General features: G+C 38.7%; 1 protein-coding gene across 1 annotated transcript; it reads left to right on the top strand.

The window, feature by feature from the left end:
- Window positions 1-25526: 25526 nt before the first annotated feature.
- On the top strand, window positions 25527-44990 carry LOC149256845 (putative leucine-rich repeat receptor-like serine/threonine-protein kinase At2g14440). The gene is given in 17 exon segments (XM_089455480.1): window positions 25527-25705; window positions 33552-34095; window positions 34269-34438; window positions 34441-34749; window positions 34822-34954; window positions 41921-41992; window positions 42087-42158; window positions 42302-42370; window positions 42449-42517; window positions 43015-43086; window positions 43281-43356; window positions 43481-43624; window positions 43726-43852; window positions 43894-44004; window positions 44106-44295; window positions 44392-44524; window positions 44646-44990. Coding segments are annotated over 17 exon segments (2799 nt in total). The 5' UTR covers window positions 25527-25542.
- The last annotated feature ends 27099 nt before the right edge of the window (window positions 44991-72089 follow it).

The raw sequence follows: 72089 nt of genomic DNA, 5'->3' as shown, positions 1-72089 counted from the left end.
TTAACACCACACTTTTTTTTCACCATTAATTATTCAGCCATTCCAATATTTTCAAGTTCAACAACAATTAATAAGTATTAAGCAATATCAAGATATTAATAACAATTACTAAAATGGAATATTAATAACCATGGTGAATAATGATTCCAATATTGAGGTTAACTTCATTGTGAAGGAGCTAGATCGCTGCAGATTCTCAAAGCAGAGCGTACAAAAACTTGGTGATAATATCATGACAATGGGTACATAACTTTGGTAAATTCTCAAAGCAGAGCGTACAAAAACTTGGTGATAATATCATGACAATGCGTACATAACTTTGGTGGTAACATCATTATAGTACCTGAGCATTCTCAAGAGTCGGTGAGCTTTGAGGTAATTTGTAATGGCAATTACAAAGGGTTGTCCACCTCGAAAAAATTGTTATTTCCTATTTAAAACATAGAAAGACGTCGCTCTTGTCTAAAACCGAGTGTGAAAACGCGTGGACATTAAATTTTTGAGTAATATTTCAAGTATAGTTTTGAATACCACAAATTGCTGCCACACCAGGGAAAATAACAGGCTTAAGAGCTAACAAGAGAGCTGCTTTGAACAAGATTGAGCCTATAAGGAAGACAAGACAACTCGTGTTTTTGGTTATTTCCAAAACAAAAGTAGCACAACCATAATTACACATTACAGAGGAGGGTTGGGGGGAAACGGTGGTGGGGCTACAAAGAGAACTGCCCTCTCATGCTTGTGGTAGTCGATATGCTGTACCTGGGTCCCCAACACGAAGGTGGTCATTTTTTCATTGAAGTTGCTGCCAAAGGCCAACTAGAGAGTCCAGGAGTTCATTCTGCATGTGTTGGAGGTTGTTGATGTAGGCCACCAATTCATCCTGATCGTCGTAGCACTACTCCCTCAGAGTTTCCATGCTCATAAAGAGAGTATTGAGTTGAGCCGCTATGGAGTCCAAGGTAGTAGGGGCCTCTATGTGGCCCTGAGAGTGATTTGGGGATATGGTTGCCTTTGCATCAGAGTGGTGTCTCTCGATCGACTCCAAGCCCGAGCTAGGTATGTATTGTGGTGGACAATTCTCCATACAATGACCAACTCCTCCTTTGTGGGCATGACCTCGCTGTCGTGGCATGTAGTCAGCTCATTCTCCGCTTGTTACATCAACTTGGTTGCCCTCAGCAACCCACCATACTAATCGAATATGAACCAAACACAAAAAAACATGGCTTACCTCCTCTGCATTGAAGTTCTTAGTGCAGTGCGATTCCCGTGAACCTCCCCAATGTCTGCCCGTGAGCTGAATGGTGCATTGTAGGTTAAGAAGGTAGACTAGCCACTCCTAGAGAAAATCCACGCCACATTCTCCACCTAACTGTTGCTCTAGAGGAGAAATTCCTTGCCGGAATAATACCCAAAGTGAGGCAAGGGAAGCAAGAGCCCACCACCCACTCACACTAGCCCTGGTACTATAATTCCTGTCGTTGTAGTTTGTCATGTGCTCTCCCGGATCCCACGACCAAAGAGCTTGTGAGTTCCAGTCCCCCGCATACCCTTCAATCCTGAAATCATCCTACACCGTCTCCCCAAGCCTCCGTCTAAGCCAGGACGCCAATACCTCATTGCTCTCCCTCACCCAGCACTTGCTCCTCACTGCCCATGCATTGCAAATGACCACCTTGTTGCCTCCTTCCTGCTTAAAGTAACATTCGCGGGAGATCTCGACTCCCAATAGCCATTAAGTCGAGTGTGCCACACGTAGAGGCCCAACTGGCTCCATACTCTAACCCGCCACATGTCTCCTTGATTGTTATCCTTACTGAAAAAAAGTTAAAATATATATAATAAATAGTGAAATATAATATGGTTAAATATATATATATATAAAGATTTTTATTTATCAAAAGATTATTAAAACAAAAGAATTATCAATAACGTTTATAAAAAGGATGAACTTTTTATTATTATTATATATATATATATATATATATATATATATATATAATAATAATATATTTATATTAAATTATTATTATATAAAACAAACATGAGATGTAAGCTTTGTTGAAAAGTAAAAAAAATATAATAAATAGTTAAATTTAATAAGATTAAATATATTTTGTTAAAAAATAATTATTTGTTGCTTATATATATATATATATATATATATATATATATATATATATATAAGTTTAGGTGAATAGTTATCTATTGTAAATTAGGTATTGACACCATTATAATAATTGGATGTATTAATACTATCTCATACATATTATTCAGTAATAGTGTGCAAGTATAAAGAAGTAATATATATACAACACATACTATTAGTCTTTGCCAAAGTAAGGTTATAGTAATAGATTTGTCTATTGACCATTGTTAGTTTAGCATTCAATAATGCAAGTTATAATGTTTGACTTTGAAAAATAAATATTTGTTTTTGAATTGAGGCTTATGTGATTAGAATTAATTCTATTGAGATGAGGTTTTAAACATCAACACTTAAAATCTCAATCTAATGGACAAGCATACATATATAATCAAAAAGTTATATTTAAACCATTTAATTAGACCAAGTCTTATTGTAACATTTTCATAATACATTGTCATGTTGATAAATATCTTACAAATTTTATACCATAATTTCTAGATGCAATGGCAATATTTTATACAAGTAAAATGGATAGGGATAAGATATAAATAAATATACTTACTCAAATTACTTTCCACCATTATTAATGTGTTCCTAAGCACGTGAATAAGTATGAGTAAAAAAGTAAAAGTGTAAATTTACTAGTGGTTAATGCCCATAGAAATTATAGCAAGATTATAGTAATCACTTTGTATGATTTACCTAGTAGCATAATTTATAACTTGAGTGGTATGCATTAAACTACCTTGTAGCATTTATTGTGTATAATGTTATCAAAAAACTTCAAAGATTAATAGTTTTAAGGATAAAACAATTAAAAAAACTGTCTATTAGTTATATTTTTTCTATTTTGGTATTTTACTTTATTTTTTTTCCTTACTTCCAACCACCATTGGGGAGCAATACCATACCATGTGCATTTATATTGGGGATATATATTGAGGAAAAAATGACATAATATATTCAACATATAATAGGGGGTAAAGGGTGTTTATATCGGTAGTATAAAAAATAGAGCTCAAAGTTAATGAAAAAATATAAAGGGGTATAAAAAATGTTAATGAAAAATGGATAGCTACAATATCTAGTGAAAGTAGGGGTTTTTTAAATTGAGAAGGTGTATTGGATTTGTATTGGTAGGGGGTTAAAAAATGTGATTTTTAGAGGTATTTTCAAATATGTAGTCAAATTAAGGGTATTGTTTAGTATGCCATTAATGCACATGCTATGCTAGAGGAGGGGGTTAAATAATGTGATTTTTAGAGGTATTTTGATGCGGGAGCATGTGACTCAGAGGAGAAAAATCTTCCAAATTATTCCAAAAATCCAAAAAAATTACAGGCAAGGGAGTGGGGTCCTTTAGCCTGCAATTTCTATGCTTTCTTAGTTAAAAATAGAATAAATTCTAGCAATAAATCATGCTATTTGTAAGAGAGCTTTTCAAGCTTTAAATCATCATGTAAAGCATGCTTTTCTTTGTATCGGATAAGGACCGAGAAGGCCTATCCTTAGTTATAAATAAAGAGGCAGCAAAGCTCTAAAGGGAGAGAGAAGGAGGAGCGAGGCCACAACATTATTATTAAACTTCCTCTCGGCGTGTGCATGCATAGATTATTGTATCGTGCCTTAACAGTGTTAATTATTTATTGTTTTCCGCATGTCATCCATGTTGTGTAGTTAACCATTGGAATCATCTTCTCTTTCAATTATGCTTATACAGGCTTTAACTCTTAATTTACAATTGCGCATATATTTATGAGAATTCTTGCAATTTTCCATTAAAGTGGCTGTAGCGGGAGTGAATTATTATAATTATAAGTTCTTACCCATACCGGGTCCGAACCCATATTGGCGTCGGAGAGGACCTTTGGAACACTTAGTTGTGCACTCCGAATTTCCGGAGCCGATTTGTTATAGAGGCCGGTGTATAAAGCTTTTTGGGTCCGAAAGGATCTCATAGCGCAAACCTCCGACTGAGCTTCCATATCCAGAGCCGAAGTCATATAAATTACAATATATTTATCGCTGGGTCCGTCATTTCAGAGGTGGGAGAATTGTTAATTGTGGTGACCGCCGAAAAGCGGACCCGCCGAAATTATAAAGGCCGTGTATATAAGTGGATCGGGTCCGCGGAGGCCTTGAAAGATCCGGACCCGAAATCTTTATAGGGCAGTTTGGAAGGAGGCATCGGGTCCGTTAGTTCGGAGGAGGAGATCATTTGGTTGGAGCGACTGCCGATACATGTATCGGACCCGAACTCAACATAGGGGGTAATATATATATATATATATATATATAGAGAGATATATATATATATATATATATATATATATATATATATATATATATATATATATATATATATCGGGTCCATAATATATCGGAGCCTGTGTTCCATTGCAAAGCCGCCGATAGTGATCGCCGATGCGATATCGCATCGGGGAAAAGATAAAAGAGACATTATAAAGCGGGATTATGTTATAAGGTAATTCTGTGGAATTACTACCCGATAGTGTGTGCGTAAGTCCTTCCTTTGCAAGCCTCGATAGTGTTGTAAAGCCTCCGATAGTGTGTTGGCGTAATTCTTTTAGAATTACTGCCGATACAAATAAAGCCATTGTTTTAGCCAATAGCACTTGGGAAATTCTTTTAAGAATTTTCCAATACAGCCACTATGTGTTAACGAAGTCAGATTAGGGGGTTGTTAAAGAAGGAAATGAATATATCAGTTTAATGACTGATACGCCTAAAGAAAGGGAAGTTGATCAGAACATTGAAGAACTTGCTTGCAGACTAGAGAGATTGTCTCTAACGCCTGTACGCTCTCCATCATTAGTGGTATCAGAGCCATCAACTGACATTGAATTGATTCTCAGGAGTGGGAGAAGGATGGCTTTCAGAGTTGGAAGAGGACGAGGACGTGGTGGAAGAGGACGGCCTGTTGCAAATGCTGAACTAATGGAAACAGTAGAAGAGTTGCGAGCTCGAGTGGATGCATTAACTTCAGACAGAAATATAAATGATGGAGATGTCAGTGAGCCCGAAATTGAAGCTGCGGAAGAGGAGGAAACTGTACAGGTTACTCCTGAGATGAGGTTCTTTCAGTCAGTATTGAAATCCACATCCAGGCCATGGAACCAATTAGTACCGATATATCAAGGAGGACTGAATCCAGAAGAATTGATCGACTGGATTAACAACATAGAGAAATTCTTCGATTACGAGGAAACAGAGGATGAGAAGAAAGTAAAGTTTGATGTCACCAAGTTAAAAGGCCATGCAACACTCTGGTGGGATGGTGTGCAGGTGGAAAGGAAGAGACTTGGTAAGAAGCCAATCAAGAATTGGAGCAGGATGGTAGCAAAGTTAAGAGGTAAGTTCTTGCCGAGTAATTATCAGCAAACATTGTTTAGACAAATGCAAAATCTTAGACAAAGAGCTTTAACAGTAAAAGAATATACAGAAGAGTTTTATAAAGTAAGCATAAGAGCTGGAGAAGCCCAAGACACAGATGAGAAGGTGGCTAGATTTATGAATGGCCTCAGGATGGACATTCAGGATGAGATAAGTTTGTTGTCTCCTAAAACAGTAGAGGAAGCTTATCAGATAGCGCTGAAAGCTGAGGAAAAACTCATGAGGAAGCAATTTGCCAAAGGGAGAGGGACTTTCAGAGGAAAAGGAAGTCAAGATGGTAGAGGAAGATCTACAACACCTAGAGATGGAGCTAGCAGTAGCTCAACCCAGCATGCACCCAGAGAAGGTGATGCAAGAGGCAGAGGGAGTTTTTCCAGAGGAAGCGGAGGCAGAGGAAGAGGCAGAGAATTAAGATGTTACAGATGTAAAAAGCTGGGACACAGAGATTTTGAGTGCCCAGAGAATGCAGACATAAAGCAGAGGAATGCAATTGTTGCTCCAGCTGAAGAAGAAGCACCAGCGACGGCGGTAGCAGAAGAAGAAAATACACCAGAAAGAGGAGAATCTCTGGTGGTTAATAAAGTTTTAGTTAAGCCAATGAAGGAGGTGGCCGCTGAACCGCCACAAAGGAAAACTTTATTCAGGACAATGTGCAAAGTCCAAGGGAAATGTTGCCAGATGATAATTAATAGTGGCAGCACTGATAATTTGGTCTCTACAGAAGTAGTGGAGAAATTGAAGCCGAAGACAATGAAGCATCCAACACCTTATAAGGTGTCATGGTTACAAAAGGGACATCAACTGTTGGTAAGTGAACAGTGTGAAGTGGAATTTCAAGTGGGCAAGTACAAAGATAAAATTGTTTGTGATGTGATGCCAATGGACGTGTGTCACATATTGCTTGGAAGACCTTGGCAATATGACAGAGGAGCCATACATGATGGGAAGAGAAACACCTACAAGTTTGGAAAGGATGGTGTAAATCATACATTGTTGCCTTTGCAAGAAGAAGGTGTACCGGGACAGAAGACTAGTCCAAAAACTTTGTTGCTTGGAGGGAAGGAATACTTGAAGCGGATTGAAGAAAATGAGGTAAACTTTGCTGTAATTTGCAAGCCCAAGGTAATATTGACTTCTACTAAAATTTCTGAATTACCCATTGAAATTCAAGAAATGCTGGAGAATTATTGTGATATTATTGTTGATGATTTTCCTAATGAATTACCGCCAATACGAAAAATCAGTCATCATATATATTTGATTCCTGGAGCAAGCTTACCTAACAAAGCAGCATATAGAATGACTCCTGCAGAAAATGAAGAAGTTAAGAAACAGGTGCAAGAATTGCTTGACAAGGGGTTGATCAAAGAAAGCCTGAGTCCTTGTGCAGTGCCAACAGTGCTGAGCGCGAAGAAAGATGGAGGCTGGAGAATGTGTACAGATTCAAGATCCATCAATAAGATTACAATCAGGTATAGATTTCTGTTACCCAGAATTGAAGATTTAATGGATTGCTTGTCTGGCGCAAAATATTTTTCAAAGTTAGATCTTAAAAGTGGCTATCATCAGATAAGGATAAGAGAAGGGGATGAATGGAAAACTGCTTTTAAGACCAATGAAGGATTATATGAGTGGAGAGTGATGCCTTTTGGGTTGTCCAATGCACCAAGTACATTCATGAGATTTATGAATGAAGTTCTTAAAGAATTCATTGGTAAATTTGTAATAGTATATCTGGACGATATATTAGTCTATAGCAGGTCCAAAGAGGAGCACTTGAGGCATTTACATTATGTCTTACAGAAGCTACAGCAAGAAAAATTATTGTTGAATCTGAAGAAATTTTTACTCATGAAAGAGGAGTTGGTGTACTCGGGATTTGTTATCTCAGCTGAAGGATTAAAGATGGATCCAGAAAAGATCAAAGCAATTGTGGAGTGGCCTTCACCCAAGAGTATTTTTGAGGTAAGGAGTTTTCATGGTCTTGCTAGTTTTTACAGAAAATTCATTAAGAATTTTAGTAAGATTAATGCACCTATTATTGAGACCATAAAGAAGGATAAACAACCATTTAAGTGGACTGCTGAAGCAGAGAGAAATTTTCAGCTGTTAAAGAGGAAAATAACTAAAAAGCCTGTTTTGGTTCTTCCTGATTTTAACAAAACTTTTCAAGTTAAGTGTGATGTGAGCGCATAAGCAATTGGAGGAGATTTTAAGCCAAAAAGATAGACCAATAGCTTACTTCAGTGAAAAGTTAAATGATGCAAAAAGGAAGTATTCTAATGAATTTAGACTTCTGTGATCCATAACATTGTTTAGAAACTCTTCGGCAAAATCACATAATCAATCTTTTGTCGACGCGTTTCGAACCAACCATTGTGGTTCATCGTCAGGACAAGTTGAAGAACCAATCTAGCTTAGCTTGATTAAATAGAGCATGCAGAGACTCCAACGGCTATATTGCTAACGGCTAAATTTGACCTAATGATCTTAGTCAAACCAATAATATTCTAGATATATTTAATTCCAATTATTCTTAGAAAAACAGCTAAAAGAATTCATGTGTATGTGTACATAATTTATTATTAATAACAATTAGTTAAAATTAGTTAAAATTAAAAGAAATCATTTGTTAATTTAACTAAATAAATTCCTATAATATTTATGTAATCCATATAATGGTAAATAATCTTTATTACAAACACAATCTGGGCTTAATCAATTAATACACTTGCACACACAAGCACACCTTAAGCAAAGGGTACTTGGTTTACACTACCAAGCCAAGACTTAACATAATAAATTTATCTCCCCTCATCGAGACAAAGATATATAGTTGATCTCCCTTCACCAATTTTGTGTCACATGTGTCCTAGCACCATTGCACCACCAAAGGGTTTGTCATGGAGGCTATTAGGCCTTCACCCCCAGTTTTCTCTTGGGCATATTACGCCTCCCAATTGGGTTCGAGTTGATAGCCCTCCGAGTCCCCATACTGACTCTTCTCTTGGTTCGTTTGATTCCTCATCTAATTTCGAGCCTCCTTCATTGTATATCATCACCATGCCAGGACCCATAACTGATACATGAACCCAACTTGGTGTTCGTTGACCTGGGAAGAATAGTGACAATTGATCATAATGCTAAGGAGATTATAATGTTGGTTTCAAAAGCAGGATTGTGAAAATTGTTTTCACTAGTTCTTATTTTGGTCATATTTACTACCAAATTTGTGTCTTGCTGATTTTTTACATTTGTAATGACCTTGTGCAAAGTTGGTTTGAAGAGCTTGATGTTAAAGCGAGAAGACTCTCTACAAACCACAATGACTACATTGTCTTGGATGGCCAATGCTTGGAGGGCACTCGATGTTCTTGGTGTTGCCGAGTCTCTTTGCTCGAAGCATCAACGGATACAATGGTATTGCCATAACATCACTTAATTTTATCCTCTTTACTAATCTCCTAATATCGTTTCAATACATCAAATTGTTCTATTTTCATGGAACTCATAGATACATCATTAATGTTATTTTTTCTTGGAAATACTAAATTATTTTGTTCTGATATCACCCAGTTTGAATTGTTCATTGCAGCCACCACTTGATCCTTTAACAAGCATTTGAAATTCAAAGCGTAATAAAGCTCTTTTAGTTTCTTTCCATAAGAAGATTGCTACAAGCCAATGAATATTATTGTGATTAGACTAGATGTTGTAATTGGTACCATAGGCCTTGTAATAGGGTTGTACTCCATTTTAGTCTATGGTAGTACATTGATTTCTAACTACTCCGCGTACCCACATATGATATAATATGTTACCCACATAACTATAACACTATGAAATCAGTTCTATATTCTTTATTTTGTCAGCTGAAAGAAAATTACAATTATCCTTTTTCATTTTTGGCTCGCTAAATATACAAAGAGAAAATTGCTTAATAATATTGCTTAATTTGACAATAGTTTTACTTTTATCTGATACAAGAGTGGAGGTAGTCTTATATTTTACCTATTTCTCAGTAGTTTTTCTCCTTCGGCAACAACATCATCCTTCAACAAATACATTCCAGCTTGTACAAAGGAATGTTGATGTTTAGTAGAGGGCCCATAAGAGATCCTCTAATGGACGTGCAATAGTTTAGTAGGATCACTAGATGAGGCACATGTGTGAATGTATTATCTTCAATTAGGAAGGCACAATTACCCATCCAGGGGAGGGCATGCTTGAATGTCTATTATATGAATGGTGTAGTTTTCTAAGTGTGTTGGGTGCATGAGTTCATGCATTCAGTATACTCTATTGGGTCTTGTATTTGAAGCAGTGTTATCCACACATGATGGTGATATCCACTTTGTGCATTAGCGTTAGGGTTAGGGTTAGGGATATCCAATGAAGCCAGATTCAATGGTTGAAGTCCTATAAAAACTAGATTGAATAATTGCAAAGAAATGATTGGACACACATCTCACTCAAAAATGACGACTCAAAATCCATATGGAACCTTGCAATATGTTGTTATCGATAGTGCTTACCTATGAATTTATACCTCTACAACTTCAGCCGAGTTCTGTAGGGGGAATTATGATTTTCCCTAGAGCTAATTTCCCCTACTACTTGACCTCATGGAAGATCTACTTAGATAGTGGAGCACGAGGCTTGAGGTGAGGTGAGGTGATTTTTATGCACACATGTGAACCATTAAAAATGTCATTCCTAGGCTAGGGTGGAACACTGTATCTAGAATACGTTTCTTGCTAGTTATACACACTTACCTGATTTAGAGCTAGTACTTTAACCCAACAATCATGTAAGGTTAACACTAAAACCTGGTGTATAACCCAGGTTAATGCTCTGATTCTAGGTGATTAATCATTAATATATTACTATGGGTTAAAAAAAAACCCCTCTTCAACCTTACTCCCAATTCTCATCAATCAATTCTATAAGCGGAAACTTTTCCTCTAAATTAATTTTATTAAACGAAATATTCCGCAACCCTTTTCTACGTGGCTTGTGGGACCTCCCGGCATGAATACCCATAATAGAACTTTATACCATAAATTAAGCATTGATCCAACACGTGTCCCCCTCTTTATTCCGGCGCCACGATTTCCACCTTTGGTTCAGTTCTGATCCAATGACTATCGTGTTGTCTGCTTGCCAAGTAGCCCGGACGATCTCCACCATCGATGTGACCCATCCAATCGAACGGCTATCGCGCAATCTCACACAGATTCTAGTGTGATCGATATTTAGTCGAGAGCACATGAGAAAAGTGTCTTTCCTTTTCCATCATGTGCTACGTGTCACTCACTTAGCCTAATCGTGTGAAATTTAGAAATACCGGTTACCACTTTCTTACCCACGCGAGATACCACTTACCATAAACATCACTGACTATTGACTTGTGAAGTGTTCACTGATTTAACATGTGATCTACGCTTTAATCTGAGGCCCTAAACGATGTTTTGAGGCCCTTCTCTCTTTCTCCTGGATGCCAAACTATGTGTTGTGAATGTCCTTTTTCTCTGTTGTCATAAGCATGTCCTTTGCATAATGTTTTGGTGCTGATATCCCACATAAAAAAATCCTCAAACAATATAAATTTTTGTTCCTTTGTCTGTTGTTGTCTTGCCATCATCTCAATATAACTGAGCTCCAACTTTATGTACTTTCCACCATCTTGTACCTGACTATTCATTTTGATTTCTGCCCCAATCACATCACCCTCTTTTGTCTATTAACCATTTTCTTTATGTTGTCCCGTATATCCTTCCATCTTTCCTTAACTTGCTGACTTTGACAATTCTACATGCTCATGATCTAGGTGGATATTGGTGGCCACCCACCAATTCCACTTGGACCCCCACCATTGCCTCTTTTAGTTTTTCAGTTTCCTTAATTGTAGCACAATTTACTATTTTTAGCAGTTTTTCGGGTCCTAAACTTCCGGAGCTGTTTTGGGGCCCTAAACGACGCTTTTTTGGAAATCTACCGCAAACAGGTTTTTGGCTAAAATCATCTTTTTTTCGTAGTCCTCGGAGATATATTTCCAATGGGTTATCATGCGCATCAAACAGAGATAATATGACCAAGTTGTGACAACGTGAAGCTGGTTGTCCAACCCACCCAATGGGGCCCATAAACTCTTGGTGTTACATCTCCTCGAGTTAGGGTTTTGGTTGTTTAGGGTTTGCTCTTATTGTTCAATAATAAAAATTCCCTTGAGCCTCATTGTAAGGTATTCAAGAGGCATGTAGCCGCCACATCTCTTCTCAGAGATAAGCTACCATCGCCCTAGCTGGTTTTTTCCCATTTTTGTTTGTAAGCATATTTCAGTATTTTACATTAATGAAATCAGAAGTATTATTTCTGTTGCATATTTGTATTTATGGTTATCTCTGTAATTTTTTGTGTTCCTATTTAAATCTGGAACAGATCGTCACCTTTGTAGTTTTCATCACCCACCTATCCAATATCTTGAGTGGAATCCTCTCAATCTCAAAAGAAATTTTTTTCTTATTTGATACAAAAACATATAACCTTTCAACCACATACTGTCCACCAGCTACAAATATTTTAGTTATTGAACCTTTTTCAATTTCCTCCATATTCCTGTTAAATTTAACTAAACTATTCATCTCAATTTTCAATTGCAAATTCAAAATAAACTCTCGATATTCCAATCTTATTTGGATTAAAAACAAGAGTTGTTTGTGGATTGTACTTTCACATCCTCTGTAACTTTCTTTCTCTTCTGCAATGACTTGTTTAAGATCTATGCCAACTCTCCTTCCTTCATCCAGAACTTCTGAGTCAACTATTTTCTTACTCTCATATTCTTGTTTCCATAAGGAAAATTGTCTTTCTGCAATTCTGGAACTTACATACTCCTTCATGTTTACTTGTGCAAACATATCTCCAAGAGTAGTTTGTCCTTCATCCTAAAAACCACATTCAATAATTAATAATTCAAAATCAGAAAATACATTACATTTTCCGCTAACTCTGCTACAAGTTTTCTCTGATTTGTCATCCTCTTGATATGCATATGCATATGACATGCCAAACTTGTCATATCCTCCTCCATATTGTCTTGTCTCGAAAAAGTGTTCTTTGTTTCTATTTTTCCCTTGAATGTTGTCTAATTTCTGAATTTTGTTTTCTGCTCTTCTCTTTGGCCTTCCTTCCTTTCACACTCCTTTTCATTCTTCGTGTTTCTTCCTTACAAATCTGTAAGCCACTACGTTGCCTTTTCCATGCCCCTTCCTTTTCAACCAAAATTTACCAATCTGTGATTTTAGAACCTAAAGTTATCTTTGTTTCTATACAGGAAGAAAAATCACCATACAACAAATTTTCCATTCCATTGCAAAGTCCCTTTTACAACAGTAAAAATTACCATTAACACCATGAATATCACATTCCATTGAACTCCTTTGCTGCTCACATCAAATGCATAGTTCATGAAAGCATCCTTGCCTTCACCCTTTGAGATTTCCTACCTCTTTCCAAGTTGTTGATTACATTCACCCTTACTCTTTTTGCAATTTGTACAAATAACATTGTCTTCAATTTTCTATTGTGCATCAATCTCTACCAACCTCTCTTTAAGTTCCTGGTTGTCCTCTTTTACTTTCTACTTCACAACCTTTTCTGGACTAATTGTTCCTCCTTGGGCTGAGTTCTCTTTATAAATCTTTGTTCTACTATCTTCCATAGTACACTCTTTAGTAAGAGTCCTTTCCATTAATGTTCCACTATGTCCTTCCAAGAAAATTTCTTGTCCATTAACTATCAATACATGTTCATAATTTTTGAATAAAAATTGAAGAGATAATTCCATTACCTCAAGTATTTGTACTGCACATACACTCTTGCTTTCTCCCGTCATATGGTTATCTTCATACCTCTCTTCTACTTCTCCTTTTGCAATCTGCAATTTCCTTTTGTCTTTAGACTGTCTGCCATCTTTTTGCCAAGTCTTACTAGATTCATCATCCTCAACCTCCTTAGTAGTCTTCAACATTTGTCCATCTTTAGTGTCTTTGAACACATGTTCAATTAAAAACTATTCTATTCTGACCATCTCTTTTAACAACTTCATTTCTTCTGCAACCTGCATAAACATATCTTCTAAAGGTTGTTCACTACCTTCATACATACACAAATCATCAGTTTCAAAAATACTAGGCTCCTCTTTCTTTGATGTTTCAATCATCATATCTCTCTGCCGATCCGAACTTGTCCAACTGTTTAGAAAATCATTCATAATTCTTTCCTCAACAAGGTAATCTTCTTGCTCAGGTCTATACTAGTCATCTTCCATCTCTAACTCAGATGCTCTCAGTTCTTCACTTAATTTGATATACATTCTCCTCTTTATCTATTTCTGCAACAACTTCCACTTTATCTTCTTTATTTTCATAGTCCAACCATAACTTTGGTCCTTTTCACATTTTTCTAGTAGCATTATTATGACATCCACACTTGCTTTCAATTATGTAATGTCTCTGTCAAATATATCTTGACTCATCTCCTCTCCTTTGCCATTTTCCTCAGCATATTTCTTTCTTCCATTGTGGCTTCTCTTTGAACCCCTGCTATGACTATCAGTAGTCATTTTCTCATCTCACTCTATGAGTTCCTCACTCACTATGGGAAGCACTAAGCCTCTACAACAACAAGTCCTCCTTGCTGTCACTTACATCACCAATCCCCTTCTCTAGACTTGGTCTTTTGGTAAGCATTAGTCCTCTATCTATGGAACCTCTTAAGTACTCTCTTCTTCTCTCTTTAGGCTTATATCCTCAACTCATCTTCTCTTGAGAACAATTTAATTGTCTTGCCTGTACAACTTTTAGTTGGAGTATTTAGGTTCACTACCACTAACACAACTCCTCTCCTTCTTTACATAGTCTACTACTGTGTGTTGCTGCTATCATTCTCTTTCCCTATAAAAACAATTCAAATGAACCAACATCAAAATACAACTCATACTTGATGATCTATCTCTTTAACCTTTCACTGGCTTGGCAATACACATGCTGCTTTACTTTTCATTGTCTGCACTTCAATTCTTCTTTCAACTGAATTTATGTTCTTGTTGAGTACATCCATATTCAATTTATTTCCTTATAGTATCTCTACTGCAATTCCTTCACTTGCTCCTTTGTCACAACTACCTGGTTGAAACTTCATTACCTGCTACTTGCATTCACCTACATACATAATTGAAGTTTTAAATCCTACAAGATCCTTCTTGATCCTGTCTTCCTCAAATCCCTTTTCCACAGTCTATCTTGAATGAACTGACTAAAGTCTTCATTGCTTGTAACATTTCAAAATTCTTCTCTGCATAAAATCTTGTGTTCTGATCTCCCAACACCAATTCCTTTCAGATCATATCCCTCTATATATAAATCTATTACCAATGCAATTCTACACATTTTGAGAATAAAATGCAATCTTTAAACCAATCTCCACAAAGCATTAGTCTCTGCACTGATACCAAAATGGTGCAAAGCTAGTACTTTAACCCAAAAATCATGTAAGGTTAACACTAAACCCCACTGTATAACCCAGGTTAATGCTCTAATTCTAGGTGATTAATCATTAATATATTACAATGGGTTAAAAAAAAGCCTCTCTTCAACCTTACTCCAAATTCTCATCAATCAATTCTATAAGCAGAGACTTTTCCTATAAATTAATTTTATTAAACGCAATATTTGCAACCCTTTTCTATGTGGGTTGTGGGACCTCCCGGCATGAATACCCATAATAGAACTTTATACCATAAATTAAGCATTAAGCCAACACATTTGCCAACACGTTTCCCCCTCTTTATTCTAGTGCCACAATCTCCACTGTTGGTTCAGTGCTAATCCAATGACTATCATGTCGTCTGCTCGCCAAGTAGCCCAGACGATCTCCACCATTGATATGACCCATCCAATCGAACAACTATTGTGTAATCTTGTGCAGATTCTAGCACGATTGATATTTATTTGAGAGCACGCGAAAAAAGTGGTTTTCCTTTTCCATCATGTGTTACGTGTCACTCACTTAGGCTAATCACGTGAAATTTAGAAATATCGGTTACCACTTTCTTACCCACATGAGATACCACTTACCATAAATGTCGCTGACTACTGACTTGTGAAGTGTTGACCGGTTTAACAAGCGATCTGTGCTTTAATCTAAGATGTCCATCCTCCATTTTCAATGATGTGACTTAATCTCCATTTTTCTTTTGCCCTTCACTGTCTCTTTACAATCCTTTAGGAAGTTGAGAAAAAAGCCTGCGTCCTTCACTATAGAAGACAGTTCTCAATCTTCCCCTATCTACTGTGAAAACCAATTGCACTCACTTCCAGCTAATCCCCTCGTCCATTTAAAATGGAAATCCTGATCTCTACATTCCTTTACATAGGTTGTATTAGACAATTAAATGCTAATCTCGTAAAGAAAATTTCGTCAGTCATTCATGCTATTCAACACAAAAATTCTACAGTGTTTCTCAGATTCACAGTCAATGCACCATAAGGCTATTAAGACACATATAGACACAAATTACCACACATGATATATACAAATCCACATTGTTTTGGTATTTTTATAAAATATTTACAAGGAAAACAGTCACATTCGACTGTTTCAGTTCTTTTCCATAAAATCCATCTACTGCTCTTCCTAACTCCTCACTCTTGCTCTTACTATCCTCTAGCTCTCTAACCCCTAGCTAGCCTCTATCTAACCTTTGGCTAACCTCTAAAATTATTCAAAAGATCACAATTTATATAAAAACGGATTCATGAACCAATTTAGTTCAGATCCAACAATCTCTCACTCTCTCCCAAAGTATCTCTCCAGCTCCACTCTTTTCTCAAACAGAATCCCAAATTAATTAGTTAATTCCCTCAAATCGTCACTCTTCCTAGGATTACTCAACTGTCTCTAAGATCTCTACATTCACGACATATTCTCCATAAATAAATTTACAATTAAAATCCCCTCAACTCAACTAAACTTAGGAAAATAAATAAAATGATTAAGGGAACCCACTCCCTTTAGTAAATGTTAACTAAGACTAATGAGTCTTATAAGTATTGAAGAATTCTCCTGCATCATTACCTCATGCTGTTCTTAGCCTGAGCTGCCATTCTAATTCAAACAAGAATCTCCCACATATATTTCATTGCATGTATATCCTAATATTGAATGTTTTCGTTAAGTATATTGCATGTATCATAATATTGGATTTCACACTCCTACTCAAGTAAAATCAGCATGAGTGCAACTTGTCTTCCCACGAGATTTCGTTGTTTATCTTATGCATCTATTCACTTTATTAAAAAGGGAAATGAGTGACATCCATGGAGGACTAGTGCTCTACCCTCTAATCAAGATGTTTATCAGCATATTTCTCTGGTTATTAAAGGAAAACAACAATTATTGAGGGAGGGATATGCTTTAGAATAGCCTACTTTTAGAATGTGGTTGTAATTATTATTAGAAATCAGTGTAGGTAATTTCCAACAGGTTTGTGATCATAACTAGAAATAAGCTGATACTTTAGAAAGCTTGCGCTCTAATAAAGGTTGTTTCAGTTTACTGCCAATTGGTTTAGAGCATGCATAGAATGATACTATCATTGTAAAATCAACTTGGACCATGGTTAACGCATGCAAGATAAAAGCAACAATGTGAGGATAGGTGCACTCCACATGAGGGTATTTTGAGAAAATTTCATACTTCTAGCATGCAATTAAGTTTGTTTATCCTGGAGAAATGAAGAGTATCAAGGGGGTGAGGGAGGTGATGGGTGAGTTACAATCATGCAGAAAGGAAATTAGTTCGCCATGTAGAGAAGATTCTACTTAAGTTTGGATTCTACTTTAGTTTGATCCCTTTTTTTCCCACACACTCTAGTCCAAGAACATTTTTCTTTGATTAGCTTTTGTTCTCTAGCCACTAGGTCTCGTCTAGTCCAAGAACAATTTTCAAATCGATGTGAATAACACCTATCAAAGTGGAATAAATTTTGGCTGCTATGTGAGTGTTTCTTAAAATGAGAGCATCCTTACACAATATAGATTATTCCATGTGGATTGCTGCAACTACTCATAAATAGGCTCTTTTTCTGCCATTGTCAATAGATCCAAGCCCATGACTAGTATTGCTTAAAATGTTGGCATGATACCTTTTCTGTTGGTCGAAGTATAATTACAAAAATTTCTTAATGAAGGTCTCGAAGTGAGGTACACATATGGCTTCCTTAGTGTTGTTAGTAGCTGTTTCTATCTCCTGGAAAGAGTTTCCAAAGTGTTTTCATAATCCAATCCTCAAACCACTACATAGTCATCATTTGAAAGTAGATCACTTGGTGCTCGTGTGGAGGGCTGAGCTGTTATATAAGATTAGGGAATACTGCTAGTAACTTTAAAGAATATAAGTGCGTTTCCTCATGCCAATGTCACCTTCAAATTCACTTTCACAAAGTTCTCACAACGTACTATTCAAGGGGCCTCACTACTGGAATAATATGTGATGCTGCTATAGGTTTCGTTTGAAACATATCCTCAAAATAAAATAGGCTAAAAGCGATAAATGTTGCTCCATTCTAGTCGTAATTCAAGTTGCCTTGCATCACCTTCCAGACTTTAGGGACAGAGTGATGTCATAAATAGCTTGAAAAACTAATCTAGAGCAATATCAAATACGCACAAGAGTGAGGAATCTACAACAAGGCCGAATCATCAATATGTTGTATTGTTGCAGTGAAGAAGCCATAAAATTCACCTTAGACAAGCATATAAATACTTTTCATATTAAAGATGAAGAGAAGTTGGCCCTAATTTCTCCATTGGAAACATGCCAGGTCTATTAGAAATGAGTTTATTTCAATGTTTTGATTTTTTTAGACTAATGTAGATTTACAAAAATAGGGCATTGATGTTTTCCATTTATCAAAAATTGGAAAGAAACGATATTACAACTATAGTAGACACCTTGAGCTATGTAGAAAAGTTTGCAACAGTCGCCCTTTCTTATAGTTTTCTTAATGTAGAATTAAGAAATGTTCCAAGATCTTTTGCCTTGTATTCGAAAAGGTACAACTAAAATTCGTTAATATACATCATAAAATATTTTGCACAAGTGTTGCAAAAGTTGTACTTAATAATAAATCAAGAAGGGCCTCAGAAAAGAAAATCAGGGAAAAATTATAAAAACCAGCAAGCAATTGAAATAAAAAACCAGAAAACCTATAAAAGAGAAAATTTATGCTTATATGAAAAGTAGGAGCTTGAAACCCATGAGGTGAGGGAAAACTTGATTTTGCAGAAGTTTGAGGCTTTGTCAACACAAGAGTGAAGACTGTGACAACAATATGGTCATCAAGAGCTGAATGTGTCACTTGTGGGAATTGCTCTTGGGTTGGAAGGTTAAGACTCCTCACAACCACCCAGCCTAGCCCCAATATACAATTTTTTTTGGAATATATATCCTAGCACTTCCTCTCATTCTGAGGATGGTATCTAGGGTAAATCCAAATTCTTTGGGGCTCGGGGAAATCAAAAAGACATTCATTAAGAGGTCAACATGTCACTTGTGAGAATTGGTCCTGGGTGTGGAGGGATAACTTTCTTCCTCAATTTCCTGGGCTAGACCCAATTGACTAAAATGCTTTTTGCAAAATATATCCCGAGAAAACCCAGGGAACTTTGCCTCATTCTGAGGATGGCAACCGGGCTTAAGCAGATTCCTTAGGGCAAAAGGCCATATCAACATGTCATTGGCGGGAATAGAACCATTGTAGGGAGGATAACAATCATTCCAACTAACCAGTGGAGCTAGACCCAATTGACATTATATGTGTTTGCAGTTTGAAAAAGGTGTAGGAACTTTGGAAATGAGTTTTTTGGTGTTTTTGGACAGTCAAATATTTCTCTTATTTTGGTTGTTTTCCAGTATGTTGGAAAATATCAGTTGTTTCTTTTTCCTTTTTACTTGAAACTTTAAAGGATCTTAAAAAATAGTTCAATAATGATAATGGCCCTTAGTACGCTAGCTAAACAAAACAAAGTCTTACTAACTTAAAACTTCTCTAGGAGGTCCCACCTTGCCGATTTTCAAAAAGGTGCAGTCCAGGAGTCCCAGAAGAGCTTATCCATCCACTTGACTTTCAATGCTTGTTCCAAGTGACAAATGAAATAATATTCTACTAGTAAATTGTTCCATAAATAGAGCAATGACTATGAGGGGCATGTTGGGCTTCTAGTTCATTTGAACTTCACACAAGTCTGCTGCTCCTAGTGTTATTTTCCATGTTTGATGCATATGTGAGTTGCATGTTGTCCCATTTGAATGCAAATAATGGAATTTCTACACTACATTAAATGATGATTTCATAAATTATTTGCTAGTCCCCTGTTAGAAAGGTTAGAAGAGGTATTCTTGATAGGATTAATGATTAAGATGATGTGTCACAATTTGGGCCTTATACAAGGTGAAACTGCATGATCTTCAGAAGTGAGGGAAGTTGGGGTGAAGTTATGGGCTTGAAGAGAGGGAAGTTAGGGTTCCATTGTATTGCATAACTTTTGCACAACACTCGGCAGGGATCGTAATTTGGCCAAGCATAATTGATCTTAATTAGCTCTATGATTATTCTTGCATATAGATCATCCCATCAATAACATTTTCTTTTTTTATATTGAACTTAGTGGACATTCAAGTTTTATTTCCATTTGAAATACATATGGGAGACACGGTGATATTGATGCATGATTTAAAACTTTCTTCACTTGTTTTGCATTCAACAGGATTTGGCAACTGTGGTTCCAGGTCTTGGGCCAGCAAGAATTGATCTTCTCTCGGTGAGGACAAACATTATCTTTGTTCTTTGGAATATTATCAAAGGATGTTAGGTAACAATTTTTCTTAATGTTGACAAATGTTTTGTTTGTTTCTTTGTTTTTCTGCCCCCATGTTCCCTCCCAGAAAATGCTATGCCTGCAGCCTAATAGACGCATCACTGCTCGTAGTGCTCAGGAGCACAAGTATTTCAAAGATCTAGGTTGTGTACCCTGACGTGTATATTAGATGTGGGGATAAAAATATTATTGGCCTGTTGTAGCATAGCCTGCATCATCTCACCAATGAGTTGCTCTTTGGAGACTGGTAAACTAGATGGAAACCTGTATAAGTAACATGATCAAGTATGCCATGTTTAAAAAAAAATTGTTTTGTCACATTTGTTGAGGATTTGCACCATTGGTGTCACTGGATTGTTGTTGGTTCTAGTTCTTCAAGACTATTGAACAAAACTTTATTTGGAAATTAAGTTGTTTACAATTGTCAAATATGACTGATCATTTGAAATTATTTTCCATTTGTTGTTACTGACGGGGCATTTTATAATATTGTGCAATCTGGTTTTCTATAATTTATAGCGTGAGTATTTACTTGTTTTGGTGATAAACATCTCAATGGTGATGGAACCTTAGCTTTGAATCATGCAAGGTTCCAATGGTGAACCGTGAAAGAGAACGCTTATTTTGGATTCTAACCACGAAAATTTTCTCAAAAGTCCGTCCCATAGAAAAAGGTGAAATGTTGTATATAAATGATGTTTGTTGCTGAGCAAGAAGTCTTGTTAAAATTTGCAATATGATATATACTTGTGACTTTGTTTTTGAAGCACGTTTTTTGATTGGGAGGCATAGTTATTTTCCAATTATATTTCAGAATTTAAACCTGCTTGTTCTTGATGGTTTTACGAAGGCTTTTAATGACATTGTATTCCTTGTTGAATGAATGCTAGGGGTGCCTTGTTGAGAATAAGGGTATCTTCTATGATATTGATGTCTTTTCTTCAATGGATTTCATGCACCATAGGTTTGTAATGATGATGAAGTAACTCTTTGATTATCTTGATCTACATGGATAGCTCATTGTTGGTGTTGTTTGCTCATGGGTATCACTGCATTATTAAGCTCTTTGGATTAATGATGGAGATGATCCCTGCTTGTTGCTTCATGTGATCTTGTGCTTCTTCAGAAGAGGTTGGCTAAGTAGTTGATCATTGTTTTTCCACCACAGATGTAGCATTCTCTTGTTTGCGTAAGAAATTATGCCTAAATTTAGGTTCTTACATTGTTTCATTGGTGATTGACATGTCTTATTGCTAAATTTGTTTTCGTTATGATCAAGCTGTGTGAAGTTTTAATAGCGTTGACCCTCTTAGTTGCTTTGTGGTTAGGTGCATGTTCCCTGAAGAGTTGCTCCTTTGATTTTAGGTGCATGTTCCCTAAAGTGATTGGCTTTCACTACCTTAAATACAAACCTTATGCAATAATTGAAGGTTCATGTTTAGATCATCAATGTCTTTCTTGCACTTGATTGCTTATAACTAGGTGTAAAATTCCAAACAAGGAAACTTCCCAAGTGACCACAAATTTTTGAGTTTTCAGTGAATATTTCAGCTAGAAATTTTGTCAAACACATCATATAAATGTTGTTGTAGGTGTTATCTTACGATAGTGAACAAATAACATACCATTGAAATCCCAAAAGAGTTCAATATGATATATTCATTACTCATAAATTTACATACAGCTGATACATATAATTTTGACCACCAACTCAACACAATATCACAAGGAAATAGATCCTAGAAGCATAGTTTCTTGTATTTGATAGCAACAAGATTTATAAGCCTCCAATTCTACCAAGATTACATGCACACCAGGCAATGAAACTCCTCCAGGGCTCCTAATTGATACACACAATTTATTCACACTTGTTCCTTATGTTAACTAGTCCCAACAAGTACATATATAATCCACGCAATAGTGTAAATCATAGCTACATCCAGCTGTGGTAATACAACTTACCAAAGTCTCAAATAAGGCCCACGAACCTTCAGAACTATATTAATTGACATCCACACACTAGGTACAGGCCCCATGTCCAACAAATGAGCGTGTAGTCTAGTTACAAAGAGAATAGGCCCCACAAATGATATGTTTAACGCAGCCCACCTATACATAGCCCAAGAAAATATGGTTCATCCAGCTGTAAGGAAACTTGAGGTTTTGACTAGGACCTCGAGCTGCCCCTCCAAGGATAAAATCTGACTTAATAGAGACCACTTCTCCAGCACAAGAACATAATGAAACTCGAGTTGTGCCTTCCTTATATATTTGAACTTCAGAACAGTGAGAAGCTTGGCTTGTGAATGATGAAACTCGTTCTCCTTGAGAGTTGGTATCTGCAAATTTCAATGGTCCCTGTTCTCATTCATAGTACTTCCAGGATTTTCCATGGCCATCACTTATAAGAGAAGATTTATGAGAAAAAAATCAGTGAACAAGATTGACTGATAACGCCTCAAAATATCATGTGCCAGAGGAAAAACCTAGAGCTAGGGAATGGTGGGATAATGAATCATGTGTGATAGTGAAAACCATATGGGACAACTTTCCTAGGACTCACCCAACTCTTGATATTCCTCTAGCATAGAAAAATTCCATGGAGACTTCTTTCAAAATTTCACTTCAAATCTTCAATCACCCCTTCGTACATAAGCATGTTCGTAATTTAGTCCTTGGTGTTAAATAAAATCGATTCCATTGTTGTTGTAAGTAGACTAGTTAGTATCGTTATGTACAACATATTTTGACATATTAAATGGGAAAGTGTCAATAGTTGTGTATGATTCTAAGTAGTTTGAGGTATCTTAATAATCACTTATATTGTAACTCCCTTTAAACTCTAATACAAGAAACCATCCATTCCCTTGATCTACATGTTACTGATGCTTTTGTGATACCCTATTGTCCTCTGTATGATTGTGTTTTAAAAGAGACAATTGGTGGCAGATTTGTATTAGTTGCAATATTTTTGGGAGCTACCTTTGTACAACTCTAGATTCTGAGTTGTTTTCCTTGGAGTCCTTAGTTGCATAGAATCCAACCATTGAAATTCTAAATGCTCCATAATGATAGTTTTTCCACTGTGAACCATTAGAATACAATTCTAATTTTCACCTTGCCTAAAACAGATTAACTCAAGCTTCCCATTAGACATGTCTTTTACTAGAGAAAGTGAAATGCTTTCGGCCTCATAACTACTTGCAATGTTATCCCTATATAATTCTCTAGATTTTTAGGAGGTTGATGATTTTGTATGACTCAGTGAGACTGCAGGAGGTTATATAATCCATCTTTGAGAGCATGTCACACCTATTGAGTGGGCATTAAATTCAGGATGTAATTGGAACTAGTCCGATATCCATTCAAAAGTGAACTTGATAGTTGAAATTATACTAAAATATGTGAAAATTGTGAGATTATTCTCACTTGTACACCAATTGGAAATGCCAAACTGTCTAGTATGTGAATATGATTTGACGTCCATAAAATGATGTTGAATTAATAAAATGGGGGAGAAAAATATATTCATTCTTCTTGAAGTATGGAATCTATATGGAAAATTGCAACAATATTGACGTTATCTGCTTCTTTATGTGTATTTGATGTGATAGATTCAAATTGGGCTAGAAATTTGGACGATAGAAGATCTATAACTGGGTATGCTTTCAATATTGGGTCCAGGGTCATTTCTTGGAGTAGTAAAAAGCAGAGTACTGTATCTTTATCATTAGTAGAAGCAGAGTATCAAGTTGTATGTGCAGCCACTTGTGAAGCAATTTGGTTGAGAAGACTTCTTCATGATGCAAAAGAAGAACAAAATGATGCTACAGTGATTAAATGCGACAACCAAAGTTCAATCAAGCTGGAAAATAATCATGTTTTTCATAAAAACACAAAACATTTAGATACTCAATTTCATTTTGTTAGAGAAAAGGTTCAGTGCAAAGAGATTTTTCTTGAATATTGTAACACTTGGGAAAATGTGCAGGTGATATCTTCACCAAGCCTCTTGAGAAGATTAAATTTGAATTGTTTAGGGAGAACTTAGGTGTGCAAGTGAATCCTTTCTCCATTAAAGGGGGAGAGTCAAAATTAATGGAGAAAGTTTGGAGAAAGTTTGTTTCACAGTTGTGTGTGTGTCTTAGATTAAAGTTAATTCCTATTTTGTAGGAGATAGTTTTGATTTCCCTAAATTGAATGTAAATTTATATATTTCTGATTTGATGATTCACGAAACTGACTGTTTAGGCAATCTCTGAGTGTAGCTTGCTCACCTGCTAGGTGCTAGTTTCAGTTTGTAAATTTCATTCTAATTTATCTTTCCATTTTTTAACAATTAGTTAAAAAACACCTTTTATAAGCAAATAGTTAGTCACACGTAAAATCGTTCAGGTTGCACAATGCCTTTCCAAGAAAAAAAATTCCAATGGTTTATTTGAAGTCAATGCATCAAAGAGGGATGGCCTTGGATTCTCCCAGCGGTGCAATGAAGTGCCATTGTTCAACTATATCTGCTCCAACTTTAAGCCGAGCAAGATCGATTGAGATCTCTTCCTCTTTTTGACGAATTCTACACAACTAAATCCAAGGAGTCCTCTCATTTCAGCTGTAGATCGATCTCGTCTGCTCAATATCGAATCCTGGTACAATGAAGGTTATTGCCAGAATGAAAGTGGCTAAACGTAACGAAGGTTAACTAGGATCATGCTTTTGTTCAGTGGGTACCAATATTGGATTTGACAGTCGACCGTGATACTTAACAAGTCTATAAAAAGAAAAGTCAGAGTCAATACGTGTCTTACGTTGATTCGATCACCACAATCGACAAAAGGTCGAAGTTTCCTACCCCTTAAAAACACCTTGGGTATAATAAAGACACCCTCATTGAATAATTCGCTGTGGTGAGGTCTCATTCAGGAGGGATAGCAACACAGTGCGGAGAAAAGGCCCAGTGGAATAATTCGCTCTTGTGAGGTCTCACACAGGAGGGATAGGAACACAGCGGGGAGAAAAGGCCGAGCGGAAAAGCATATGTTAAAAAAACTTCAACTTCAAACAGCCATCAGTCCAAATCCTTCTGCTGTGCAAAAAATTGGTGGACAGATGGACAAATTAAGTTATGGCAAATGGGGTGGTTGGATAGCCACAGTGGGTGTGCTCTTGTGTTTATTAGCTACCATTACTGCCCAACCAGGTATGTAATGGAACATTCTAACTTCAACAAAAGGGTCACTAAGTGCGATCTTACCTGTTGCGTTGGAGTATTTCCCTTTCGTCACTTTTAGCATCGTCCCTTTTATAACCGTCGTTTGATATTCTGTTTTTTTATTTTTTGTAAGAATGAAAAAAAAAACTTTTATATATAAAAGAGAGTACAAGTTACATAGTTGTTTTTTCTGATCAGATCATGCTGTTCCAAGTAGATACATGAAAATCTAGAAACATATAAAAAAACAGCAAATATATGCTTTGAAAATAAAATAGCTTATTTGATCAAAAAGCTAATCCTTCAGCAGATATCGATCAACCATAGATAATGTATATGAAACTGTAAATGAGGAATAGATGACCGAAAATACAGATGTCTGTTCAAAAACTGAAGTAAAAAAATCAAAGAGAGCAGATTGCAAGAGACACCCTGTAGGAGAAATGAACAAGAGGCAACAAATGAAGGTATGAATTCTTTGTTTGCTTTATCCAGTCATGTTGATAACCTTGTTCATTTAGAAGATGGAGTTAAAAATAAGAAATGGGCAGAACCCATGAATGGGAGAAAGGAATTAAAGTTCCTTGAAGATCTGTTTAAAGAATATAGAGTTCGATATGTAACTCTTGCCAAGATGGCTGAGATGGGCCTCACAGCCAAAACCCTTGTCAATATGACAGATTTTCCATGTACGAACATCCCAAAACCACTTTCCCCGGACGGTAAAAGTCGTTTGGTTTGCCGGAGGAGGTTGTGCGAACCACGTTGGATCGGCTCAGCGATTTGATCGCGTGATCTCCGCCGTCGATCTCCGGAAGGTGCACGGGCCCACGACAAGTCAGATTTCTGCGTGGAGTAAAAACTTATACGTTGACCGCCGTATGAGGAATTCAATGTTTTTAATGTGTTTGTCGTAGTTTTTGGTGAGGCTTTAATATTGGTTATGGGCATACGTCCCATATATTTAATATTGTTATGGGCTTGTTTTTAATATAGTAATGGGCACATTTTTTTATATGTTTTTTTTATATGTACACGTTGTCATATGTAAAACAAAAAAAAGGCCCGTGTGCTGTAGTTTTTGTGTGAAGTTTTTTTTTTTTTTTTTTTTTTTTTTTTTTTTTCTTCATGGTGTGAGTGGAGTGGCAACGCACGAGCGTGTGTGATTTTTTTTGTATATGCACAGCAGTGCTGTAGTGTTTGTCTGCAAATGAAAAACATAGGAATGTTTTGAAACTGTTTTATGTAACATCCACAGCAGTGGAAAATCTGTGAGAGCAGCAGAGTTTCTTTTTATTATTCCCTCTTTGCACAGAGGAAGAAATATGTAACAGAAAATTTGTTTTAATGGAAATGTTCTTTGTGACTGTGTAATGCTGTCTTATGAGTCATTTTAGTTTTAAGAGGTTGTCTGCAAAAGATCCTGGACAGAGTAAACAGAGCATTGTCTCTGTGGTGAATTTTATTTGGTTTTGGTATTTTCTCCATTAAAAATACCCAACAGTGGTATCAGAGCAGGCTTAGGCTCTTTAAAGAAGTTAAAGAAGCTGAAGGGAGAAGGTTGTTGCTGCAGCAAAACTTCTCAGGCAAACAGAAGACTCAGACAGCGAATGATTCAGGTATTCCCCAAAAGCATTTCTCTTGTTATTGCTGAAGACAGTCAGTTTTTAAAAAAAATCACAGTCAAGGATTTAAAACCATAGTTCAAGATGCAAGGAATGGCAAGCACAAGCATGGGTATGTTCAACACCCAGCTCCCACACTTTAATGGGAAGAACTATGACTACTGGTCTATAACCATGAGAGCTTTGTTCATCGCTCAGGATATATGGGAACTAGTAGAAAATGGGGTTGAGGAACCAGCAGATGAAACTGAGTTCAATGCATTAACTCAGGGAGAGAAGGATCAGCTGAAGCTCAATAGGAAGAAGGATGCAAAGGCCATTGTCTTGTTGTATCAAGCAGTGGACCAGAGTATATTCCCAAGGATAGCAGCAGCTACAACATCACATGAAGCATGGCAAACTCTCAAGACAGCCTATCAAGGCATGGAGAGAGTGAAGACAGCAAAATTGCAAATGCTGAGAAAGGATTTTGAAAACTTGAAGATGAAGGAGTCAGACAACATTGAATCATTCTTCACTCATGTGATTGGTGTAATCACACAAATGAGAACTCATGGAGAAACAATTGAAGATAGAAGAATAGTGGAGAAAATATTGAGGGTCTTACCCTCAAGGTTTGATGCCATAGTCACCACCATTGAAGAGACAAAGGATCTCTCAAAATATTCAATTGATGAGCTACATGCATCACTGATAACTCATGAGCAGAGGTTGAGTAGGAATGAAAACTCATCCCTAGAGCAAGCCTTCAAGACCCAGATGTCCTTTGGAAGAGGAAGAGGTCAAGGCAGAGGAAACAAGAGAGGAAGAGGCAGAAGCCAGAACAGAGGTGGAAGGAACAGCACAGCAAATGCACAAGGAAGAGGCAGCAATCCAAATCAGAACCAAGGTCAAGGCAGCAGCCAACAAAGAGATCAGTATCAGGCTCAAGGACAAAGGTATGATAAATCTAATGTTCAATGCTATTATTGCAAAAAGTATGGACATTATGCTAGTGATTGTAGAAAGAAACAGCATGATATGAACAGCAGACAAAATGCAAATGTTACAAGAGAAAACAGCAGTCAAGAAAATGTCCTGTTAGCTTGTAACATGGCTGAAACACATAGTGAGGACATATGGTTTTTAGACTCAGGTTGCAGCAACCATATGACAGGGAATGTAGCCCTCTTTTCAGCCTTAAATCAGAATTTGAAATCAGAGGTCACTCTAGGAACTGATAGTAAAGTGTCTGTTATGGGAAAAGGGGAGGTAAAAATATTCACAAAACAAGGAGAAAAGAAAACCATAGCAGATGTCTACTATGTCCCCGGAATGAGATGTAACCTATTGAGTGTTGGACAACTTATCCAAAAGGGTTACAATGTTTACTTTGAAAATGATGTGTGCACCATCATGGATATACCACCCAGCAAAAGATGCATTGCTGAAGTGAAGATGACAAGGAACAGGATGTTCCCTCTCCGGATCCGGGCAGACATGAAAAACAAAAGGGAAATGGCAGCAGTCACCCAAGAGGCCTTCCAAAGCGTGCCAAAGGATGAGAACTGGTTATGGCACTTGAGATTCGGGCATCTAAATTTTGGAGGTCTAAACTTATTGAGCAGAAAAGGAATGGTAAGAGGATTACCATTAATAGAGAAACCGGACAGCCTATGTGAAGGCTGCATTTTGGGAAAACAACACAGAGAAAGTTTTCCATCAGGGAAAAGTATAAGGGCAAAGGCACCCTTAGAGATTATCCACTCAGATTTGTGTGGACCAATGCAAGCTCCATCATTAGCTGGCAGCCTATATTTCTTGACATTCATTGATGATTTTACAAGAAAGACTTGGATATATTTCCTCAAGAACAAAAGTGAAGTCTTTGAGAAATTCCAAAACTTCAAAGCACTTGTGGAGAACCAAAGCGGGCTGCACATAAAAGTATTGAGAACTGATAGAGGAGGTGAGTACATCTCAAATGAATTCCTAAAGTTTTGTAGAGAAAATGGAATACATAAACAGTTCACAACTCGGTACACCCCACAACAAAATGGAGTTGCTGAAAGGAAGAACAGAACCATCATGGAGATGGCAAGGAGCATGTTGAAGGCAAAGCATTTGCCAAATGAGTATTGGGCTGAAGCTGTACATTGTGCAGTTTATATTTTGAACAGGTGTCCTACAAAGGCAGTCATGAACAAAGTGCCAGAAGAGGCATGGAGTGGGAGAAAGCAAGGAGTCACCCACATGAGAGTTTTTGGGTGTGTGGCCTATGCACACATTCCAGATAAACTAAGGAGGAAGTTGGACAGCAAAGGGGAGAAATGCATCTTCATTGGATATAGTGATGAATCCAAAGCCTACAGGCTGTATATCCCATCTACCAAGAAATTTTTTGTAAGCAGGGATGTTCAATTCATTGAAGAGGAAGCTTGGGATGGAAGCATAGAGAAAACAGTGAACATTAAAAGCTGTTTTCCTCATGATGAAGATGAAGAGGAGGTGGCTGAAATGAATCCCCAAACAGCAGCACCAACACAAGGACATCAAGGGACACCATTGAGGATCAATGAGAGTGCTTCTCCAAGCACACCACAAGGAGGAAATTCAAGTGCATCTTCAAGCACTTGCACACCAAGTGAAAGAGGTAAGAAGTTTAGAAATCTAAGTGACATTTATGATGAAGGAATGAATTCCTTATTTGCCTTGTTTTGTCATGTTGACGATCCTATTCATTTTGAAGAAGCTATTAAAGATAGGAAATGGATAGAAGCTATGGATGAAGAGATGAATGCCATAAAGAGAAACAAAACATGGGATTTGGTTGAGCTACCGAAAGGCAAAGAAGTCATTGGTGTGAAATGGGTCTACAAGACCAAGAGCAATGCTGAAGGCAAGATTGAAAGGCATAAAGCAAGGCTGGTTGTCAAAGGCTACAAGCAGCAGTATGGGAGAGATTATGAGGAGACTTTCGCCCCGGTTGCAAGAATGGAAACCGTGAGAGCAGTGATGTCCATAGCAGCTCAAAACAAATGGAAAGTCTACCAAATGGATGTGAAATCAGCATTCCTAAATGGAGTGTTAATGGAAGAGGTCTATGTGGAACAGCCTCTCGGATATGAGAAGAAAGGGGAAGAGCACAAAGTGTGCAAATTGAAGAAAGCTCTTTATGGGCTGAAGCAAGCGCCAAGAGCATGGTACAGCAGGATAGATTCATATCTATTGGAGAATGAATTTGACAAATGTGAAGGAGAACCCACAGTCTACATCAAGGAAAAGGATGGTAAAATTTTAATTGTTGTCTTGTATGTAGATGATGTTATTTTCACTGGAAATGATATTTATCTTATTGAGAATTTTAAATCAGTCATGAAGAATGAATTTGAAATGACTGACATGGGTTTGTTGAGATACTTCTTAGGCATAGAAGTAGATCAAAATGAAAAAGGAATTTTTATATCTCAAGCAAGATATGTAAATCAAGTTTTGGGCAGATTTAAGATGGAAGAATGCAAGGCAGCAATCACTCCCACAGTAATGGGATTAAAGCTCAGCAGAGAGGACAGCAGCAAGGATTTTGATCCTAGCTTGTATAAAAGCATTGTGGGCAGTCTTATGTATTTAACAGCCACTAGGCCTGATTTAATGTATTCTGTTAGTTTGATTTCCAGATTTATGGAGAGGCCAAAGGAGGCACATTGGCAGGCAGCAAAGAGAATTTTGAGGTATGTGAAAGGAACTAAAATGTTTGGAATTTTATATCATGCCTCAGAACATTCAGATTTGGTCGGGTACACAGATAGTGATTGGGCTGGAAGTGTAGATGATCGGAAGAGCACTTCCGGTTATGTTTTTAATATGGGTTCAGGAGCCATTTCATGGGCTTCCAAGAAGCAGTCCATTGTAGCATTGTCTACAGCAGAGGCTGAATATGTGGCAGCGACAGCAGCAGCATGTCAGGCAGTTTGGATGAGAAGGATGTTGAGAAGCTTAGGCCAAGAGCAGGCAAAAGCGACAGTGGTCTTTTGTGACAATAGCTCAGCTATTGCTTTGTCAAAGAATTCAGTGTTTCATAAGAGAACGAAACACATTGATACAAGGTTTCACTACATCAGAGAATTAGTGAACAATGGAGAAATCGTCCTAGAACATTGCAGGACCCAGGAACAGGTTGCAGACATCTTGACAAAGCCACTGGTTCAGAAGAGTTTCGAATTTTTGAGGAAGTGTCTGGGTATGACCGAATGCCCAGCTGTTGAAATTAAAGGGGAGTGTTAAATGTGTAATTTCAACGCAGCCGAAAACCACCAAACAAAACCACCTATCTTGTTCGCACCGCCTTTTGGAAAAGGCTGTTTTTCCTTGGAGCCCTCCGAACACATTCAGCATGAGACACGCGTCCCATGTACGAACATCCCAAAACCACTTTCCCCGGACGGTAAAAGTCGTTTGGTTTGCCGGAGGAGGTTGTGCGAACCACGTTGGATCGGCTCAGCGATTTGATCGCGTGATCTCCGCCGTCGATCTCCGGAAGGTGCACGGGCCCACGACAAGTCAGATTTCTGCGTGGAGTAAAAACTTATACGTTGACCGCCGTAGGAGGAATTCAATGTTTTTAATGTGTTTGTCGTAGTTTTTGGTGAGGCTTTAATATTGGTTATGGGCATACGTCCCATATATTTAATATTGTTATGGGCTTGTTTTTAATATAGTAATGGGCACATTTTTTTATATGTTTTTTTTATATGTACACGTTGTCATATGTAAAACAAAAAAAAGGCCCGTGTGCTGTAGTTTTTGTGTGAAGTTTTTTTTTTTTTTTTTCATGGTGTGAGTGGAGTGGCAACGCACGAGCGTGTGTGATTTTTTTTGTATATGCACAGCAGTGCTGTAGTGTTTGTCTGCAAATGAAAAACATAGGAATGTTTTGAAACTGTTTTATGTAACATCCACAGCAGTGGAAAATCTGTGAGAGCAGCAGAGTTTTTTTTTATTATTCCCTCTTTGCACAGAGGAAGAAATATGTAACAGAAAATTTGTTTTAATGGAAATGTTCTTTGTGACTGTGTAATGCTGTCTTATGAGTCATTTTAGTTTTAAGAGGTTGTCTGCAAAAGATCCTGGACAGAGTAAACAGAGCATTGTCTCTGTGGTGAATTTTATTTGGTTTTGGTATTTTCTCCATTAAAAATACCCAACAAGATTCTAGGAAGCGAGTATACTGCCAGAATCAGTCGTGAAATCATAATTAAAGGCAGCAGAGTGAATGGCCCCTGGAGCTGAATCAACTCCTCTTTTCCAAAGCATATCCGTGATGAGGTTCTGTTCCTGTAGATGTGATTGAAGGATATGTGCTGAAAGGTTCGCTTCACTGTGCAAGCTTCATCCAATTTTCCAACGAGGGTGGAATCCGGAGAGCCCTCTGACCCAATCGATGGAGCCTTTAGAATGTTGGGACTCTGGACACCACATATCTCCACAATGATATGATATTATTCTAGGAAATCTGAAGATCGTTGATGTTGAGCCAGTTTGCAGTGAAGAGAACACCCCATAATGCAATGATTTCGGCCTTATTGTTGGTACCCCATCTCCCTCCCACCAAAAATGATAATAGCAGCCAGGCTTGGTGACTATGAAAATACCACAACAGCATTGTCTATTAAAACAGGCACCATAGGAAAAACCAACCAGAAACTTTTGCCACACATGCTCTCTTTTAATCTTCCTCGGTTTCTGAACAGTTTTACTGGGACCAATTTATAAGAAATAGACCACAATCCCCAACAGTGCAGTCCTTACATCCACCCTTATATGTTCAAATATCTTACTATTCCTACAATACTAAATACCCTATATGATATAAAATGGTAATGTTCATAATTCATTATATGTCTCAAACCAGAGTTTGAGACATTTCTCCAATGAATCATTATTCCAATCCATGCAAGACTGTGTCCCATACTTCTGTAGCAATTGGGCACCTCAATCTCCAAGGTATGTAAGACTGTGTTCCATACTTCTGTAACAATTGGGCACCGCAATAAAAGGTGTATCACATCCTTCTGTAACAATTGGGCACCTCAATAAAAGGTGTATCACATCCTCCGAATGCTGGATACAAAGGGGGCATATCCTGTTTTTATAATGTTCAACGAACATATTTTTTCATATTTGGTCAGCAAGATGTTGGTTTGTTCATTACTCTTTTTGGTGGTGTGTAGGATTTCTGAGTATCAGTTGTGGAGCAAAAACTAATCACACTGGGGAAAACAATATAACATGGATACCTGATGCTCATTACATAGACGTCGGTCAGTCAGCAGACATTGGGAACGTTACTAGTGAAGAAGCCTATGGTTCTTACTTGCACACAATGCGTTATTTCCCAAAGCCTCTTAACAAGTCTTGCTATCAGTTGCCTGTGGCCCCTGATGTGCCTCACCTCTTAAGATTATGGTTCCCTCCTGGAAATTCGAGTGGATATGATCGCTCCTCACATGACTTCGCTTTCTCTATTGAGACAGTGGATATGCTGGTTTCAGGAACCGTATCAGTACCTGATATTCCAATTTTTCACGAACATATATTGGTTACTAAAGGCAGAGTGTTGTACATTTGCCTTGTCAGAACTTCCCCGACTGGTGATCCCTTTATCTCTGCTATCGAGATTAGGAGGCTCCAACATGGCATGTATACAGACGCTCAGCCAGGAACAATCCTCTTTACATTATTAAGATCCGATACTGGTGGAAATTCGATGGTCAGGTGAACATTTTGAAACTTGTTTATATTTACCTATAGAAATCAAGGCAGAAGAATAAATTGTAATAAATTCAAATCTCGCTCTTCTACCTGCGATAAGACTTCAATACAGTTGAGTAGTTGTCATTTTTTCTGTTAATGATCGACCTGCATAGCTTTTGTTGTTGATTGAGCAGGTATCCTCACGACAATTTCGACCGCATCTGGACACCAGTCAACACATATGATTTAGATTATGATCCACAGAATGTAACTTCAAAAAGACCTATTTCAACAAACAATACCAATGACTTTCCTCCAACTGCTGTCTTGCAAACTGCGTGGGTCATAGACAGCTCCATTCCATTCCATTGAGAGCGGTATTCGATTCGGGTCAAATAGACCGAACATTATTGGTGTTATATTTTGCAGAGCCCGAGACGCTGAATATGCATGAATCGAGATCATTTTCAGTCAAGATAAATGGTGAAGAGTCCAATCATTCAGCCCAAGAGATTACTCCAAATTATTCAGCCCAAGAGATTACAATCCCAGCCTCTTCTGTATCAGATTCTTTTAGTTTGATTGAGGGAAGTAAGTCTACCCTTCCTCCTATAATCAACGCTTTGGAGTATTACCAGCTACTTCAATCATACCAGCCAACATATTCTCATGAGAGTAAGAGACTTGCCCTCACAAGTAAATTACCGATTTTACAACTCAATGCCTAACGAGCTTCTCAAACTGCAGTTGACGCTCTTAACGCTATCAAAAGTCGATTTGACATAAAAGATTGGACTTCTCCTGATCCTTGCTATTTGATACCCTGGGACGGAATTGGCTGTGATGATAGCACCTTTCGGGTAGTAACAATTTCTGAAATGTAAGTTAAATTCTCCGATTTGTCTACAGCAGAAATCGTGAAATGATGAGGCATATAGGCCAAATCTAACATGCCACGAGGATACTATTGTTGCCAGTGTTGAAAATATAATTTCAACTGTGCAACGATATGAACATAGCCGACAAGCGATCTTCGATATCGCATCGGCAAAATGAAGTGAAGAAATTATAAAGGAGCCTTTGTGTTTTGCGATAAGCGAACGCCGATATCGCATCGGCAAAGTCAAAGTGAAGGAGTTATGAGGAAGCTCTTGTGTTTGCGATGGGCGATCGCCGATATCGCATCGGCACATCGCTATCGGCAATGTCATAGAGTTGAAGTCTTTGACATGAGTAAAGTTGCGATGCGATGGAGTGGACCCGATGGCTTCCCAAAACCAAATCGCATAATGTTTGAAATTCACCCGACGGCAAATATTAAATGTTGCGTGGAGTAAATCTAAGTTTTGATTGACCATACGTCTTGATGAAATGTCATAGTGGTAGGTAGAATATTAAAGTTTTACATAGAGTTGGTAAGTTTTTTTTTATGAGAAGGTATGGGCGAATGTACTTATTACATAAATTCCGTATGGGATAGGTAATGTAATTTATTACTGTGTTGACTTGTGTTTTCTTGTATGGCACACGGGAAGTTTAAGTGTGCATTCACAGTAGAGTAAAAATAGATTAGAGAGGTGGAGCGAAAACCATGTGTTGTATTGAACACACAGCAGTGTGAAAAGTGTGAAGAACCAGAGGGTGAATGCACAGCAGTGCATAAATGTATTTGGTAATATTTTGTAAGGAATCGTAAAACAGAGGAATAGCAAAAACCATGTGTGGTTTTGCATAAAGGAAATGGTGGAGCGTGAAATTTTGTAAGCCTGTGTGAATTTTGTTTACAGCAGTAAACTTATATAAACTTTTGTTACAGCAGTCAGTTGTTTTTCACAGCAGTGAATATGAAAACAATTTTACAGTGGTAAATCTTTGTATCAATTTTTAATGAATAGAAAGTTTTAATGGTGGTGAATTACTCTGTTTTCTCTGTGAAATTTCTGAGTCTTCCTGTGCACAAAAGATCCTGGAGTAAAGTAAAAACAGAGCACTGCCTCTGTGTGTTTGGTTATTTGGTTTTGGTATTTCCCCATTGAAGAAAAATACCCATCAGTGGTATCAGAGCAGGCTTAGGCTCTTGAAGGTGTTCAAGAAGCTGAAGGGAGAAGGTTGTTGCTGCAGCAAAACTTCTCAGGCAGACAGAAGACTCAGACAGCAAAGGATTCAGGTATTTCAAAAGTTTTTTTTGTGTTGTTGAAGAAGCAGTGATCTGTTTTAAATACACAGTCAAGGAATGGCCAGCACAAGCACTGGTATGGGTTTGTTTAACACCCAGCTCCCACAGTTTAATGGGAAGAACTATGACTACTGGTCAATAACTATGACAGCCCTACTTGCCTCTCAAGATTTATGGGAAATAGTTGAAGATGGCTTTGAAGAACCAGCAGATGAAACTGAGTTCAATGCATTAACTCAAGGAGAGAAGGATCTGCTGAAGAACAATAGGAAGAAGGATTCAAAAGCCCGAGTGTTGTTGTATCTAGCAGTAGACCAGAGTATGTTTCCAAGGTTAGCAGCAGCTAAGACAGCCAATGAAGCATGGCAAACCCTTAAGACAGCCTATCAAGGCATGGAAAGAGTGAAGACAGCAAAACTACAATTGCTGAGAAAGGATTTTGAGAATTTGAACATGAAGGAGTCAGATAACATTGACTCATTCTTCACTCATGTGATTGGTGTAATCACACAAATGAGAACTCATGGAGAAACCATTGAAGATAGAAGAATAGTGGAGAAAATATTGAGGGTCTTACCCTCAAGGTTTGATGCCATAGTCACCACCATTGAAGAGACAAAGGATCTCTCAAGATATTCAGTTGATGAGCTACATGCATCACTGATAACACATGAACAGAGGTTGAGTAGGAATGAAAACTCATCTCTTGAGCAAGCCTTCAAGACCCAGATGTCCTTTGGAAGAGGAAGAGGTCAAGGCAGAGGAAACAAGAGAGGAAGAGGCAGAAGCCAGAACAGAGGAGGAAGGAACAACCCATCAAATGCACAAGGAAGAGGCAGCAATCCAAATCAGAACCAAGGCCAAGGCAGCAGCCAACAAAGAGATCAACATCATGCTCAAGGACAAAGGTATGATAAATTTAATGTTCAATGCTATTATTGCAAAAAGTATGGACATTATGCTAGTGATTGCAGAAAGAAACAACATGATATGAACAGCAGACAAAATGCAAATGTTACAAGAGAAAACAGCAGTCAAGACAATGTTCTGTTAGCTTGTAACATGGCTGAAACACATAGTGAGGACATATGGTTTTTAGACTCAGGTTGCAGCAACCATATGACCGGAAACATTGCCTTCTTTTCTGCCCTAGATAAAAATGTGAAATCAGAAGTCACACTAGGAACTGATAGTAAAGTGTCTGTTATGGGAAAAGGAGAAATAAAAATATTTTCAAAGCAAGGAGAAAGGAAAACCATAGCAGATGTATACTATGTCCCCGGAATGAGATGTAATCTCTTGAGTATTGGACAGCTTGCCCATAAGGGGTACAATGTTTTCTTTAAAAATGATGTGTGCACCATCATGGATATACCACCCAGCAAAAGATGCATTGCTGAAGTGAAGATGACAAGGAACAGGATGTTCCCTCTTAGAATAAGAGCAGACTTGAAGAACAAGAAGGAAATGGCAGCGGTCACCCAAGAGGCCTTCCAAAGCGTGCCAAAGGATGAGAACTGGTTATGGCACTTGAGATTTGGACATCTCAATTTTGGAGGTCTGAATTTGTTGAGTAGGAAAGGAATGGTAAGAGGATTACCATTGATAGAGAAGCCGGACAGCCTTTGTGAAGGCTGCATTTTGGGAAAACAACATAGAGAAAGTTTTCCATCAGGGAAAAGCATAAGGGCAAAGACACCCTTAGAGATTATCCACTCAGATTTGTGTGGACCAATGCAAGCTCCATCATTAGCAGGCAGCCTATATTTCTTGACATTCATTGATGACTGTACAAGAAAGACTTGGATATATTTCCTTAAAAACAAAAGTGAAGTGTTTGAGAAATTCCAAAATTTCAAAGCACTTGTGGAGAACCAAAGCGGGCTGCACATAAAAGTATTGAGAACTGATAGAGGAGGTGAGTATATCTCCAAGGAATTCCTAAGATTCTGTAGAGAAAATGGAATTCATAAACAGTTTACAACTCGGTACACTCCGCAGCAAAATGGAGTTGCTGAAAGGAAGAACAGGACCATCATGGATATGGCGAGGAGCATGCTGAAGGCAAAGCATTTGCCGAATGAGTATTGGGCTGAAGCTGTACATTGTGCAGTTTATATATTAAACAGGTGTCCTACAAAAGCAGTCATGAACAAGGTGCCGGAAGAGGCATGGAGTGGGAGAAAGCAAGGAGTCACCCACATGAGAGTTTTTGGGTGTGTGGCCTATGCACACATACCAGATCAGCTAAGGAGGAAGTTGGACAGCAAAGGGGAGAAATGCATCTTCATTGGATACAGTGATGAATCCAAAGCCTACAGGCTGTACATTCCATCTACCAAGAAGTTCTTTGTAAGCAGGGATGTTCAATTCATTGAGGAAGAAGCTTGGGATGGAAGCATAGAGAAAACAGTGAATGTCAAGAACTGTTTGTCTCATGATGAAGATGAAGAGGAAGTGGCTGAAGTACATCCCCAAACAGCAGTGCCAACACAAGGACAGCAAGGTACACCATTGAGGATAAATGAGGGTGCTTCTCCAAGCACACCACAAGGAGGAAATTCAAGTGCATCTTCAAGCACTTGCACACCAAGTGAACGAGGTAAGAAGTTTAGAAATCTAAGTGACATTTATAATGAAGGATTGAATTCCTTATTTGCCTTGTATTGTCATGTTGATGATCCTATTCATTTCGAGGATGCAATCAAAGATAGGAAATGGATAGAAGCTATGGATGAGGAAATTAATGCCATAGAGAGAAACAAAACATGGGATTTGGTTGAGTTACCAAAAGGCAAAGAAGTCATTGGTGTGAAATGGGTCTATAAGACCAAAAGCAATGCTGAAGGCAAGATTGAAAGGCATAAAGCAAGGCTGGTTGTTAAAGGCTACAAGCAGCAGTATGGAAGAGATTATGAGGAGACTTTTGCACCGGTTGCAAGAATGGAAACAGTGAGAGCAGTGCTGTCTATAGCAGCTCAAAACAAATGGAAAGTCTACCAAATGGATGTGAAGTCAGCATTCCTAAATGGAGTGTTAATGGAAGAGGTCTATGTTGAACAGCCTCTCGGATATGAGAAGAAAGGTGAAGAGCACAAAGTGTGCAAATTGAAGAAAGCTCTTTATGGGCTGAAGCAAGCGCCAAGAGCATGGTACAGCAGGATAGATTCTTATCTATTGGATAATGAATTTGACAAATGTGAAGGAGAACCCACTGTCTACATCAAGGAAAAGGATGGTAAAATTTTAATTGTTGTCTTGTATGTAGATGATGTTATTTTCACTGGAAATGATATTTATCTTATTGAGAATTTTAAATCAGTCATGAAGGATGAATTTGAAATGACTGACATGGGTTTGTTGAGATACTTCTTAGGCATAGAAGTAGAGCAAAATGAAAAAGGAATTTTTATATCTCAAGCAAGATATGTAAATCAAGTTTTGGGCAGATTTAAGATGGAGGAATGCAAGGCAGCAATCACTCCCACAGTGATGGGATTAAAGCTCAGCAAAGAGGACAACAGCAAGGACTTTGATCCCAGCTTGTATAAAAGCATTGTGGGCAGCCTTATGCATTTAACAGCAACTAGGCCTGATTTAATGTATGCTGTTAGTTTGATTTCCAGATTCATGGAGAGGCCAAAGGAGGCACATTGGCAGGCAGCAAAGAGAATTTTGAGGTATGTCAAAGGTACCAAAATGTTTGGCATATTATATAGTGTCTCAGAAAGTTCAGATTTAATTGGTTACACTGATAGCGATTGGGCTGGAAGTGTAGATGATCGGAAGAGCACTTCCGGTTATGTTTTTCATATGGGTTCAGGAGCCATTTCATGGGCTTCTAAGAAGCAGTCCATTGTAGCATTGTCTACAGCAGAGGCTGAATATGTGGCAGCTACAGCAGCAGCATGTCAAGCAGTGTGGATGAGAAGAATGTTGAGAAGCTTAGGCCAAGAGCAGGCAAAAGCGACAGTCATCTTTTGTGACAATAGCTCAGCTATTGCATTGTCAAAGAATTCAGTGTTTCACAAACGAACGAAGCACATTGATACAAGGTTTCACTACATCAGAGAATTGGTGAACAATGGAGAAATTGTGCTACAACATTGCAGTACTCAGGAACAGGTAGCAGACATTTTGACAAAGCCATTGGATCAGAAGAGCTTTGAATTTTTGAGAAAGTGTTTGGGTATGATTGAATGCCCGACAGTTGAAATTAAAGGGGAGTGTTGAAAATATAATTTCAACTGTGCAGCGATATGAACATAGCCGACAAGCGATCTCCGATATCGCATCGGCAAAATGAAGTGAAGAAATTATAAAGGAGCCTTTGTGTTTTGCGATAAGCGAACGCCGATATCGCATCGGCAAAGTCAAAGTGAAGGAGTTATGAGGAAGCTCTTGTGTTTGCGATGGGCGATCGCCGATATCGCATCGGCACATCGCTATCGGCAATGTCATAGAGTTGAAGTCTTTGACATGAGTAAAGTTGCGATGCGATGGAGTGGACCCGATGGCTTCCCAAAACCAAATCGCATAATGTTTGAAATTCACCCGACGGCAAATATTAAATGTTGCGTGGAGTAAATCTAAGTTTTGATTGACCATACGTCTTGATGAAATGTCATAGTGGTAGGTAGAATATTAAAGTTTTACATAGAGTTGGTAAGTTTTTTTTTATGAGAAGGTATGGGCAAATGTACTTATTACATAAATTCCGTATGGGATAGGTAATGTAATTTATTACTGTGTTGACTTGTGTTTTCTTGTATGGCACACGGGAAGTTTAAGTGTGCATTCACAGTAGAGTAAAAATAGATTAGAGAGGTGGAGCGAAAACCATGTGTTGTATTGAACACACAGCAGTGTGAAAAGTGTGAAGAACCAGAGGGTGAATGCACAGCAGTGCATAAATGTATTTGGTAATATTTTGTAAGGAATCGTAAAACAGAGGAATAGCAAAAACCATGTGTGGTTTTGCATAAAGGAAATGGTGGAGCGTGAAATTTTGTAAGCCTGTGTGAATTTTGTTTACAGCAGTAAACTTATATAAACTTTTGTTACAGCAGTCAGTTGTTTTTCACAGCAGTGAATATGAAAACAATTTTACAGTGGTAAATCTTTGTATCAATTTTTAATGAATAGAAAGTTTTAATGGTGGTGAATTACTCTGTTTTCTCTGTGAAATTTCTGAGTCTTCCTGTGCACAAAAGATCCTGGAGTAAAGTAAAAACAGAGCACTGCCTCTGTGTGTTTGGTTATTTGGTTTTGGTATTTCCCCATTGAAGAAAAATACCCATCAGCCAGAGATTTGTCGGGAAGGAATCTTACAGGACCGGTGCCTTCCGATTTTGGAAATTTCGCTGCATTGCTTAATCTGTAAGCAAAAACTGGACCTCTATTTTATCTGTGTGTAACCTCTAACTATCCCTTCTGAGAATACCACATATACTAATAGTCATTATAAACTGTGCCCATGTCTTGGTGTTTGATAATAGAAACATGAATATTCTTGATGGGGTTAAAAGTATTCAGTGTTTATAAGTCTTCCACATGGGAATATAGAACTCTGGTTTGGCTTTTCGAGGGAACATTTACCTATTCGTTTGAATATGATACCACCCAATAATCATATGTGCTGCATTTACCATTTTGTGTTGGAATTAGCAGGTCACTTCACCATAATCACTTAACGGAAGGAGCAGAGTTCCATTTGAGCAATCTAACCAGATTGGAGGGACTGTAAGTTTCTTTGGTCACTCTAACTTCCATTTTGTAGGTTCTTGTGTTCCTATACATTTTCACTCTACAAAAATTTACTTTGGCTACTTTGCAGATATTTACAAAACAATAACTTTAATGGTGATCTTGAGTGGCTACTTGATCAAAGCGTTTATCTTCAAGAATTGTACGCTTGCCCCTTTTCTCTGTTTTCTATTTGACCTTTTTTATTTTATTTTTCTTCGAAGTTAAATGAAACTAATTAGTAAAATTTGTACTTTGTGAACATTCATCCGTGCAACATTTACCTATTTGTGTTGAAATTAACAGGTCACTTGACCATAATAACTTCACAGGACCAGTGCCAAATTTGGCCAATCTAACGTATTTGGAGCGACTGTAAGTTACTTTCCCACATAACTTTCATATAATAGGTTATTTTCATTAAACAAGAAATTTACTTTGATTACTATGCAGATATTTACAAAACAATAATCTATCTGGTACTCTCGAGTGGCTATCTCAGCTAATATCTCTGCAAGAATTGTACGCGTACTTTTTTCTCTTCAATTTTTTTTTTCCAATTCAAAATTAAATAGAATTAATTACTAAATTTGTAAATATTTTGCAGTAATCATCTATGCATTTGCCTGTTTGTGTTAAAATTAACAGGTCACTCGACGATAATGATTTCACTGGACCAATGCCAAATTTGGCCAATCTAACCAAATTAGAGCGACTGTAAATATCTTTGAAACAAAACTCTCTTTTTGTAGATTATTTTGGCTTTACGTTTTCACAAAACTAAAATTGACTTTGATTACTGTGCAGATATTTACAAAACAATAAACTGAATGGTAATGTTGACTGGCTATTGGATTTAAAAAATCTTCAAGAATTGTGCGTCTCTCTTTCCTCTATTTGATTTTTGAAGTTTTTATTTCAAAATAAAATACAAATTATCAAAACAAATTCAAAATAAAATACAATTAACCAATAAATATTTTCTCAATGGTTTTAACATTTAAACCTTTTCTATGCAGAAATATAGAAAACAATAATTTCAGCGGTGTATTTCCTGCTCAACTTCTCCTTAATTGTTCGCTGAAACTCAAGTAATAATATCCGATTTTATATTTCTCATGCTCAGGCACAACTTGTTTTAAAATTTACAGCTTCAATATTTATTTTCATTCATATTTTCTACACAATAAATTGCCACATATGACAATGACAATGAATCAACTTAAAATTTAATTTATTGAACAGCATGATGTTTATGGAAAAATATGTTTTTTCTGGTGTGCAGTTACTCAGGAAACCCCTACCTACGGGTGGGTAGGAGGGAATGTAATCTCGAGAAGAATGAAAACACGAAATTGATAGTTATAATATGGACATAGTTAGAGTGTACGCCATAAGTGAAAGATGGTTGTATTTTTACTATTATTAACTGTACCTTCCATGAACGCAGACCACTCGATGAATATGGTGCCAAATGCAACAAAGTCACGTGCCTTCACTCTAGATGAGATGAAAGCTGCCACACAAAGCTTTAGTCAGGAGATCGGACGAGGGGGGTTTGGACAACTTATCGCTGTGAAAGTGCTCTCACAGTCGTCCCAACAAGGAATTCAAGAATTCTTGAATGAAGTAATTCTCAGACAGAATATGGTTATCTTTGTGTCCAATGTAGGAATCTCAGTGTTAGGTTGGTCTGCACCCTAACTATTATATATGCATCTCATGAACAGGTCGATCTTCTTTCTAAAACAAACCATAGGAACTTGGTATCTTTATTGGGCTACTGTAACGAAACTGATGAAGTTATGCTGGTCTACGAGTACATGTCAGGAGGGACCCTAAGGGACCACCTTTATGGTAAATTATATTACTCTTGGTTCTTGTCAGGAGTAGAATAGCCAAGGTAACCAACAAGCATTTGGTTCTTGTATTCTTTCCAGGTCCCCGTGCAGAAAATTCGGATCTAAATTGGAAAAGAAGGCTCAAAATAGCTTTAGATGCAGCGCAGGGTAACTATTTCTTTTAACGCTCATTGTTTACAGTATTGATTACGGTAAAATAGGAGTAAATCAATAAGTAACAGTATATCTAATTCGATTTCTATGCAAAGGCCTGGAATACTTGCACGTGGGTTGCAACCCGAAGATAATTCACAGGGACGTCAAGACCGCCAACATCCTTTTGGACAGCAATTTGAATGGAAAATTGGCGGATTTCGGTCTTTCAAAGATGACAATTGATAGTGAGGCTACTCATGTTACCACTAAAGTGAAAGGAACATTCGGATATCTGGATCCAGCGTATGTAACTTACTCTCTTTGCAACAATATTTTTTACTATGAGTAGAGGCAATCGTACTGTATTTGTTAATTTTTGTTGGGTGACAACTTTCACAGGTATTTCAACACTCAAATGTTGACGGAGAAGAGTGATGTGTATAGCTTTGGAGTGGTGTTGCTAGAGATATTATCCGGTAGGGTACAAATAGATCCAAAGTTACCTGAAGAAGAAGTAAACATTGTTCAATGGGTAAGGAACCTTATTACCAATCATGCAAAATATAAATATTTAACAACATTGACAACAGAATATTTCGTAGTGCATCTTCTGCTAGAGACTAACAATAAGTATTGGCGTGACATATTTACAGGTGACACCGTATCTACGAGAGACCGATGAAAATGGTGGCAAGATAATAGACGTGATAGACAAGAGGTTGTGTGGAGGTTACGACATGAAATCTGTGAGCAATGTTGCCAAAATAGCGATGAGATGTGTTCAGGCTTTACCGTCACATAGGCCGACTGTAAGTGAGGTAGTGGCGGAACACAAAGAGGCTATCAAAGTTGAGGAGGATAAGGATTGTATTTCAATTGCAGAGGAGAATGGCATCCAAAATGGGGATGTATCAACTAAACGCGAAGGAATGGAGTGGAGCGATGACAGGTGCAACATGTCAAATCAGAGACGCGAACAGAATACTAAGACGTCTTAACCAGACTGTTTAGATTATGCTTAAATTTTAATAAAGTGCTTCCATTGTTTGTCACTTTTGTAATCATCATATTGTCCTTAAACTTTTAGGTTATGAACAGAATTGCAGATTTAGATAAACGATTAAGTGGTCCCAATGATTTTGAGTAACCATCTATGTGGAATATGAAATGACTTATTTAACCTAGCTGCAACATATATATATATATAATGATTTTGAGTATTTGAGTAACCATCTATGTGGAATATGAAATGACTTATTTAACCTAGCTGCAACATATATATATATATATATATATAACAAATAAAACACAGTGAATGTGTGAGCTAAAAATCATTGTAAATCTCATATATTAATTGAACTATTAACTACATTATTATATAGTAAAATTATTACTAAAATTATTAACAATCAATTCTGAAACAAATCTTACAGCGAATTTCCAACAAAAACTATCTTAAAGATTTGCTGCCCTAATTTTGTTCAGCAATTTACATAACTAATTAATCATTATTCCCAACACTTCCCCTTAATGATTAACGAGGATTTACTATCTTATCTCGTAGTGCCAAAAATTCAGTTTTTATATGCTTCAATTCAATATCCTTCTTTTGCACCAAATCTCTAATGAAGTGATATTTCATGTCAAAATGCTTTGTGCCGCTGTGATGAATTGGATTCTTTGCTAACTTGATGGCACTTACATTATCACAATTAAATCACTATAGGTTGAATTTGTTTTTCTCCAATTTTTTCCAAAATTTTTTTGAGCCAAAGAGCTTATGTACTCATTGAGGTAACTGCAACATAGTTCGCTTTTGTGGATGAGAGGGCAACAATGCTTTGTTTTTTTAGCTCCCTGTAATCAAACCAGAACCAAAAGAGAAACAATTTCCAGATGTGGACTCACGGTCATCAAGGCTACCTTCCCAATCTGAATCACTAAATCCAACAAGATTGAACTTTTCACAAGAGTAGTAATGAATACCAAAATTTACAGTGTCTTTCACATACCTTAAAATCCTCTTGGTTGCCTTCATATGTATTTCAGATGGATTTTTCATATACCTTGAAACAAGTGAAACTGAATATGTTGTGTGGGTTAGAAATATAAAGCTCCCCACAATACTTCTGTAAGTTTTCTCATCAACTAAATCAACACCATCATCTCTACATGACACCTCTCCATGAGCACTTGGAGTAGGGGATGGATTACAATCAAGCATATCAAATTTATTTAGCATATCATTTGCATACTTTGTCTGACAAATGAAAATCTCATCCTTACTTTGATAAACTTTCATTCCTAGAAAATATTTCATGATGCCTAGATCTTTCATCTCAAATTCATTCATCAAAGCAACCTTGAATTTATCATTCATCAACATACAAACTTATGATTAAAATATCAATACCTTCTTGTTTGTATTAGAGGGTAGGATCACTCTTACTTCTCTGGAAGCCATTTTCTTGAAAGTATCCATCAATCCTAGCATACCATGCTCTTGGTGCTTGCTTGAGACCATACAAAACCTTCTTTAACTTGTAGACATTATTCTCCTTTCCTTCCACTTCAAAACCTTGTGGCTACTCCACATATACTTTCTCTTCTAAGTACCCATTCAAGAAGGCACTTTTCACGTCCATATGATGTATGTTCCACTTTTTTTGAGCTGCTAATGAAATCAACATTCTAATGGTCTCTTGTCTTGCTACTGGTGCAAATGTCTCTTCATAATCAATCCCGTACTTCTATGTGAATCCTTTAGCAACTAATCTTGCTTTGTGTCTTTCAACACTCCCATCACTGTTAAATTTAGTCTTATAGACCCATTTGGTTCCAATCTTTTTCTTGTCATGTGGAAGCTCTGTCAACTTCCAAGTGTCATTCCTTTGAATGGAATCCATCTCTTCTTGCATGGCTCACATCCAAACCTCATTAGTACATGCATCTTCAAAACATGATGGTTCAAAATCAGCCTTGACTAATAAAGCAAAATTGACTATCTCACCTATTGGGCTTTCTTCATGTGCTTGATTTGCACTCCTCTGATAAATATCACTCGATCTTCTTACCTTCCTTGTAGAATGTGGAGAATAAGTTGGACTTGAACTTGATGTTGAAGAAATTGATGAAGGGCTACTTGATGGAGTTAAGCCACTAGTTATAGAAACATTAGTTGGATGCTCATGATCATTATCAACAATTATATCATCATTCAAAACAGATTTTGTCTTCTCAACATGACCTTTTTTATGACCATAAACACCCCTTCATCAAAAATTACATCTCTTGAGACAATAAGCTTGTTATTTAGAGGATTCTACAATTTATAAGCCTTGCTTGTCTCACTATACGCAATAAAAATACATAACTCACTCTTTGCATCAAATTTTTTTCTATTCTGATCAGGGACATGCACATAAGCCAAACAACCAAAAACTTTGAAAGGATTAACAGTAGGCATTTTCCATACCAAGCTTCATAAGGAGTCATCTTTTCCAATGCACTGGTGGGGATATTCTAACATTGGCGGAAAAAGGCTTCAGCCTCAAGTATTCTGTCTCACATTTTTCATTTCATTAAAATAATTGAATATAGTGTTACAAATAAATAGATGAGAGACAATGTTCTCAAGATAGTGCGTGCTATCTTAGACACTTTTGGTTGAGATAATTTCTCCTTTGGTTGAGATAATTTCTCACCAGACACACACCAATATAGGAGTTACCTTATCTAACTCCTATCTTAGAGGAACAACCCAAGAGTTAGGCACAAATTCCTAACTTGGAATATTTAATTAATTAATTTATTTTTGGATTTATTATTGTTTTGTGAGAGAGGCTAACATTCCCCCCTTCAATGATAAATCCAAAATAAGAATGAGGAACCATCTTCCAAGTTCTCATGTTGATCCTCAAAAGCATTGCCTGAAAAAACACCAAATTTGGATACTGAAGAAACTGCAATATGAAGAGACTGAGTCAGCTGCATGACTGATTCATCTCGGAAGGACGCTTGACAACTCCATCATGTTCCAAGCCGCAAAAGGATCTAACTGTCCTTTGCTTGAAAACAAAATCCAGTGTCCACTGACACAATTTGATGAACGCCCACTGGCGTAGTTGCTGATGATGAATGCCTACTGGCTAAAGATGTCGAAAAACAAATCAATGTTGCTTTTGCTATGATGAAAGTTTCTCACTGCTTCTTTTGCTGTCGATCGCCCACTGGCGAATTTGCTGATGGTCACTGCTGATGAAAAATGCCCACTAGCTGATGAAGATGCCCACTGGCTGCTTTGTTGATGTTATCGAGACTTTCAGTCTGACAACCACTTGTCAATTTCATTGACATTTCCCCCATTTGTCAGTTGAAAGGAGAGACAATCTTCTCCAAAATATATCTGAACTCCCCCCCTTCAGGTGTAGGAGATTTTCACTGTTGTACTCCCTTGTTCAATTGCATGAGAGTACCATCATCGGTTCACCACTGGCTGCACTATGTGTGATTGTAGTCGATTGTAGAACTGAGACAATATTTTGACTGTGGATGACCATTCCCAAGGATCGATCCATTCATAATGTATCTTCAATCTGGTTGATTTTTGTTGGTTGCGACATCTTTCTAAGGAATGATTCTGCTTGCCACAATGGTGACAAGGATGGAGATCAAAACACTAATCTTCCATATGACTGGTTCTTTGACAATGAGAACACTTCGGTTGGACTTCAACTTCAGGTTGCGTGCAATTTTGTTTGTCTGCATCTTTCACTTGATTTTGTTAGTTGCATGACAGGCTCGCTTTAAATGGCACGCTCGCTTGATTTGTTGCTTACTGCACTTGCTGGGAACACTTGCTAGAGTTGTAGAAATTTCTTGCTTAAACTCTGGAATTCATGCTCGCTTAATGACGATTGTGTTTGCGTGAAGGCTCACTTGCCTTACTTAATGACTTCATGCTCACTTGAAGGAATAGCCACGCTCGCTTGATGTCGATCTCAACTTGCTTGATTGGTGTTAGAGTTGAACTTGTTTGGTTGTTGTGATGGTTGCTACAATGATCTTCACTCTGGCTCGCTTGAAAGTTTGAACCTTGTACTCTTTTGACGCAAATTTCTTGAATGAATACTCACACTCGCTTGCAGGAGATGTGAACTTGTTGTGTGTTTCATTTAGAGTTAAAACTCGTGAACTCACTTGATTGTGCTTTAAAGGAAGGGTGTCGAACACTGTCGAAAATGCACCCAAAAAAGCTTACATTTATTTTAATGATTCACTACAATGAATTCAATTTGACTCAGTTCAAGACTTGGGTGTCGGTTTCACCAAGAATGCACCCTTACAATTCAAAGTAATTTGAGTTTGATTACAAGTTCAATAATGTTGATGTAGACTATGCTCTGAAACGTTGAAGTTTATAGATTCATTAACTTGATTGTAGTGATGTAGACTTTGCTTTGAAATGCTGGAGTTTGCAGATTCATGAACTTGATTGTATTGAGTGAATTTGTTTGTTGAGGTAGAATGCCGATGTTGAAAACTGTGATTATTTGTTGTAGTGACGCAAATGCATGTGTTCAGTTTAATTATCCTTCCTTGAAGCTATTTTGTTAAAAGTGTTGTGCTTGCTTGCATTGAACTTTATTTGTGTTAAATGAGATCATATATGTGTCAAAACTAGACACAATTCAAAAAGCAACAACGTGAAGCATGCACCATCATCAACACACTCTTCGTGTACCTAAGATCCCCTTATTCAATTTCGGGCGGATTTAGGACATGATCACCACAAAAAGATATGTTTTTATTAATTACTGGAGTACAACAATCTTCAATGTCACAACTGCAAACTTTGTCTTCAAAAATGACCTGCACTGACTCAATCGCTCTCAAAGTAAAAAATTACTTTGAATTACAATAATGACTTTCACATGTCACTCCAAATTACAAAATATACCATATCTCTCCACACCTTATTTCTCCAAATCACAACTTATTACTCCAAATACAAAAATATTTATAACTCCAAAATTACAAAATATACTCCTTATCTCTCCAAAATAAAAAAAATTAATGCATCTCTCTTAAAAAAAATACCTTATTTCTCCACACCTTACATACTCCCCAATTTCTTCACACCTTATCTCTCCATTAAAAAACCTTTATAATCACTTTTACATACTCCCCATTAAAACAAATTAATATTTTTTTATTAAATTACTTTATAAAAGTAATTTAACGAGCGTTAAAAATTTTAAAACTTGTATGCATGTAAAAGTGAAACTTTTATGTACTCATGGTAGTGCCTAGTGTAAAAGAACCATGCGAGGACCTTGTCAAAGAGTTTCGGCAGATGCCACTGAAGGTGAGGTCAAGATGTGTTGGTCCTGGTCTCGCTATGTGTCTTTAATCAAGTCCTCCTCCATGTTGGACACTTTCACCACAACAAATTTAACGCAGATTTTCACGAACCTTCCACAGACCTTCATGTAATGCTCTTCAACAAGGCTTCTTTTCCACACAGGTTCTATAATCCACGTAGATCCTTTAAAGTTGCTTCCTTGCTTAGAAGTCACATGTCGATGGTGGTTCTGCTTCCATTCTAGCACATTATGGTGCCATTAAATATTTAAAAAAACTCTTTCAAATGCATAATTGGAGAATATGTGACTTCTTTTCCAATGATTCTAAAACCGGTCTTTTGGCAGACACATAAATGGATTTCGACAATACTTGAATAGAATTCAAGGGCCAAAAATGTTGCACACCATAATAGCTTTCTGGACAGATAATCAAATGCAATGATAACTGTGGATTCGGATACGGCAGAGGGTTGTTCGAGGGTCTTATTCCGACTTTACAAAGGGAAGTACCTGGAAATGTTGTTATGTTTGTGTTGGGGGGAAAAGTATCTAATGCAGAATGCCTCTATCCCACTCTGAAGGTGATAGTACTCCAACAACAACTGAATGCAAAGCTATTCAAAGTTTCTTCTTTATGAGATGAGAGAGGGAAGAAAAGGATGATCTACTAACCGTTATCTTGCGCTAATAGTCGATCCAGTCTTCACTCCTTGCTGCTTGCTCCTAGCTCCTTGCCCTTTCACCGGCCCAGCTACACCCAGATCCTGTAAAAGCACAAGAAAAGGAAACTACAAGAAGCATACATCCATAATCGATTATAGGATTAGCATAAATCAAATATACAAGCATCTATTCATCATAAAGACACATGCATATAGAAGAACCTCAAATACTTTATTGATAATAGAAGTAAAGTTCTGAGAGAATTACAACCACAATGGGCCCAATCCAGCAACACCTCCCAGCTGAAAGAAATCTCCTCTTCACCTCCTTCAAGCAAAAAACCCAATAGCTCTATACACAAACCAACAACACTTCCTTACTTGCACAAAATTCCAGCCTCCCTAGACCTCATGAGAGAGCTCTATATATAGGGTTTTGGAGAAAGGATGAGTCATCTTGAGACTGGCCTGAAGCTGACTTGTGTCCTCTCCCACTTTTGTTAATCTTCAGTTCTTGAGTCCACTTGGAGAATCTTGCTTCCACTTGGAGATCAAGACCCTCTTACTCATCACTAGGCGAATTCCTTGACCCAAGTGTCAGTTTGGAAGCTTCCTGGGCAGTTGACACCTTGTAGAATGACTGTGCCACTTGGCCAATCTCGCCCAGCGCAGGTAGCCTTCATTAGTTTTGACCTTTAGCGCAGGTACAAGGAGGAGCAGTTGACATTCAACGCAGATGCTCAGTGGAGTAGCTGACATGATCCAGAAATATCCTATTTTTGAGTGTTTTTGGGTGGAGAACTGATTCTCAGTGTTGTGGTTTGCAGACCTTGTTCCTCTAAGGGTAAGAACAACATGTTTAGGGACTTTGGATCCCTCAGATTATTGACATTTCATGCTCCATGCTTTTAGGCACAAAAATGTCTATAACAGTTGCCCCCTAAAGTATGAGGTCGTTTATCGGGTGAAATGCTTTATTAGGAGGATCCGAAGTTCATTCAATCGCTGAGAGGTGCCCTGCAATAAAATACAATACAATACATTATTTTTCATTCTGCTTTCATGATCTAGCTGAGGCGGGCATTCCCATGCTCAGCTTTATAAATTCATTTTGGTACACATAGCATACGACCGTCTGATGATAGACTGATAATTCTCTGCTGAAATTATCATCCTTTGAGTAGGATGATCATCTGTTGCAATGATGTACATATCAAATGTCTTTATATTTCCTGAATATATATCGCAGCCCGGATGGATGAAACTAGATCCGGGGTCTTCAATCTCGTCCAATCTTCACTCTAAGTACAAGTCGATCCATGTGAGAATTGCGCTGAAGTCGAACATGGAAAGACATCGCTTGATTACCGGTCAATAATGTAAACCGTTAACAAGCGCGAGAGGAATCACCAATAATGACAATGACCCTCAAGGTACTACAGTACAATTCACGTGGTGTGAATAAAGGACTTGGCGTCGAACACCACACAAAATCTTCTAGTCGAAGGTCATTGATGTATACCTGTCGCCGGAAGTGAGAAACTTGCCATTGAGGCATGCAAGCTTCAAAGTACTGGGGGGTTTTTCCTAGATCAACTTCTTGGATAATGAGATGAAGTCGACAAGAAGCGATCCGTCAAAGGAGGGCCTTAATGAATCCCACATCAGTGACACGGAACGGAGCTAATGACTTTAGTGGAGGTGAAAACAATCTGTGAGATATGATTCAGGGTGGCGATCATGGGTGGATGAAGGATAATGTATGGCAGTGGATGGGACACGGTTGACTCTTTCTGAACACATCTCTTGAACATATAACGACACTAATGTGATGGATCGGTAGCATTACCCCAAATACGAATGGTTTGGCGAGGACCATGGTGATGAGACCGGTGAATGAAACAACCCAACCCGATGTGGTACGGAGGACAAAGTGTCATGTTCAAGAGTGACTTGCTACCATCAAAGCTTTGAGGTTCTCCCAATTTTTCCCCAGTCATTTCTGACCAGTACCTCTTTATTTTTGTCAAGCTTGAGGAGGATAACATATGCTTGTTCTATAACCTGCCCTTCGGGCAAGCCCATCGCTATGTTTTAACGAGCCTAGCGATAGGGAAACTCGTTCTCGTCTAAAGACAAGTTTGTCGCTATTTAATCATTTTAACGAGTCTAGCGACAAAGACAACTTGGTCCTTTTCATTTTTAGAGAGTCTGAAAAGGTACAGAAAGTTAACTCCAGAATTCCTTTTTCGTTATTTAATCCCTTAAGTCCGAAAAAGTATAAAACAATACAGAAGGGATGAGTTTTCGATAATTTTAATGAGCCGAATAAAACAAGCGCTCGACCTTTTTGTGTAATAATCCCTCAGGTCCAAAAAGATTAAAATCTAGAGGAGGGATAGCTCTTCCGGTCCTTTTAACGAGCTGGAAGGCCAAAACTCGGCAAACTTTTCATTTTTTACGAGTTAGATGAAAAGAGCTCAAAGAAGACTTGTCTTTTGAGGAACGAGTGATAAACAGGGATAGCAGCAGATTCCAGGTACATGTTGGAATTTTCCAACCACGGCAGCGTCACAAGGATGGCTAAGTGAAATCACTCTTCGCAGCTGTTCCTCAAAATGGGTAAACAATCATATGGAGGTGAACGATTGGCCAAATGAAATGGAGGTGGCGGGTGTAAACACGACCAAGGCTTTTATGGCTAATAAATTTACGATCACAGTGGTTATTTACCGAGATGGGTTCACTTTTAATGAGCTTGAACGCGCCAAAACACTGCTCAATGCTTATGTTTATTTTTTAACGAGCATGAATTCCACGTTAAAACTGCTCGGATCTTGCGTTTATTTTTTAACGAGCATGAACTTTATGCTAAAATTGCTCGAATTCTGCGTTTATTTTTTAACGAGCATGAGCTTTATGCTAAAACTGCTCGATTTGTGGTCAAATTTTGATTTTTTACCATTACTAGCTTTTCTTTTTTCAAATGTAGTACTGTATTTTTCAATTGCTGCAACAAACTATGTTAGAAATGGATAATATTTGCATGAAAATGAGATTATAACCCTAATATTTCACTTTGTACTATGTAAAAAGCCATTAAAAGGTGTTTTTACCTCTCATTTACCATTTCATTTGCATTTGGTTTGTTGGAGCTCTGGAGGTGCCTCTTCCCCCTTGATTTTCATCAGCTGATTCCGGGAGATTCTGCAGACGATTTTCGGCGCCGTCTGGACCAGGTAAGAGTTGAACCCTAGCTCTTTCTTTTCATGGTTTCATTTTCCTATTTTTTGCCTGTTTTCCAGTCATTCTGAGCCTCCGGGGTTTTGCCAGGGTGCCCTAGGATCAGCGCAGGTTTCCCTTTCGAAACCTGCGCTGAAGGTCAAGCTGCCTTAAGGCAGCCTGACCTTCAACGCAAGTGGGAGACTTCCTGCCTGCGCTGGGCTCAAAAGGACTGAGTTTTGAGGTTATTTTTGATGATTTTTTCGCCAGTTTTTCATCAAAACAGGAACTCATTCTCTCTCTTGTTTGCTTTGCAGGGTGACTTGAGAAAAATGTCCCTTACATGGCGAGAACGAGAACATGAAGAGGAGGACATGATTGCCCTCCATGACCCGGTCACGGTGAACGTGCTGCGGAGCTGTGGCTTGCTGAAGTTCTTCCGGATCTCTAGTATGAGAGCACAGATTTCTTTACTGCAGTATATGCTTGATGCTTGGGATCCTGTTAACCAAGTGTTCCAGATTAGGGGGAAGACCATCCCCTTGACCATAGAGGACATGTACTTCTTGACCGGGTTGTCAAGACGTGGTGCCTTCGTTTCCTTATCAGGTACGGCCCGGGGGACTGATTCCACCAGAGATTATGTCCGCCAGTATTGCAGGGAAGGTTCTCAGCCGAGCAGAGATGGCAAAATTGTTATCCGTGAGATTACTGATCGGGCTCTCAGGTCCATTCTGTTCACTATTGGTAGGATGGCCGGTAGCGCAGCTTTACATGTTGCCAACAGGTCCTATATGCAGCACGCCTTGGAGTGTCTCCAACCGAAAGTATTCAACTGGTGTGATGCAGTACTTGTTCAGATGAAAAGTCAATTGACCAAGATAAAGGACGGGAAGCTGAAGAACTTTGGATTTGGTTTTATTCTGACTGCCTTTGCCTTGGAGAAAATCCCACTGATGCAGCCTCAGTACATCATACTTGACTTGCCCTCTCCGACCGAGCCACGCATGCAGAGGTGGGTCGACCACATGTCTAGGCATGTAGGTCAACCTCAGATTACTTTCACTGAGGCCTTCTTTAGGTGGTTCGAGCGCCAGGAGATGGCGTTTTCTGAGTATCCATATGTGGGCATGGATTTCCGAGGTGATCTGGATTTGGTTCTACCGGATGGCGAGCAGTGGGGTGCTATTGGTAAACTATTTGACCACATTATTTTTTATTGTTCTTGTTCATAACGTTGCTGTGCTTTATTCTATCAAGACTTTTAATTGTACTCTTGGGTGCATGCAGATATTGGTCCTGTTCGTCCAGCAGTTCGTCCGAGATCGCCAGCTGCTGCCCCAGCAGGGGAGCCTGCTAGGAGAGTTGTTATCCGCGATCTTGACGACACTGAGACCCTTACAGTTGTGCAGGAGCAGGTTGAGAGCCTTACTCGTGGCCTTTCGGATGTACAGATCGACGATTTACCTTTACAGATGCAGCGTCACAGCATTGGTGTGCCTAGACGATGGACTCGTCTCTTGCGCATGATTGCACAGGACGTGACGTACTATCATGAGCACCACTAGGCTAGGGTGCCCCCTAGCATCTTTTTGAGTCTTTAGGTCATATGACCAATTTTGTCTTGGTTACAGAACATTATGTATGAACTTATATAAACAGCTTATATATTTTGATTTTCGGATTTTATTCTGGTTGATTTACGTGATCCATATGTACAATCTTTGATGATGTGTCCTTTTTATAAATGTTGCAAATGTCTATCTAACACATAGTTTGCTAATGAGTCGGTTAATGTGTTTAAATTTCTTGAAATATGTTGATATTGAATTGAATCAAATCGCCTTTCCAAGATCTTAACTCTTAGGAACATGCGATAAATAGCTGGATTGCGAACAGAATATATACCATTGAGTTGTAGTATTACGAGCTGTGAGTCTAGCCTGACAATTAGTCGGCGTATGCCACGTGTGATGGCATCAGAGAGTAGTTCTATCAACGCGCTATACTCAGCGATGTTGTTCGTTGATTGCCCAATACATACGCCTCTGAAACTTACTAACTCGCCGCTTGGATAAAAAATGGCCCAGGCTGCGGAGGACAGGTTCCGCGAACTATGACTCGCTCCGTCGGCATATCCAACACATGTCTCCATCAGGTTTGACATCTGCCATCAATGAAAAAGGTGGATCACTCGACGAGAACAAATGCTTAAGCGAAAACAAAATGCAACAAAAGCATACAGGTTACTATTTAAGCATAGTAACGTTTGAGATACAACCCGTTGCGGGGCTGCGCCAGTGGAATTCCATCGTAATCCATTAACTTGTAGGCTCCTTTTGCTAACACCCTTTTAACAATATAGGGGCCCATCCATAAGGACTTGAATTTACCTGCTCCCAATTTATCGGATTCTTGGTCATAAAGCAAGACCAAATCACCTTCTGAGAAGACACGGGGTTTGACATTTTTGTCGAACTGAGCCTTGACTCATTTCTTATGGGCCTCGTTAGCCAAAGCGGCATCACGACGGGTTTCATCCAATTGGATTAACTCCAAGAAACGAGCCTCTTCCTCTGAAGTTAAGGGGAGGAGGTCGATCGCGAGTTTAAGTGACGAAATTTCGCACTGGATTGGCAAGACTGCTTCCAGGCCATACACCAATTGAAAAGGCATGAACCCGGTTGCGTTCTTTACCGAGGTTCGGTAAGCCCACAAAGCTGAGTACAGGATTAGGTGCCATCTTCTTTTATGAACCCCGATCATCCTTTGCAACATACGCTTCAGGACCTTGTTGATTGCTTCAACTTGTCTGTTGGCTTGTGGATAATATGGGGTAGAGCTGTCGTGAGATAGCCCTAGCTTGGCAGCTAATTCGACCATCATGTGATTGCGAAAATGCGATCCATGATCTGTAACTATAGCTTGTGGTACGCCGAACCTGGCGACTACATGATTGAAAAAGAAAAGGGCAGCTGTTTCACCAGTGTTATCCAATGTAGGCATCGCCTCGGCCCATTTGGTAAAATAGTCGACAACAACTATTATATACCCATGCCCCCCGGTCGAGGTGGGGTTACATTGCATGAAATTGATGCCCCACTTGGCGAAGGGCCCAACAGCAACTATAGGCTGCAAGGGTGCGGGTGGTCGTCTGGTTTTGCTATCAAAGATTTGACAAGCATGGCAACTTCTGACTGCTGTTATGCAATCTTTGAACATGGTTGGCCAGAAGTATCCTGCTCATAGGATTCTTTGTGATGTTGCATATCCAGACTGATGCCCCCCACACGCGCCTGAATGACAATCATTCAGGGCTTTTTCGGCCTCCTCATGGGTAAGGCACCTCCTCAGAACTGTATCGACACCACGACGGTAAAGTGTATCACCGACGATCATGTAGTCTTTTGCTTGGTATCATATACGTTTTTGTTCGGAGCGAGAGGTGTTAGGCCTGAACTTTTGGGTTTGGAGATAAACTATGATATCTCCATACCATTCATCGCTTACAGATATCAGAAACAAACTTTCGTCCACGATTGACTCTTCCGAAATTTCATCGTTGGACAATGATGGGAGATCGCATAACAATTCTGCGAAAACTAGAGCTTTCTTTGATTTGGATTTTACAAATTCCAGATCAAACTCTTGAAGGATCGCTATCCATTTTGAATATTTACCCCCCAGCAACTATCGCGACAGTATATAAGTCATGGGGTTGCAATCTGACAAGATGGTAGTTTTCCGAAAGAGGACATAATGTCGAAACCTTTGAATCGCTTGAACAGCTGCAAGCGCTAGTTTTTCAACATAAGAATATTTACTTTCTGTATCGTTTAAGTTTTTACTTAAATAATAGATAGGATGTTCAATTCCATCGACTTCTTGAACTAAAACCATCGCCATGGTCGTATCCGCTGCAGCCAGATACAGGTTAAAATCTCTTTGATAGTCCGGGGCGTACATTAATGATGCTTTTACTAGACAATCTTTCAGAGCGTCAAAGGAAGCTTGCGCCACCTGGTCCCAGACAAAAGGTACATCCTTTTTCAAAAGACGAGTATAACCTTTAGCAAGTTCTGCATAATTTGGAATGAACCTCCTCAGAAAGTTTGCTTTCCCTTGGAGTTTCTGAATCTGAAGCAAATTTGAAGGTGGAGGCAAATTAATGATTGCCTGAACCTTACAGGGGTCGAGACGAATCCCATCCTTAGAGACTACAAAGCCAAGTAAACGACCAGAATTGACGCAAAACACACATTTGTGTGGGTTGAGTCTTATCTTGTAGTGTCGGCAACGTAGAAATATCGCTCTTAAATGCTGCGGATGATCAGTTCGCTTTCGCGAATGAGCCGGAAGATCGTCGAGATAAGGTTGAACAATGTTCTTGATGTCATGGAAGGCATAATTCATCGCCCTCTGAAACGTCGCCCCTGCGTTCTTTAAACCAAAGGGTAATTTTCGATAAGCGAATGTGCCCCACGGACAAATAAATGCAGTCTTTGACTGATCCTGTGGGCTGATATTTATTTGATTATACCTGGAAAATCCATCCATAAATGAAAATATTTCACATCCGGCGCATTCATCAATTATCTGGTCGATGAAGGGTGTAGGGTAGTTGTCCTTTGGACAAGCATGGTTTACATCCCTATAATCGACACACACTCTAATCGTCCCTTGTTTCTTCATAACAGGGACAATATTCGATACCCAATCGGTTAGAGGAACCGGGTAGATGAATCCAGCATGGAGGAGTTTTTCAACTTCCGCCTTAATGGCAACGACTTTCTTCGGGTGCACCTGCCGAAGCCGTTGTCTTACTGGTTTGACATCGGGATACATTTTAATTTCATGTTCAACTATACTCGAGTCGATGCCTGGCATTTCATCATATGACCAAGCAAAGACATCTCTAAATTCGCGAAAAAGAGCGTTATATATTTCCAGTTCTGAAGGGGAACAACCTTTGCCGACATAAATATTCTCTACAACATCTGTTTTGGTCGAGATATTTATGGCTATGGTCTCTTCAATATTGGATAGGTTTCGCTCGGAATCCACCGTATTTACAGTATTCGTTAGGAATTCAAATACTGAAGGGTGATAAAGGTCACTTTGAGTATCTTCTTCATATTCCGGAAGAAGGGAACGATGGTGGTGATCATTCCATGGTGTCCCCTCAATCATCATTGATTGTAAGATTCCTTCGTCAGTCCCATGTACTTTCGACCAAGGATCTAATGGGGTTCCATATTCTCTAGATCTATCTACCCAAACGCTTGACGAGCGTTGATTTGGGCTCGCCTCCCATGCTTGAAACATTGATTGCTACAATATTTCCAAAGGGCTTGGGGGAAAAACCATTGAATGATCCATGTCAACCTTCGTGGAAGATATCATGTTGCAGGTCGCTACAAATGGTACACTTCCTGTATAAAAAGGAGGTGGTAGCGCGAAAGTTCCCATCAATGTGGGATCTTTCAATAATCCTACTCCGATATCTTGAATTGAATGGTTGCTCTCATGGATCATGGGAATGCTTCCTGTAACTTGTGAACCATTAGGGAGGAAATTCTGTTGGTCGACGATCGTAATCCCTCCTTCAAACGAGAATGCGATATTCCTAAAATAAGTCGACACGACAGCTTCCATGGCATAAATCCATGGTCTACCCAGTAGGATGTTATAGTCAAGATTTCCATCAATGACTTCTACATCAATTTCTACTGTCTTTCCTCCTAGTTCAACTTTTAAGTTATTAAGGATACCGTAAGGTGTATAAGTCCTTCCGTCAAAGGCTTTTAATGTCATCGAAGATCGCGACAAGGTTGGAGATCCTAGAGTTTTCTAGCAACTCATTGACATAATACATGTCGAGGCTCCCTCATCAATTATCGTTCTGTGAACAGTTTTGTTGAGTGCTTTCACTTGAATAAGGAAAGCTAGCTGAGCTGGTAACTAAGGATCATATCCCTTGTGATCAAAGGACACAAGATTGGAATCCTTAGGATCAACCCCACCAATTGCTGATAACAATGCCTGCCTTTGGGTCGGACAATTTTGTAGCACTTCGAGAGTCGACATAGCGGATGGCGATTGGGCCAAATCTTCCACTATATTATAATGCTGCGCCGCTCTGGCGCGAGGATTAAATGTCGACTTGTGTACTACACCCTTTGGCGGTTTTATTGTTAACTCAGGGATAGTAGGTGTTAAACTTCTGTCGAAGTTGTTGTCGAACTACTTAGTTGATCTTTATCTTTTTCGTTCGACACCTGAGGGTTCCCATAATCTTTGTTCCTTGTCGAAATCAAAGCATCATTCTGCTGTTTCGAAACCGACAACATAAGGACTTGCGACGGGGAAGCATTTCCACTATCAACCATATTTTGACCTAGGTTGGGAAACGGATCAGTCAACACAGCTGAGGCTTGGGAACTTTTAAAGAACCTTTTAAGCTCAGCTTTGTAAGGACAATCTCTTGTCCAGTGATCTTCGCCACATATCATACATGGACTGTTTGGTTTCCATTTTCCAGGAGGGTTTGAAGAATTTTTTCCAGGGGATGATTCACCTTGTTTCTTCTTCTTCCCTTTGTTTTGCTTTTTCTTCTTGCTTCCTAGTTGATTGGTTTCTTTGCCTTTATCTTCCGATATGGCATTTACTTCCGAAGCAAGAATTTCTGCTTTTGCATTTTGATCCGAATTCTTACGGGCTTTCTTTGCGGAAGCCTTTATCGATTTCGTGTTTGCGGTGCCAATCATGCCATCACCGGCATGAGAGTCACTATTTGATTTAGGAGGGGGAGGAATTGAAAATTCCGGTCTAGGGGCGTCAGGTATTTTTTCATAGAGTGTGCCGGACTGGGTATACACCAAGTCCAAATACTGTGCACGAGCAATCACTTGCTCCTCTGTTACGACTCCCCCCTTGGCCACATCTTTTGTAATAGCCGGAAGTAACGACTTTATAAACCATTCAGCTAATAGCTGATCGGGGACATATGTTTTCACCATCCTACGACGACGACGCCACTCATGTATATGATCAGATATATCAGTAGCCGTTGTCTGTTTGAAGTTGGTTAATATTTCTGTTCCCGTTTCATACCTTATCGGTAATTGAAAATGTGTTAAGAAGGTCGTGGCTAGGGAACTAAAGTTGTCGAAAGAGGCTCTTGGCAATTCAATATACCATTTAGCCGCTGGACCTGTCAATGTCCTCTGAAAAAGGCGAAGTCTTATCGAATCATCGTTAAGGGTGTTCAACGAACACCATAGATGAAAGGTCATCACGTGATTCGACGGGTCTTCACCTGGATTTCCATTGAATTTAGGAATGTCAGATGGAAGTTTATGAGGAATCAGTGGCCACCAAGGGGCATAAGAAATCGGATCGTTCGTTAACCGATGTAAATCAGGTAACTCTAAAGTTGCCACGAATGGTAACTGTTGATTCAGGTTAGGCGAAGCGTAACCAGGGTACGATGGAATCGCTTGAGCAGTGGGTCTTTGCATACCAGCATAATGTAATTGATGTTGGTATGATTGATACGGTTGATGGACTTGACCACTGTAAAGTGGTTGGTTTTGACCGTTTTGGATATACGGTGGTCCATTATTCGCAAAGATCTGCTGCTCAGAACCTTGGTATACTTGCTGGAATTGCGGTTGTTGGTATTGTACAAGCCATGGTTGTGACGCCATGTTCTGTTGCACCATGCTAACCATTGGACCAAGGTGTGGGGTGATTGTACCCGTTTGTACTTGTGTCGACCCACCAGTTGGCGATTGTGGTTGCGACCCATGGTCAAGCGACTGTTGCATTACAACCTGAGGTTGACATGTAACAGGTATCGCTTGAACTTGCGACACGGTTACAATAGCCGGTGTGGTTGGGATGTTCGTCACAGGTACACATTGTTGCATAGAATATACAATCCTTGGTTGTTGAGGTAGCATGGGTACCCAACTACTTGATGCAATTCTAGTATAACCTGAACATTGTTGGGAACTCACGTATGGATACCCTCCCGGGGGGGGGGGGGTAATGAAAGGGCATATTGCCCCCCATACGGTAGCAATCCGGAATTAAAAGGGATTGATGACCTAGGTTGACCTCCATGAGGATCAATCTATTGAGTCTCAACATAAGAGTTGCCGGGTATTACTCCGTATGAACAAACTGGAACAGACCACACTGTCGAAATAGTCCCTTGGTGGACTCCTTCTAGTTGTTGAGAACTAGTTGGGACAGCTGGTATGCCGGCAAACATCGTCGGAGTGACGGCAGGAGCTTCTGCTGTCGTTGTGTCATTTGAAACAGTCCTAGATGATGACGGTTGTTCAGACATTTTAAGTCTATCCAATAGATTGCCTAGCAATTCTATAGGAACTTCCACTTGTGGTGGATTAACTTCTGATGAAGGAAATAGAGTGACCCCGACTCCAAAATGAGTTGGAGTACTTGCTTGCGGATCCTCTGCAATTTCCTCTATCGCAATCAAACCCGGTGGAAGAGGAAGACCGTTAGGTCCGTAAAATATTTCTGGTGCCGAAGAAGTGGTCGCTTCGACAGCGACAGTTGTTTGAGGAGCAAAACTCTCTGGACCGGTTACAGATGGAACTGGTTCAGTTACACAAGTGTTTGCCCCCAGACTAGGATCAGTATTACTATCCTTCTGTGGCTGTTGAACTTCCTCTATAGAGGCAGGGTTTCCAGAAATGTTAGGAGTAACCGGAACCTTAGATGTAGTAGGAACACCTGTTCTAACTTTCAAAGGAGATTTTGAACCGGTTAAACAAGTTCGCTTTGCCCGTACTGTTTTCGATTCCGGGGACAAAGATGGTTGACTCGCAAGCCTCCGCGAACGACGGATTTTCAATTGACTTTCTTCCACGATTGCGGATTACTCGATCAACTAAAATATTAAAAGGGGAAATTTGTGTTTCCGAATTGAATGAATTTTATTAGACGCTTTTAGACACAACTTGCTTTTTCATTTTTTAAGAGTCGAGAAAAAGCTAAAGATGACTCTAGTCTCCTTCGATGTATTAACGAGCCTGAAGTGACAAATGCTCGGATGGACTTTTTCAGTTATAGAGTTTGAAAAAGGCCAAAAGAAACTGCTCTGGAGATCTAGGCAGAGGGTGTGCCAAACCTTTCGCAAAACCACAGAATACGTTTTACGGTACGAGTGGTCGATCTTCGTGAATGCTGTGTTCACTGCATTGCGATCAGTAGGGCGGCCGACACGGTTTCCTATGGATAAAGGATTTTGATCCTATAGGGGTCTCCCAATATATACGCAACGGTACGTGGGAGCACAAGTCCGTATTAGTGCCACCGACTCTCAGGAGGAATCACCCACCTTCGTCGAGATCGACAGTCACTATGTTTAACGACGCCGGAACATGTCTCTAGCTTAGACCTCTAGATGTTTGCGTTATGTTTCAAAGCGTTGTTAGGTTCATTAAATATATTTTAAGTTGATCTTTTTAAAGTTTGCCTTTCAAGGTTCACCACGAGATGTATTGATACAAATTCCTAAATGTAGTCTAAGATGAGAAGCAAGCTTTTCAAATCTTTTCGACTTATGAAAATCTTAACTACTGAGGGAAAAGAGAGATAAAATTCTTTTCACACAGATCAAAGAGCACTCGCTAATGCACTTTTCCCTAAATCAACATACAAACTTAATGCAAAATGCAAAAATGCAAGTATTTCTTTTCTATTCCTTAATGTTTTGGAATGCAAAAAAGAAAGTTGTTGTATAACTTTGAATTCAATTTCAAGCGAAAGCAAACAAGTTTGTCCAAAATCGAAAGACACCTTACGATTCACTTGTTTCGACACTTAGAAATATATAAATTCAAACCATATAACAAAAGCGACAAACTCAATTAGCTATGAACAGCAAATAAGCTAACTCTTAAGATCAGAACGACACTTAATCACAGGTCTAGATCTAAGAGGTCAATGCAAGACTGGTTCACTTTCGTTATGGGAAACTGTAAATGACACAAGAAATACAAAAGAACAAATACAGTTTCTTTATACAACTGAGGCGGAATAATGACAAAGGAAGATGGTTTCAGATAGGCCTACTGACTGGCAACAAACAGCAAAAACAATAGTGAAAACAAGGCAAGACACAGCAGGAAACCTCAGTAACTCAAGCCAAGACTGGTCCAGCACAGGTGTAACACTGCCTGTTTGACCTTCAGTGCAGGTAGCACCTTTGGGAACTGCGCTGAAATGCAGACTGCCTTTGTACAGCCTGCAATGAAGAACGAGACTTTCGTCCGTCTTGGTTTCCGGGTCACAGATTGCTCAAAAATTCACAGTTTTTGCTCAAATCAGAAGCTATCAGTAAAGGACACACTAAGGGATGTAAAGGAGGATGAAAAGCTATCACTAAGAGCTTATTAGAGTCCTTGTGGATCAGCTCTTCAAATCATAAACTTGCCCAGAAACTGAGCTAGAGTAGCTGCCCTGTACTTTGTGTTTGATGGACTCAAACACAGTTCGATTCGGTACTCCCTTTGTTTATGAAATGAATAGCAAGAAACACAACAAACCAACAAGATACGTCCCCATCGGAGTCGCCAATTTGTTGGGGGGAAAAGTATCTAATGCAGAATGCCTCTATCCCACTCTGAAGGTGATAGTACTCCAGCAACAACTGAATGCAAAGTTATTCAAAGTTTCTTCTTTATGAGATGAGAGAGGGAAGAAAAGGATGATCTACTAACCGTTATCTTGCGCTAATAGTCGATCCAGTCTTCACTCCTTGCTGCTTGCTCCTAGCTCCTTGCCCTTTCACCAGCCCAGCTACACCCAGATCCTGTAAAAGCACAAGAAAAGGAAACTACGAGAAGCATACATCCATAATCGATTATGGGATTAGCATAAATCAAATATACAAGCATCTATTCATCATAAAGACACATGCATATAGAAGAACCTCAAATACTTTATTGATAATAGAAGTAAAGTTCTGAGAGAATTACAACCACAATGGGCCCAATCCAGCAACACCTCCTAGCTGAAAGAAATCTCCTCTTCACCTCCTTCAAGCAAAACACCCAATAGCTCTATACACAAACCAACAACACTTCCTTACTTGCACAAAATTCCAGCCTCCCTAGACCTCATGAGAGAGCTCTATATATAGGGTTTTGGAGAAAGGATGAGTTATCTTGAGACTGGCCTGAAGCTGACTTGTGTCCTCTCCCACTTTAGTTAATCTTCAGTTCTTGAGTCCACTTGGAGAATCTTTCTTCCACTTGGAGATCAAGACCCTCTTACTCATCACTAGGCGAATTCCTTGACCCAAGTGTCAGTTTGGAAGCTTCCTGGGCAGTTGACACCTTGTAGAATGACTGTGCCACTTGGCCAATCTCGCCCAGCGTAGGTAGCCTTCATTAGTTTTGACCTTCAACGCAGGTACAAGGAGGAGCAGTTGACATTCAGCGCAGATGCTCAGTGGAGTAGCTGACATGATCCAGAAATAGCCTGTTTTTGAGTGTTTTTGGGTGGAGAACTAATTCTCAGTGCTGTGGTTTGCAGACCTTGTTCCTCTAAGGGTAAGAACAACATGTTTAGGGACTTTGGATCCCTCAGATTATTGACATTTCATGCTCCATGCTGTTAGGCACAAAAATGTTTATAACAGTTTGGTGTGTATGGGGGTGTGTTCAAAGGCCTGCTTGAATAACACTCTTAACAACATCAATTGAGAATAAAAATAACCAGAAATCCTCACTAGGAATCCGACCAGCTGTAAGCCACTGTTTCATACAGGCGAGACACTATCGAACCACGGGGATAGACACTGAGGAACACCAAGAGAATTACACTGAGGGGATTATGTTGGGAAATTCACTCAAAATATTGGTAAGATTTGCTTGGGGATTCAGTTGAGATTTATTTTGTCACATAGCGTGGTGCACATGGATCAAAACTGGTTTGGTATTTCTTTCACATGAAATCTCTGTAACAATTATGTCATTTCTGCAAACAACTAACAGTGGAATTCTATCTCAAACAACAAAATGCAATTAATTGTGCAACGAATAAAAAATCTCCATCCATCCAACAACTTCTTGTCGCTTAGCACAGGTCAAAGAATAACAGGACACGCTCAAAGAACCAGATCTGTTGGCTTCGCTAGAAATGTAGACATTTATAAAGCACCATCAAGGGGTTTCTTTTAGTGAACTTACCACGCTATTCTCACTATAGATGCCCTTTGCTGCAAATTGCCTCAGTATTGAATGGGTTTCTCCCACGCAATAGTTCCTTCAATGTCAAATAAAAACGCAACAACAATCACACCGCAGAACTTTTGATTACTCCTAAGCAACTGGGCCGGCTTAGGAAGCTTGTAGCCGTCAAGGGAATAACATTAAACACCACCAATCTACGATTTCATGTCACGGAGCTCACAAATATCACCATGGCTCTGATCCGAGAAGAGCGTACGACAAATTCTCTCGGCAATGACAAATACATAGAACCAAGACGCAGCTCTGATACCACATATTGAAAAATGAAATTAACTCAAACAGATTACAAACAGATTACAGAAAACACACATAAAGCTCAAACACAAAACATTGGCGGAAAAAGGCTTCAGCCTCATGTATTCTGTCTCACATTTTTCATTTCATTAAAATAATTGAATATAGTGTTACAAATAAATAGATGAGAGACAATGTTATCAAGATAGTGCGTGCTATCTTAGACACTTTTGGTTGAGATAATTTCTCATTTGGTTGAGATAATTTCTCACCAGACACACACCAATATAGGAGTTACCTTATCTAACTCCTATCTTAGAGGAACAACCCAAGAGTTAGGCACAAATTCCTAACTTGGAATATTTAATTAATTAATTTATTTTTGGATTTATTATTGTTTTGTGAGAGAGGCTAACATAATTCCTTCAAAATAATTTTTCAAACCAAGCTTAAGCAAGAATTTAAAAAAATCTACACACCTTTTTTCACTTTGTAGGAGCTCGATATTGCCTCTGATGTATCTCTGTAATTTCAGATCATCCAGTTTTGAAATTACGACCTGCAGTAGCCCTTTGTGTCCTCTTTCCAATGCCACCAGTCTAATCCAAATTGGATTCTCCAAGAAAGAGTTATGCCAACTCTCCCACAGTGACTTGATTATAGACTAGTTTAGTAGAACGAACTTGTACAACGTGCCATGTGTCCCTGTTTTTACCTTTGGCTCTAAAAAATATACACAATAAGCTACAGTTCGTCCTCTTTCTGTACCTTCTTACAAAATTTCAATCCGATGCTTAGAGAGAAAGTTATGACGATTTTCCCCAGGTCACCTGTTTGGAATGTAATTCAAGAGTCTGCAAAAAGAGCAACTTCCTCAGATCATATCTCCACAAATATAGCGCGAAAAGCTCTAAAATTCGGAACTAAGGTTCAATGCGATTTCATCGCAAATGGGGTATTTTTTGTGCTTCTGAAACGTCACAGAAAAAAAGTTATAACGAAAACGCCACGATGGCCTATTTGGAGCAGCGAAACCCTAGAATCCAAAACCTCTGATACCAAATGTTATGAAACTAGCTCACAAAAAGATAGAAAAGATAGATCAACGCCTTATAATTCAGCATCTTCGAGGGGGCAACCTCCTTTACATTACACAAATGAACGATTCCTTGATGATTCAAATGACAAAATCTCCTTTCTATATATAGTTTTCTAAGGAGTCACAATATAACCCAGCTGACCTAACAATAATAATATAAAGGCATAAAAATAACAATAGAGGGATTCTATGGGGCACTATAATAACAATATGGTGACAATAGGGGCACAACAATATTAATAAGGGATACAACTACAATAGTAATGGGGTAATCACTAGTATTATAGGGACCTAACACAAACTGTGAAAATTTAAATGCCCATACATGAGATGCCATAACCAACTTGAATCTTCATAAGCCATATTTGCAAGATTGTTGTTATGTTCATCAAACCTCAAGGGAAACATCCTATTTCTTGTCATAGGCACAACAGTGATCACCCTATTTCCCTTATTCTTATCATAGATAGTACATGTCTTGTTTTCAAAGACTACTTTATAATTTTTCTCACATAGCTGCCCAATGCTCAACAAATTATGCTTCAATTGTGGAGTATAATAAATGTCATGAATACTCTTTATACCTTCTTTTATTTGGGCCTCCATAGCTCCGTTGGCAGCAACCTCCAATGATTTATCATCACCAAGCTGGATCTTGGATTTGAAACTTCCATCCTTTGCTGAAAACAACTTCTAATTCCCTGTCATATGGTTAGAACACCCAGAATCTAGGTACCAAACATCTTTACTAGCATTTTTACCTTTGGCATAAAATTAAAATAAGTGATCTGAAGGATACTCACCACTTTCTTGAGCTTAATTAGCATTTTTACCTTATTTCAATCTGCATTCTCTTTCAAAGTGGCTGTTATAGACATTTTTGTGCCTTGCATCACTGAGCATGAAATGTCAATAATCAAGGGATCCAAAGTCCCTAAACATGTTGTTCCTACCCCTAGAGGAACAAGGCCAGTAAACCACAGCACTTAACAAAAGTTCTCCACCTGAAAACACTCAAAAACAAGGCAATTCTGGATCATGTCAACTGCTCCACTGAGCATCTGCGCTGAATGTCAACTGCTCCACTGTCTACCTGCGTTGAATGTCAACTGCAAAGAAGGCTACCTACGCTGAACGAGTTTGGACAAGTGGCAGAGTCATTTCTCAAGGTGTCAATGCCCAGGAAGCTTCCAAAATGACACTTGGATCAGGGAATTCGACTGGTGATGAGTAAGAGGTTCCAAATCTTCAAGTGGAAGAAAGAACCTCCAAGTGGACTCAAGAACTGAAGTGGGAGAGGACACTAGTCAGTCTCAGACCAGCCTCAAGCTGACTCATCCTCTCTCCAAAACTCCTATATATAGATCTCTCTCCATGAGGTCAAGAGAGGCTGGAATTTGGTATTTGCAAAGAATTGTTGTTGTTTTGTGGCTAGAAACATTGGGTGTGTTATGCTTTGAAGGGAGCTGAAGAAGGAATTCCATTCTGCTGGGAAGGAGATGCTGGGTTGGAGCCCTATGGGTTGTATCTCTTCCTGAACCCTGTTACTTTCAATAAAGATATCTTTATTCTTTCCTATATGCTGGTGTATTTTGTATGATTGCATTAGTATATTTGATTTACTTCTAATCCTGAATCATTTATGAATATGTATATTTGCCTTTGTATTGTGTTCTTCTCTTGTTGCAAGTAGTTGTTCTCTTGTCACAGGTAGCTGTTCTCTTGTGATCTCGTGGGATTCAAGTAGTTGTTCTCTTGATCAAGCGAGGAGGCAAGTAGCTGTGGACACACAAAGAGAGGAGGATCTAGTTCGAGGGACAACCGAAAGACAACGGTAAGTCTGCCGATCTCCTCTCTTTCATATTTCATAAAGGAAGAAATCATGATAGCTGTATTCGTTTGTTGCTAAGGCGCTGTCACACCTTAGGTGGATAGGATCGTCGTGCATAGGCATTTTTCCACACAACAAATTGGCGACTCCACTGGGGAGGAACTTGTTTATTCATTTCATTTGTGTTTTCGTCATTTGTTTACTTCATAGACTTGACAGCAACTCTTGAACTGCATCTTTCCTGGATGCAAAGTAAAAGTTGCTGCTTTGATCCAGTATGTTGGACTTGTCTATGATTTAAACTAGATCCACAAATGATTTGATTGATCCTTGTGATAGTCTTTAGTACCCTATCAAAGAATCCCTCTGTTTATACCTTGCTTGTGTTTCTGATTTGGCCTGAAACAGTTGATTTTTGAGCATTTTGTGACCCAGAAACCAAGGGAAACGAGAGTTTCTCTCTTCAGCGCAGGCACTGTGAAGGCAGTCTGCATTTCAACGCAGGTCCCGAAGGGGCTACCTGCGCTGAATGTCAAACTGACAGTGTTGGACCTGCTCTGAACCAGTGTGGCCTTGTGCAGCTGGGGTTCTTTGTCCTTTTTTCCCTGTTTTGATCTCTGTTTTTGCAACCTTTAACCAGCATAGGTACTAGTCTGATAACCCTTTTCTTTGCCTGAATTCCGCCCCATTTTTGTACAAAAATATTGTGAATGTTTTTATGTGTTTGTGGCGTCATTTACAGTCTTCCTTTGCATGAGTGAAGTAGTCTTTTTGTAGCCTTTGATTCAGATCTGATTGAGAGTGATCTTAGAAGAGAGTTCATTGGCTGTTTGTTCAGATTAATTATAGTTTTACTTTTGCTTATTGGTTTGAATTTGTTCCTTTCAAAGTATCAAAACAAGTATTTATTTCGAAAATCACAAAGTGATTGTAATCTCTTCTACCCTTGTTGATTTCGAAGAAAGTGAACTTGTTTATTTTGATTATTGTAAAAGCAAATTCAAAGTTGTGAAAAGAGCTTTCTTTGTAGGCATTTATACTAAGAAAGTTGAAAACAAACACATGCATTGTGCATTTTACATTTGATAAGTTTGCATGTTGGATTTAGGGAAAGTGCATTAGAGTGTGTTGATTGCTCTTTGAGAAAAGATAGTCGCTCTCTTTTCCCTTAGTAGCTAGGATTTTCAAAGTTGAAAGATTGAAAAGCTTGCTTATCATCTTAGACTGCATTTAGGAAGTTGTATCATACATCTCGTGGTGAACCTTGAAAGGCAAACTTTAAAAAGATCAACCTAAAATAAACTGAATGAACCTAACAACGCTTTGTAACATAACGCACAACATAGAGGTCTAGGCTAGAGACATGTTCCGGCGTCGTTAAACATAGTGACTGTCGATCTCGAAGAAGGTGGGTGATTCCTCCTGAGAGTCGGTGGCGCTAATACGAACTGTGCTCCCACGTACCGTCGCGTATATATTGGGAGACCCCTATAGGCATATATCTTTTATCCTTAGGAAGCCGTGTCGGCCGCCCTACTGATCGCAATGTAGTGAACACAGCATTCACGAAGATCGACCACCCGTACCGTAAAAAGTATTCTGTGGTTTTGCGAAAAGTTTGGCACACCCTCTGCCTAGATCTCCAGAGCAGTTTCTTTTGGCCTTTTTCAGACTCTATAACAGAAAAAGTCCATCCGAGCATTTGTCACTTCGGGCTCGTTAAAACATCGAAGGAGACTAGAGTCATCTTTAGCTTTTTCTTGACTCTTTAAAACTGAAGAAGCAAGTTGTGTCTAAAAGCGTCGTTAACAATTTATTTTAAACGGAAAAATCACCCTTTAATCCTGCGTTGATCTTTAGGTTGAAAAGATGGAGCACACCAACCAAGGAGTTCCCTTGGGTGGAAATCCTAGTCCCTTCTCCTCTTGGGGAGATGTTGGTGCGCCCCACATGGCCACATTGTCGCTTCCAGGACTGACAATTGGCCTACCAGTTTGGCTCTTTTCGACCAATGTTGTTCAGAATACCACCACTCCTGAACAGTCGAGTCAACAGTTAGATCCGACAAGAGTTGCCTCCCAGCCTTCCACTTCATCTTCCTCCCCTCCTTCCTCTTCGCTTGACGGAACTGGTCGATCAAAAAATCGGGTTCCTAAGGAGAAGAAGGAGAAGAAGAAGAAAGAAAAGAAGAAGAAGGAGCATAAGGCGACTGGGGGCAAACAAGTGTCATCTAACAAAAATCCACACACCGCACTCGTAAGGCCTAAATCGCCATGCGTCATATGCAGGGGAGACCACTTCCATAGAGATTGTCCCTGTATCCCACGGATACTAAGAGACTGGTCCCCCCGTTTGCACAATTCGGGAGCATCGACCTCTGATAGCCATGTC

The sequence above is a fragment of the Pinus tabuliformis genome, chromosome 7 (genome assembly GCF_031772625.1).
Source record: "Pinus tabuliformis cultivar Carrire ecotype Pingquan chromosome 7, CPIR1, whole genome shotgun sequence".
NCBI classification, from domain to species: domain Eukaryota; kingdom Viridiplantae; phylum Streptophyta; class Pinopsida; order Pinales; family Pinaceae; genus Pinus; species Pinus tabuliformis.
This window is presented reverse-complemented; position numbering and strand designations above follow the sequence as displayed.